Here is a 71219-nt window from a genome sequence, read left to right as displayed (position 1 = left end):
GCTCTGGACACCTCCCATGGGAGGTGAAGGTCAGGGGAGTGGTCACTCCCCTTTCCTTTGTCCAGTTTCGCGCCAGAGCAGGGCTAAGGGTTCCCCTGAACCGGTGTAGACTGGCTTATGCAGAATTGGGCACATCTGTGCCCAAGAAAGCATTTCCAGAGGCTGGGGGAGGCTACTCCTCCCCTGCCTTCACACCATTTTCCAAAGGGAGAGGGTGTAACACCCTCTCTCAGAGGAAGTTCTTTGTTCTGCCATCCTGGGCCAGGCCTGGCTGGACCCCAGGAGGGCAGATGCCTGTCTGAGGGGTTGGCAGCAGCAGCAGCTGCAGTGAAACCCCAGGAAGGGCAGTTTGGCAGTACCAGGGTCTGTGCTACAGACCACTGGGATCATGGGATTGTGCCAACTATGCCAGGATGGCATAGAGGGGGCAATTCCATGATCATAGACATGTTACATGGCCATATTCGGAGTTACCATTGTGAAGCTACATATAGGTAGTGACCTATATGTAGTGCACGCTTGTAATGGTGTCCCCGCACTCACAAAGTCCGGGGAATTGGCCCTGAACAATGTGGGGGCACCTTGGCTAGTGCCAGGGTGCCCTCACACTAAGTAACTTTGCACCTAACCTTTACCAGGTAAAGGTTAGACATATAGGTGACTTATAAGTTACTTAAGTGCAGTGTAAAATGGCTGTGAAATAACATGGACGTTATTTCACTCAGGCTGCAGTGGCAGGCCTGTGTAAGAATTGTCAGAGCTCCCTATGGGTGGCAAAAGAAATGCTGCAACCCATAGGGATCTCCTGGAACCCCAATACCCTGTGTACCTCAGTACCATATACTAGGGAATTATAAGGGTGTTCCAGTAAGCCAATGTAAATTGGTAAAATTGGTCACTAGCCTGTTAGTGACAATTTGAAAGAAATGAGAGAGCATAACCACTGAGGTTCTGATTAGCAGAGCCTCAGTGAGACAGTTAGTCACTACACAGGTAACACATTCAGGCACACTTATGAGCACTGGGGCCCTGGGATACCAGGGTCCCAGTGACACATACAACTAAAACAACATATATACAGTGAAAAATGGGGGTAACATGCCAGGCAAGATGGTACTTTCCTACAACATGTGTGTAAGGGAAGCGTGAATTTCCTAAACCCAACGTGGTCAAGGTTAATAAAGAAAGTAGGATCACTCAGGATGGTAAGTGCTGGAGTCTGAGGAAGATGTAAGTAATGTACCATGTTTCCAGAACAAAACCGGTGAAGTATTTTCTGATGATGATGATATGTTCCGTGCCTCTTTCACAGATGCTCCTGACGCTACCGCGTCAGTTCTCAGCTGTACTTACCTCCCACTGAAGTATCTGATTCCTCTGACTCATCCCAGAGTTCTGCCTCTTGTCTTAGCACCGTATCTGACCGTGTCAATAACATTCCCAGAGTTCAGGTTCCTTCAAGGGAAATGTAACCTATGATGATTGACTCTCTACTATAGCCTATTTGTATGGTCCCGTACTTTGAAAGAAGGAAGGTGTGTTATATTTTTTTGTCGTTTCCCCAAGGAAATTCTTTGAGAGGCGGTTAATGGCATTCTGTTGATGCCAGCTTCCATTGTAGTGGCATAATAAAGGGTCCACTTTCTGGCATCTTTCCTCAGTCTGGGTACTAGAACGTAGGCTGGTGCTCCAAAGACCATGAACCTTTGATCCTTTAACAGTGAAACGCTGACTGCTTGTAATTTCTACTATGTCTAGGAGTCCCGTGGCACCTGGGGGTGTCCTAGCAGTGGACAGGCGCTTCTTTCAGAACATCGGAGGCTACAATGCTGGTCTGTCTATGTGGGGGGCAGAAGACCTGGAGCTGTCACTCAGGGTAAGTTTCTGAGCTGATGTCACAAAGATTGCAAACAGCAGCAATGGATGCAGAGTAGACAATCATAGCCTTGTCCTTGTATCGATGAATTATCTGGCATCTTAAGACCACATTCCAGGTGGCCCTTGGTGACATGAATGTCTCAGAGTGACAGCAATGGTATTCTGTTTCTCTCTCCTGCTGCACTCATCTCACAGGCGGGTGAATTTAACAGCAGACCTATCTCTCAGTAATCACTGAACTTAAAATGGATTCTCCCAGCAGAAGAAATACCTCTCAAAAGGTGTAAAAGGGATGCAGGAGGCAGCAGACCAGGGACGGTTTCTCTTTTAGGGCTGAGGGGCTGTGCCCCTCTGAAATTCCTACACATTCACATAAAAAATATTAAATAGATCAATTTGTTTAGAGCTACTATCGTATCTTTAAACAAATCGATGCATTTAAGTCTGGTCTGTCTGTCCCAGGCTGCCTGCCCTGCCTTGCTTTGAAGCACAAGACGGAAGTCAGGCAGTAAATCAACTTTCGACACTGCGAGATGCACAAAGCAGGGCTGACCAATCTAAGGCCCTTTTTTTCCATTGTAGTATATGGCAGAATCCACTATAGGCTGTGGGAAACTGGCACCTTGTTGCAGTACCCCCCACGTTTTGCCTGGTTTCTGAATGCAACTTGGACTGGAGTGCACTGGGATCCTGCTAACCAGGTTCCCAGTGCCAGTGTTCTTTCCGTAAAATACTAGAGAGGTAATTGGATACAACTTTAGCTACCACTATACGTCCCTAGTAAAAGGTACTTAGGTACCCAGGGCCTGGGGTACTAAGGGTAGCCCCCTGAGTGCAGCAGCACTGATTATGCCACTCTCTAGAGCCATGCATCCAGGTGCACCCAGCACTGCCATTGCAGGCTGAGTGTCCTGGTGCAAACCTAAAACTCAAACTCGACATGGCACACTGTCTGGGTGCCTTGTGCACCATACACTGCATTTACTATGGGTAGGTCACCCCTCTGGCAGGACATATAGCCCTAAGGCAGGGTGCTCAATATTATATGTGAGGGCATAGTTGCATGAACAATATGCCCCCACTGTGTCCTTGCCAAACATGGGACATAGTGAGTGAACAGAGCAGCCATTTTAATGCATGTCCTGGACACTGGTCAACACGAGTTTCCCACATGATGGCCACTCTGAACTCTGGGTTGTTTGGTATCAAACAACTCACAATGATAAATTCAAACTGGTACCAGTACTGGATTTATCATAAAATGTACCCAGGGGTCACCTTAGAGGTGCCTCCTGCAAAAGCTAACTATCCTTGCATGGTTGCTGACTGGTTCCAGCCAGCCTGCCACATCCAGACAGCCAATATACAAACCTTGGGGGAGAGCCCTGTCTCTTTGGTTTGTGACCAATGCCCTTCCTGGGTGGAGGAGCTGACACCCCCTCCTTTAGGAATGTGCACTGCCCAAACAGTGAGCTTCAAAAGGCTACCACCCTTGAAACTTGATCTCCAGGCCTGCTCCTAGCAGCAGATGGCCTCCCCCTTTGCAAACCCCCACTTTTGGTGGGAGGAAAGGAGGGAAACCACACAAAGGGTAGAAGAAGTGGTCTCACTGAGCATGCACCACCCCTAGGCGCTTGCGTGCGAAGTGGACCTCCATTTCATTTTCCTTCATGTAGGATGACAGGAAAATAGCCAATTAGGTTTAGGACAGTGACTCGTCCCACAGGAAGTGGTCACTATAGTGGGTGTAGCCATTAAAGGTAAGTGTCCCACTGGACACTACCAGGTCCCCACTAAATTCAGTATCTAGAGGGCTTCCTTAGACCAAGAAAACAGATTTGAAAGGACAAAGAAGAGCGGCACCAAAGAAGATCCAAAACAAGAGAACTGTGGACCTGCTGGACAGGAAAAGGCACCAAACCCTGCCTGCTGCACCCAGGAGCCGAAAATCGCAGCTACAGAGGAGCTGGACACTGGACTGACCCAAAGAAACCCAGGGCATCTCTAGGCTTCAAAAATCACCCGAGATCTCCCTCAATAACAGTGAGTGGAGACACCACTCAATAACCAAGCAAGAACCAACAAGCCAGTGAGGGTTATTTCACTGACTGGCCAATATCTCCACAACCAGAAGTCAGAGCCAGACCTGATGACACACCAATGACAGCCCGGATGCGACCTACAAGTGTGCCAAGTTTGGTGGCACTGCACCCTTCAGTGGCCGAGTTACGTTAATAACCTGGGTACTGGTCAGCTGGCGTCAGACAACCAGGGGAGCTGAAAAAAGGATCAGGAGGAAGCCCCCGTCAAGGAACTTCAGGAACATCCTGGACCCTCTGCCAGAGTGCCCCGTTGTCCTGTAAGCAGCCCTCAAAAGAGACTCACCTCCAGCTCCAAAGGACTCCGGTGCGCACAGCTCCTGGATCTCCAACTCGTCCTGCATCGGGCTGCCCTGTGCTCTGCAATGAGGAACCAGCTGTGCTCCACAGGTCCCCAAACCCTTGCGACCTCGACAGCCCAAAGGGACCCCAAGGCACTACCTTTAAGTTTGCAAACCATCTCCTTTTCCAGGTGGCCCCTCCAAGTGGCCCTGTGCCTGTGCAAAGGGACTTTCCAGCTCTGCTCCCGCCAGAACCGGGAGCCGCCTGAGATTCTCCAACTGGCACAGTGTGCCCATCAAACTCGTCGACCATCCTGCAAAAGAAAAGACTGGTGACTCACCTGTGTGATTTTATATGCATTTTTCTAGGTGGCCTTCAATTGATTCCTATAGTGCGTAATTACGCACAGAAAGACTAACTTTATTAAAACTGAAAACTCAACAAATGCTTAGCACATCTCCTGTGCTAGCCTAACTGCTTGATCAGCTACCTTACAAATTGTAGCATTAGGTGATCTATTTTTCATCTCTGAAAACCAACGTGTGGTTGCCTGGACCCCCTGCACAGTGTGCCTAGTTTTCCACACTACATGGAAGGCCAGCCTCCTACATAGGCCAGTGACGCTTTTAGCGTCATGATTTTGGGTGTCTGAGTCTTCATCCATGCGTGAGGGCTGGGCGGGCATCCGTCATTCACAGGCATAGATCCTACCCTTTCCCCACTCGTCAAGCGGTAGGAGTGGATGCAAGCACCTGCTATTTGGTGCCTTCTCTTCAGTAACGGTAAGTGTTCTAATGCTAATCTTGTGTTAGTTTTGTTGTGCTGAGACCCTTTGTCACACTAACCTCCTCCATGCGACACCCCAGGCCCTGGCTGCAGATCGCTGGCTCCTTTAGAAGCAGAGCTGCTGTATTTGTTCCTTGTGAAATTGTTCCAAATGATGAGCACGGTTCGTGCTCCGTTGCAAAATGGATCCAAATATCAAGTCAAGCGCAAGGAGAGAAATAAGTTCTTACATTAAAGGCAGTTATCAGCTGTGCGGCTTTAAACTGGCCCTATCTTCATGTCCTTAACATTAATGCCACAAGCATGAATTGATATGCAAACAATGAATGTTAAAAAGTGTGTAATGTGTGTCCGTGATTTAGTTCCTCTTATTTCACATGTTTTATTTAATGTTTCATTCCTCAAAAGAGTTAGCTGTTTCATCATGCTGTGTTTCTGTGCATTGTAATACTCTTGCATAGCGTGAACTTTGACTCGTGCCAGGTGTTTATGGGGGGCTTTGATTGAGAGCGCTGGTGCTGAGGCTGAAGGCAAAGCAAAGTGTTGGTCAGTGGGTTGGTCTCTGCAGAGCACATCGAACAATGGTCATGTATTTCAGTGGCAAACGAAATTCAGTGTAAATGTGCGTGAAGGGGTGCGTAGAGGTCAAAATATTTAGAAGGCAAAGGCAAAATGAAATAAAGTGCTTAAATGTGAATGAGTGCAGTGTATGTTTGGGGGGGTAAATTGAGGGAGATGCGAGGGAGTGCATTCAGGGGAGAGTGAAAAGAGGTGCTGAAGAGAAAAGAGAGGAGGTTGAAAATGTGCAGATGGATGAGATGTGAAGAGAAAAAGGGCATACGTAGATAACGTAAAGCACACATAACTGAAGGCCATACTCCTTCCATCAGCCTCAATAATATTTAATTCACAGTCTCACAATTTCAGAATTGAAACATTTCCAATGTTAGTTATTTATAACTAATCATTGTTGTTATTCATTTATCTTAAACAGCTAACAACCACTGACAAAGCCAATAGTACTGACAGGTTTTAGGTGTATGTCAGTTGTTGTGTTATATTTCCGGATGCAGTAACATCTCAGAGAGAAACCAAAAAATAGGCAGGGTGGCACACTATGGGAATCATAGAAATATTTTTTACATGTTTCCTTTTAGAGAGCACCCTGTAGTACACATGATTCAGTATGATTGTTTGCAGCCAACAGCTGTGGGTGCGTTCTGATACCTGGTTAGAGAATTTTCTTCCAAAGTTAATGCTGCATGCAGCGCGAGACACTGGGCAAGCACACATGTTAAAGGGCCTGAAGTTGTCGCACTGGACAGTTTGCACATTAAAGTAACTGTTGAACCTATTAATGCAGTAAGATATGGGGCAGTTTTTAATATGCTTAGTATTTCAAGACTATACGTTCCCACTGCTTTATAAACATTGATTTTTCACTAAATTCATTTGCTTTCAAATGCACCATTTGTCAATCTTTTTTCAATTTTTTCTTGGGGGGAGGGCTCACCTTGGACACCATGTTTGTCCATTAAGCTTGCTCGCTTCACTCGCTAAATAAAAGTCATACCTAACTTTTATGCCCCACCACTTTCAAATGCCACCAAAACATTGGCTTAAGCTGCAAACCCAGTAGCCCCAGGAGAGCAATGTATATCCAGGAGGGCGAGTCCAGGCCACATTGCCTGGATATCCATGTAAGAAATATTTATATAAATAGAAAAAAAGTCAGAGATTATTCTGAAAGTATGGCATATATCCCGTCCTCCTGGAAAAACAGGACGGTGTGCACAGGTGTGACAGGACAGTGTGCACCTGTGCACAGGTCGGACAGTGTTCACTTGAGCACAGGTGGGAAAGGACAGTGTGCACCTGTGCACAGGCGGGATGGTGTGCACCTAAGCACAGGCGGGACAGGAGTGTGTGTTCCTGTGCACAGGTGGGACGGTGTGCACAGATGCAACAGTGGGCCCCTGTGCACGGGTTGGACAGTGTGCACATGAGCACAGGTGGGAGGGTGTGCCCCTGTGCACAGGTGGGACGGTGTGCACCAGTGCACAAGTGGGACGGTGTGCACTGATGTACAAGTGGGACAGGAGAGTGTGCACTGTCCACAGGAGGGACGGTGTATACCTGAGCACAGGTGGGACGGTGTGCACTGGTTCACAAGTGGGACAGGAGAGTGTGCACTGTGCACAGGTGGGATGGTGTGGACCTGTGCACAGGTGGGACCGTGTGCACCAGTGCACAGGTGGGACCGTGTGCACCAGTGCACAAGTGGAATAGGGCAGTGTGCGCCTGTGCACAGGAGGGACGGTGTGCACCTGTGCACAGGTGGGACAGGAGAGTGTGAACTGTGCACAGGTGGGATGGTGTGCACCTGAGCACAAGTGGAACAGGACAGTGTGCCCCTGTGCACAGGTGGGACGGTGTGCACTGGTGCACAAGTGGGATAGGAGAGTGTGCACTGTGCACAGGTGGGACGGTGTGCACCTAAGCACAAGTGGAACAGGACAGTGTGCACCTGTGCACAGGTGGACGGTGTGCACCTGTGCACAGGTGGGATGGTGTGCACCAGTGCACAAGTGGGACAGTGTGCACTGGTGCACAAGTGGGACAGGAGAGTGTGCACTGTGCACAGGTGGGACGGTGTGCACCTGAGCACAAGTGGAACAGGACAGTGTGCACCTGTGCACAGGTGGGACGGTGTGCACCGGTTCACAAGTGGGACAGGAGAGTGTGCACTGTGCACAGGAGGGACGGTGTGCACCTGAGCACAAGTGGAACAGGACAGTGTGCCCCTGTGCACAGGTGGGACGGTGTGCACCTGTGTACAGGTGGGACGGTGTGCACCAGTTCACAAGTGGGACGGTGTGCACTGGTGCACAAGTGGGACAGGAGAGTGTGCACTGTGCACAGGAGGGACGGTGTACACCTGAGCACAGGTGGGACGGTGTGCACCGGTTCACAAGTGGGACAGGAGAGTGTACACTGTGCACAGGAGGGACGGTGTACACCTGAGCACAGGTGGGACGGTGTGCACCGGTTCACAAGTGGGACAGGAGAGTGTGCACTGTGCACAGGAGGGACGGTGTACACCTGAGCACAAGTGGAACAGGACAGTGTAAGTATTCCGGAAAAGCTGAATTACTGATTTTAATTGTATTCCAAACATGAGAAACACGCTCAGTTTAAGCACAGCTCGCTCATAAAGTGCGCTCCCTATCATCAGCAAGTTGGCGTAAGAGCAGAAAAATACAGAAAAGAGCAAATTATTCCTAAAAAAACGACTTGTTTTCAAATTAAACGAAGGTTTCTAAGCAAAGTGATTTTTCTTGAGGCTCAGCATTGGCAACATTCAGTGCTAATTTGTAGTATAGGTGTTTTAAGAAGGTAATATCAGGTGGCAACAGATACTTTTAAGTTAACCATTAACAGTTCTATGGTGAGGTAAGTATAGGTAAGTTAAGAACCTGGGTGAAAACAAATAAAGGACTAAAAGTCAGGCTAACATACACTCCAGCGTGCCCAAAGCTCTACTGAGAAGCCAGCGGCCAGCATCATTAAATGTTAGCTCGCCCAGTGCAAAGGCTGCACAGTCTTAAATGCACTCAAGTCTCTTTAATCCGCTACCAGACACTGCTGCCCTGGTCAGGGGTGGCTGGTAACATTTGAAAGTGGTGCAGCGAGCGAAGTGCCCCAATGCTTCCAAAAACACAAAAATAAAGCAAGGGTGCAATATAAACACACAATAAATCACTGGCACAAATCACAAACATTTTAAATACAGTAAATGTTAATTACCGGTTTTAGAAATGGGGTCTTTGGTTGGCAGGCAGGTTACCCCCTGTCCAAGCAAGAACCCTCACTCTTGTCAGTGTAAGTCACACATAATCCAAATTATCCTGTGCCCACCCTCTGGTAGCTTGGCACTGAGCAGTCAGGCTTAACTTAGAAGGCAATGTGTAAAGTAATTATGCAAGGAATCATACAATAACGCAATACAGCACCACAAAAATACACCACAGTGTTTAGAAAAATATATAATATTTATCTGGATAAATGCAGGTCAAAACGATCAAAGATGCAATAAGTAAATTTTGAGATATCACTGAAAAGTGATATAAAGTGTCTTAAGTCTTTTAAAACAAATAAATGTCTCTTAAAAACAATAAAGGTCTCTTGCAAGCACAAAGTACCTGGTTTGCGTTTAAAATCTCTGCAAGGGACTGCAGAGGAGGCGATGCGTGGAAACGGGGAGGTGTGCATCGGTTTTGCCCCTTTGCACACCGACTTGCGTCATTATTTTCCACGCAGGGGAAGGCTTTGCGTCAATTTCCGGGGTGCGGACTTGGTTCCTTTTCGGGTTGCGGGGTTTTCTTGTGCCCTGGGGACTGTGTGTGGAATCCTGAGTTTGAGGAGCGAAGTCACAAGCGCTGCGTCGATCCAGTGGGGGTTGCGTGGAAATTTCTCACACATGGCAGGCGCTGCGTTGATTCCTCTCTGGAAGTCGGGCTGCCGTTCCTGGGTCGGCTGTGCGTCGATCCGGTATGCCGTGCGTCGGAGTTCTGGTCGCAACGCAGGCACTGCGTCGATCTTCTCCTTGCGAAGTCGGGCTGCGTCGTTCCAGTTCGGCTTGCAGTGAATTTCTCACCGCAGGGCAGGTTGTGCGTCGTTTTTACCAGGCTGTGTGTCAAATTTTCGCCGCACAAGGAGTCCAGTTGCAGGAGTGAAGTCTTATTGGTCCTGACACTTCAGGGAACAGGAGGCAAGCTCTATCCAAGCCCTTCGAGAGCACTTCTCAGCACAGCCAGGAAGCAGTAAGGCAGCAGTGCAACAGCAAGGCAGCAGTCCTTGTCAGAAAAGCAGTCCCAGTGAGTCCTTTGGGCAGCCAGGCAGATCTTCTTGGCTGGTCTGCTTCAGGTTTCTTGTCCAGAAGTGTCTGTGAGGTAGAGTATCTACCCCAAGAAGTGTCTAAAATCTGTGGTTTTGGGTCCTCTTCTTATACCCATTTTGGCCTTTGAAGCAGGCTTACTTCAAAGGAAAGTCTCACTTGATTGTGAAATCCTGCCTTCCCCATGCAAAGCCTCAGACACACACCAGGTGGTTCGAGACTGCATTGTGTGAGGGCAGGCACAGCCCTTTCAGGTGTGAGTGACCACTCCTCCACTCACTCCTAGCACAGATGGCTCATCAGGATATGCAGGCTACACCCCATCTCCCTTTGTGTCACTGTCTGGAGAGAGGTGCAACCAGCCCAACTGTCAAACTGACCCAGACAGGGAATCCACAAACAGGCAGAGTCACAAGAATGGTTTAAGCAAGAAAATTCCCACTATCTAAAAGTGGCATTTTCAAACACACAATCTCAAAATCAACTTTACTAAAAGATGTGTTTTTAAATTGTGAGTTCAGAGGTCACAAACTCCACATGTCTATCTGCTCCCAAAGTGAAGCTACGCTTTAATCATGTTTAAAGGCAGCCTCCCAGGTTAACCTATTGGAGAGATAAGCCTTGCAACAGTGAAAACCGAATTTGACAGGATTTCACTGTCAGGACATATAAAACACATCAGTATATGTCCTACCTTAACCATACACTGCAACCTGCCCATGGGGCTACCTAGGGCCTACCTTAGGGGTGTCTTATACGTAGGAAAAAGGAAGGGCTAGGCCTGACAAGTGGGACACTTGCCAAGTCGAATTTGCAGTTTAAAACTGCACACACAGACACTGCAGTGGCAGGTCGGAGACAAGGTTAAGGGGCTACTTATGTGGGTGGCACAACCAGTGCTGCAGGCCCACTGGTAGCATTTGATTTACAGGCCCTGGGCACCTCTAGTGCACTTTACTAGGGACTTACTAGTAAATCAAATATGCCAATCATGGATAAACCAATCAATAGTACAATGTACACAGAGAGCATATGCACTTTAGCACTGGTTAGCAGTGGTAAAGTGCTCAGAGTTCAAAAGCAAACAAAAACAGATCAGGACAAATAGGAGGAAGGAGGCAAAACAGTTTGGGAATGACCCTGCAAAAAGGGCCAGGTCCAACACCCGGGCTACGTCCTCTGTGTTCTTCTGCAGTCTGTGGCCTCAAGCATGAGTCGAAGAGCTAACTTCTCTAAGCAGTCCAGATGCTGCTCTCATGCTATTAACCAGCATGAGAGAAGCAGCAGGATTGGATATAGCGGGGTGGCTGGATGCTCCTTCAGCAGCTGCAAGGTGCACGTCAGGCTGGCTGTCGTAAGACAGCTGGACAAACTGACGCACACTTTGCAGTGTCTGACCGCCCACTGCTCCAGTCCTCCATGCTGCCAATCAGCAGTAGAGGACACGCCCTGCATTTCTCCCAACTCGAAATCATTGAATTGGCATTTTATTGGTCACATTTAGAACGGCTTGCAGCAGGCAGTAGGGTGATGCTCCCACTTCCTCATGAAGAAACCGCCACTGGCCCCTTTCCCACACTCGTGCAAGTTCACGTTTTCACCCTTTGTGACTGGTTTTCCATCTTTCTCATTCTACTCCTTTCCTGTTTGTGTGTTTTTCTCTCTTTTGCTCTCAGGAAATGTCTAATGAGGAAACAATAGGTGCCGGTCTCCAATAATGAGTGCCGGTGTCCACACCGGCAACCACGGGCTCGAATTAAGCCTGAATCAAATAAATACATACATAGTTCACTTCTGATGGGTACATCTTAAAGCATTTAGCTGAAGTCAGATATTAATTTTGGCCAACCCTTGACTCCATAGCTCTGAGATGGAACACTGGTGCACGCCTCCTTACCGCTTCTCCATTTCTCTCCCTCCACGGATGTTCTTCCAGGTCTGGTTGTGCGGTGGATCGGTGGAGATCTTACCCTGCTCGCGAGTGGGGCTTGTACCCAAGGACCGTGAACCCCAAACCTTCTCAGACCACCAGGCAGCCTTGAGGAGCAAGATGTGGGCAGCGGAGACCTGGCTGGACACCTATAGGGAGACTTTCTACAAGCACAACAGCGAGGCCTCCCTTCTGCTAAAGGTAAGAAGGGAAACACTGTCTGAATTCCTTATTTCACTTTTTTTTAATGAATTTTGACCACAAGTCATCACTTTACATTTCAACAAAAAATTAAAAATAAGTTATTTCACAATTTCATCTGTGAGAGCCAACATCTTCAGGTTCAACTCACTGACACAGGCCCAGATTTAGGAGGGCCTAGTGCGTCCTTGCGCTACTTTAGTGGCAATTTTATACACTAATGTGGCCCAACAAGGCGAAAATTGCTGCGCCGGATTTAGAAAGTGGTGCAGTTCATGCAATGCGCCATTTTGTAACCCCTTGCACCATACTATGCCCGTGCCAGGCATAATGTATACAAGGGGGAGGGGGTTTCTAAGAGATTCCAGCTTGTCATTTCTTGTGGCTACTTTTAACGCCTGCACAGAGCCGGCGTTAAAAGGGGGCACACCATTGCTTTCAATGGGCCCCTATGTACTGTTCAGGGTTAGCACCAAATGTTGGTGCTAATCCTACACAAAACATAAATACTGTCAAAAATGTTGATGTTGCCGCCCCTACCCTCTGCCATGTTGCCCCGTATATTAAATATGGCGCACATATGTTGGTGTTAAGGGGGCGCTAAAGGGCGCAAGAAAAGTGGAGCTGCATTGGAGGCAGAGCCACTTTTCTTAAATCAGGCCCATAATTCCATGGTCTTGCTCGTTGCTGGTCCAAAGCAGGGCACACGATAAGAGGGTCTGTGGGATGCAGTAAAGTGGAAATGTCCCTAGTTTCCAGTACTGCACTTGTTTTCCTTTCATCAAAAGATATGCAGGCCTTGTGTGAAAGAGGGACAGAAATTCACTGTGTTGCCTTCGCTGGTGACTCCGTCCTGCACTGTGCCACAGCCCTCCACTTTATCCCTCTTTGCTGGATGTGGTGTCCTGGCACCCGACCTGTACCTGGTGGCCTTTGATGCTACGTGGGGCCACATAGGGGCTCCCTGGGTTCTTAACCAGCTTTTGGTGGCCTCAAATTTCTGGGCCCCTGTATCCTTGGGTCCCATCCCAAGTTTCCTCAATAGACCATGTCGACCTCATCCAGTCTATCATATAGCCCTATAGCCCAAGGGCTATACTGGTTTTTAAAGGCCCTGAATGCAAATTATAGGCCCAAGTTGCAGCGAGAGCCTATCACAAGGAGGAGGTCCTTCAATAACTGAATGTCTATAAGACTATTAGAACATTCCTCCCACTGAGGATAGAGACTCTTTTGCACTGTATTTACTGTGTCACTGGTGTGTGTGTTGCACAAACCCTTTACACATGACCTCTGAGGATAAGCCTGACAGCTCTGTGCCGAGCTACCGGGGGTGAGCACATGTTATCTTTAGCGTTTAACTTACTCACCCTAACTAGAGTGGTGGGTAGAGTGGTAGGATCTGCCTTGCTGAGATGCATACCTTAGCCAACCCAGAAATCCCATTTCTAACACCCTCCTTGCTATGTCTGCATCCAGACAATTGCTATGTGGTGTTTAGGTTTTGCTATGCGCAATAGATGCTCTGTACGTGCTGTTAGAGCATCGCTGCCTTGTGTCTGTATTTTGTTTTCTCCTATAATCCGTCTCTGTTATATCTATTTGGTTTTTGCTCTCTCTAATAATACCTTCTTGCTATATCTGTAGTTTGACTGTTTCTGATTTCTTCTGTTTTTGCTCTCTCTGATATTCCTTCTTTGTATACCTGCAACGGGACTGTTACTGATTTCTTGGGTTTTTGCTCTCTCTAATAACCTGACTTTGCTATGTCTGCAGTCAGAGGGTCCCTGCCTTGTGTTTCTGCTGTCTCTAATAATTTCTCTTTGCTCTGTCTGCGTTTAGACAATTGTTGCCTTGTGTTTGGTTTCTGCTGTCCTCAATAACACCAGTTGGATGATTGTTTCCTTGTGTTCAGTGTTTGCTCTCTCTACTAATGCCTCCTTTGTTTGCCAGCAGTTGGACAGTTGGTGCCTTGTCTTTGACTTTTATTCTCTCTCAATAATCCCTCTTTTCCATGTCTGCATTTGGATGGTGTCTGCTTTGTGTGTGTCTGTTGCTTGCTCTAGTAATCCCTCTTTGCTATACCTGCAGTTGGACAACTGTTGATTTGTTTGTTTTTTGCTCGCTCCAATAATTCTTCTTTGATATGTCTGCAGTTGGATGGTTCCTGTCGTGTGTTTGGTTTTTGCTCCCTAATTATGACTCTTTGCTTTGTCTGCAGTTGGATGCTTCCTGCCACATGTTTGGTTTTTGCTCTCTAATTATGACTCTTTGCTATGTCTGCAGTTGGATGGTTCTTGCCATATGTTTGGTTTTTGCTCTCTAATCATGACTCTTAACGACGTTAGCAGTTGGAGGATTCCTGTCGTGTTTAGTTTTTCCTCTCTCTGGTCATGATTCTTTGCGATGTATGCAGTTCCTGTCTTGGGTCTGTCGTTTTGTCTCTCTTTCAGTGTCTCTTGTCTGCCCGCCATTCAAAAGTTTCTGCCTTGTGTTAGTTTTTTTTCTAAAAATGCCTCTTTGCAATACCAGCAAGAGAAATGCTGCTTTCTGTTTGGTTTTTGGTCTCCCTTGAATTGCTTGACATCTTACCTGAACCATGTTCTCTCCTCCAGACAGACCCAGAGGCTGCACACTGGGCCCAGAACCAGCAGCTCCTGAAGAGACCAGGCTGCAGACCCTTCCAGTGGTTTCTGTCCACCCTCCTCCCTGAGCTGAGGCCTCCTGAGGACAGGATCTGACCTCTGGAGAGGTCAGACAGGACCCTGCCAGCTGCTCACCCTATAGATGCTGGGCCATGCATGCACACTGAGTAATTTTACTCCAGGCCTTCTGGTTTTATGTTTGCACATCTTCTGGGCTAGGTGGTTTGAATGGTAGGTGGCACCATAAGATGCCAGGCCTATTGTGGTCTCACTGTCTTCCTACTGCTGTAAACTGTGAGGTTCTCATGGGAATTTAAGGGCCGTATTTATTGCAAAGTGATGCAATGCAGCCCAGCAAGTCTTCTTGCTGTGCTGACCTGCGTTACTGGGAAACAGCATCAATGAGCCGTATTTAAGGCATAGGGCGCGTTCCTGTCCTTTCCCCCTGCGCTGGTGCATATTGGACTGCCTAGCGTCCACAGTTCAGCTCATTTCAGAAGACTTCGTAAGCATCACGGGGTGCATTATTGTAAGCTGCCCACACTGGGTTAACGAACATTTCACCGGTCCTCTCTCCAGCAGTGCAAACGTATTAGCAATGTTTCCTTCTTTCGTTTTTACAACCATTGGTAGGAGAAACAAATGTATTATTGTATAAATATTGTTAAATATATAAAATAAGGAGGACAGTGAACTCCTGTTGTGTTCTTTTTTCAGGAGATTTTTGAGCTGCAAAGCCCCTGGAGGTAGTGGAATATTCCTTCTCTTCCTCTTTGTCTCTTGTAGTCTATGCTCAGGTAGAATATTGGAAGGTTGGGCGCTTCATTAAAGACAACAGACTGGCTCCGGCTACTAATGGCCGGTAAGAGCCCGGAGATCCAACATTCCAATGTTCTTTGTTCACAGCAACAGCTCTAAACAAAGGCCTCACGGAGCCCGAGGGGATTTTTACCACTTCGGGGTCCGTGAGGACTTTGTTTTATTTATTAGAACATTCTGCCTTCTAGTGGCAGAATGTTCTTATAGCCTTATAACCCTTCGTAGCTGGGCTATACCGGCAATTAAAGTCCCACTCCCTTGTTAAAGGACTTTAACAGGCCTATTGTGGTCTCACTGTCTTCCTACTGCTGTAAACGGGGAGGTTCTCATGGGAATTTAAGGGCTGTATTTATTGCAAAGTGATGCAATGCAGCCCAGCAAGTCTTCTAGCTGTGCTGCACTGCGTTACTGGGAAACAGCATCAATGAGCCGTATTTAAGGCATAGGGCGCGTTCCTGTCCTTTCCCCCTGCGCTGGTGCATATTGGACTGCCTAGCGTCCACAGTTCAGCTCATTTCAGAAGACTTCGTAAGCATCACGGGGGTGCATTATTGTAAGCTGCCCACACTGTGTTAACGAATATTTCACCGGTCCTCTCTCCAGCAGTGCAAACGTATTAGCAATGTTTCCTTCTTTCGTTTTTACAACCATTGGTAGGAGAAACAAATGTATTATTGTATAAATATTGTTAAATATATAAAATAAGGAGGACAGTGAACTCCTGTTGTGTTCTTTTTTCAGGAGATTTTTGAGCTGCAAAGCCCCTGGAGGTAGTGGAATATTCCTTCTCTTCCTCTTTGTCTCTTGTAGTCTATGCTCAAGTAGAATATTGGAAGGTTGGGCGCTTCATTAAAGACAACAGACTGGCTCCGGCTACTAATGGCCGGTAAGAGCCCGGAGATCCAACATTCCAATGTTCTTTGTTCACAGCAACAGCTCTAAACAAAGGCCTCACGGAGCCCGAGGGGATTTTTACCACTTCGGGGTCCGTGAGGACTTTGTTTTATTTATTAGAACATTCTGCCTTCTAGTGGCAGAATGTTCTTATAGCCTTATAACCCTTCGTAGCTGGGCTATACCGGCAATTAAAGTCCCACTCCCTTGTTAAAGGACCAGCTATGGCAGGCTATAAGGTTATAGTAGCAGTATTAAATCAATAGGGGCCACAATTATGTACGATGCTGTAAATGAAGCAAATCACCGATAGTTTCTTCTCAAATCTCACTGAAAAAGAGACCGCTGAGTTCTTTCAAAGTAGGTAGGTGCACCTCCCATGTGACAAAAACGAGTCGCATGATTCAAAACATCCAGTCCACTACTGCATACCGCACAAGGTTTGCACAGCAGAATGCTGCAAGTCAGGACATTTACACACCTCTTAAGTGATTTTAGAAAAAGCACCATATGTCTGCTGACAAGCACCTCAATGAATTACTGAAGGACTTGTCCAGGCAAGGCAGATCCAGTAACACAACCACTTAAGTAACTCGCCTTTGCTCGATTTTGACTAAACTGTGCAAGGTAAAACACAGAATGCACCGTAAGAGAATCTGAAAATTCTCCTCACTGGTTCTTCGGAAGTTCGAAAGATACTTGCAGGGGCTGGTGTGATATCTGTAAACAGCAATATAAAGCTCTGCCTTAGCGCCGAATGTTCCAGGCGTAATTGTTGTAACTATTGAACTACATGGAAGAATTAATAATATCATCATGGCTACTGGAAGTATGCAGCATGGGAGTGCCAAATTATGTGCCAGGGCAGAGTAAATTATGCAGCAAGAAAAGGCAAATTATCTGGCATAATGTGGCACATTTTGTAATGGTTTTACTTCATTATTTCATCATTTTAAAACTTGGTAACACTTTCTGGTCACTGGTTGCACCTCATTAATACCAGTTTAACACCCAAATACAAGAATAGGCAACAGCATGTTTACTAGTGCCTCTTTGCAAAGGAATTTCTACTGCGCGGTAACACACATTGCTGCATTTTTACTGACTTTTGAACCGTTTGAGCTAGAATTTTTTTCTTGTTAAAATCTTCAGATTATGTGGCAGAAGATGGATTGTGTGGCAAATGCGCAAACCTACATGCGAAAATTGCTGCGGCTGGACAATTGCATTATTCCAGTGGCTCTGAGTATAATTAAACCAATAAAATGCTGGTCAGCACCCATTCGGGATGCTCATGTGCAGAAATACCAGTGCGGGCTGTGCAGCGGCAGTGCACGAGTACTCACCGTGAGCAGGTTTGAGGTACATCTCACTGGCGGCGCTAGGTATGCGCAGCCTGAATTCCCATGACTTCTGGTAAGCTCCTAACACTCTCTGGTACGGATGTAAGACAAAGAGGGCCAAACCCCAGGTGTGGCTTAGGAACTGATAATGTCTGAATGACCTGGGAGTAAGGCTGGTGCTACACCACAGCACCAGCTACAGAACTTAATATACAGATACTGGAGCCGCCTTATGTCATCACAGATGGGTTCGGCCTCTAATTAACCCTTTCCACTGTTCTGGAGCCACCTAAAATCTAACAGATTGATTCCACATCTAGCACTTTGCACTTCACTGGAGGCATCTTACTTCCTCACAAATTGATTCCAACTCTAACAATCACTTTCCACTGTTCTGGAGCCACCTTACATCATCACAGATGGATTCCACCTCTGATTAACACTGCACTTCCCTGGAGCCACCTTACGTCATCACAGATGGATTCCACCTCTAATTAACACTGCACTTCCCTGGAGCCACCTTACATCACCACAGATGGATTCCACCTCTGATTAACACTGCACTTCCCTGGAGCCACCTTACATCACCACAGATGGATTCCACCTCTGATTAACACTGCACTTCTCCGGAGCCACCTTACGTCACCACAGATGGATTCCACCTCTAATTAACACTGCACTTCTCCGGAGCCACCTTACGTCATCACAGATGGATTCCACCTCTGATTAACACTGCACTTCTCTGGAGCCACCTTACATCACCACAGATGGATTCCACCTCTGATTAACACTGCACTTCCCTGGAGCCACCTTACATCACCACAGATGGATTCCACCTCTGATTAACACTGCACTTCGCCTGAGCCACCTTACGTCATCACAGATGGATTCCACCTCTAATTATGGCTGAAATCCTTTCTGGAGGACAGGAGCCAAGCCATGTGGCTACCTCCCTACTCGTCTGGACGCCAGAGGGTTTCAGTAGGAGTTCCTCAGGGCTCTGCCTTTAGCCCCACCTTGTTCAATATCTAGTTGACCTCCCCTTGCTAGGGTGGTGGAATCATTTGGGGCTAATATTATCTCATACAAAGATGACACCCACATTGTGTTTACTTTTTGGCTAAGGAATGCCCATAGAACACAACGGTATTCAACCTTCTCTGTCACTTGTCTTTCGTGGATGACTCAATCAATTGAAGTGTAATACCTAAAAGACAGAGATCCTCAGTTTCAGGCACAATTTTACTCTTAACTTTAGATGCACAGGCAGAATCCGTAAAAAAAAAAAAAAAGAATCCCGGAGATTAAATTTGACAACAAATTGTCTTTTCATAATCAAATTCTCTCTTTGGTTGGCGTCTGCTTTGGTATTCTACGGATGGGAAAACAATGCTTGCGTTTCTTATGTGTTCCAGCTGGAGTCACAGTGTTATGGTGCTGGCCATGTCCAGAGTTGATCAATGCTTTTCCTGCAGGTCTGGCCAAGTATCTGTTATATAAACTTCAGACGGTGCAGAACGCTGCAGGTAAGATGCCTCTTGGCCTTCCCAGACGAGAACACATCTCCATGCATTTACGCAGCCTGCGCTGACTACCTGTGGAGTAACGGATTCTCTTTAAGTCCTTTCTATTAATGTTTAGAGTCCTCCATCTCTCAGGTCCTGGATGTTAACGGCCAGTGCTTCTTACTATTGCCCGAGTAGAGTCTTACGGTCTTCCAATAGCTCTCTGGCAAAGATTCAGAGTCGCCTGGCCAAGGCTGGAGGTCGCTCTTTTACCTTCTTAGCTCCTCAGGGCTGGAATCGCCTCTGAATCTGTGGCAGGAACAGGATGAAGTTGCCTTTAAGAAAATATTCAAGACTTTGCTCTTTTTACAGTAATCTCTTTAGTCTGTTTTCCTTGACTCAACGTGTAGCACCGGGAAACTCTCTTGAGTAGCCATGCACTTTATAAATCCTTCTTACATTTACATTCCATTAACACTTTGCACTTTTCTGGAGCTGCCAGATCAACACTTTGAATTCTTCTCCTTTGCTGCAGTCCTCTTTCCTTCCAGCCCTCCTCAGGAAGGCACTTTGAAGTTCTTTACATTGTTAAGAGGTCCATTAGTGAATTCCCCTTCTGGAGTGTAGGTAGGTACATCTCAACAGAAGAGAAGCACACACATGTTCATCTTTACTTCTGGGCTTCAGTGGGGGTTGAGCTGCACTTAGAGGGGTCGTGCCCCTTCCAGGAATGGGAATGAGGCATACAGTGCCATCAGTTCTAGGATACCTTTCACAAGATTCCCAGACCTGGTTGCTAGAATGCCAGTCTCTGAAGAGCTTGGAGGACCTTGCATCCCAGCTCCAGTTCACCCTCTCGTAATGTGTGCTCCTGGACACAAAGCTCTGCACCCATATGATAATGAACCCACTATTCTATCACAAGAGTGTTAATGTCACAGAGCGGGGGATGGAGGGAAACACTGCCTGAATGACAGACGCAAAATATGCAGTCAGAGCAAGGCTGGACTGGCTGTGCCGGGCATCAGGTCTTTACCAGGGGGGCTGGGAGGGTGGGGGGCACTTTTGTTACTGGGGCCTTTTTTTTTTAGCATTGCAGCAGTTTCAAAAGCACTGTGGAGTTCTTTGTATATCCAACAGTTTTCAAGCAACGATAAAGGTGCCAAGGTAGTTCTGGTGATTAATGTTCCTGCTGGAGAGAGGTCAAGGTTTGTCGGTAGGCAGTTTTGACTCATCTAAGGTAGCACTGAGGGTTAATATACAGGCTGCATAGAATGTGTAGTATGCAGATCACAGAACAGTATTTTTGTGCATAGCTCAGTGGGTTACTGCTTTTGTCAAAGAGATCCTTTTGCTACTGCGCAGTTCATAAATTACAATCATAATCTAGCACAGTGAGCTATGAACTGCCATCAAGGAACTACATGCAAACTGCAGGGTACAGGTTAGAAAGTTATGTTTTCCCAGTCTTTGATTATCCTAATTTTGCTAAAAATGGTTTGTTTGGGTAAAAATAAGTTATTAGTAAAGTCAATCCTAACCGCTGAGTTACATTCTGAATCCCGAGTTTATGCTTCTCCAGACCAAGCACTCTTAAAAATGCCACCAGTGTGGACGATATGACACCTTGTAGTCTCCTTTGTCTTGTATAACATTTTCTAAACACTGATTTACACATGTATGAATCATTGTCTCTGTATGTGTGTGTGATGTAAAGTGCTCCAACACCCTACAATGGTAAGAGAGGCGCTATAAAACAAATGAAATACATGTGAGAGAGGAGCTATGAAGAGATGAGTGGAGCTGTTATAGAGTGATGGGAAGGGAATCATTGAAGACCCTACAATGCTGTATCCTTGTGCACTGCAAGGTCATCATTTCGTATGGTTTAAAAACAAATGCAATTAAATATATAATAATGAGAAATGTGTTGTAGAATGCACTGGTGTTCCCATTTTTCTCTAAATGTTCTTGTCCCCAAGCCCCTTCGTAGTGGTCAGGCTTGCTCGCTATGCACACTATGGGGGCTCGTCTCACAACATTTGCCAGGGCTGCTTTGGGTTCCCAGTCTGGCCCCGAGTCAGAGGAAGCCTCCAACATCTTTCCCTCCACCCCGACAAGGCAGGGCTCAGAACCTAAAGCAGGTCCGCGAGCTCTCATACTGCACACAGCGAGCGACTGGAGTAAGTAAGCCTGGACAGTAGTAGTGGGGTCGAGGTTCTCCACCCAAGACATTTAAGAAAAAAATTGCGAATAGGGTGTGCTTTAGAAAAAAAAATTCATTATAGACCCTTACAAAGCAATGGGATGGATGGAGATTGGAAACAGTGCTACATGACTCGATGAATGAACGTGTCCATATTGAGTAGGCGTATGGGCCTGTAGTTTTTGGGTTTCAATGGTCTTTGCCTTCTTTTTGTATAATGACAATAGTTGCCTCTGCAGATGTTCCTGTAACCTCTCCTGTGAGGAGTTAATTATTTGAGAGCAGCTTCTAGTGGGTCACAAATTGTCCTACAGAAACTAATTGCGAAGCCACCTGACCCTGGGGTTTGCCAGGGGGAATGGACATGATGGCACAAACAATCTTTTTTTTCTCAAGAAGTTTGTTTAGGGTGATTTTGTCTGCAGACTTCAGAGTGTTTGTTAATTATGGTGTTTAAGAATTCTAAGCTTTATTTCTTTAATATAGAAATATTGGCTTTGTATAAGGTTCCTAGAAATTCTAGAAAATCTTTTAAATATCATCATTTTCAGTTCCGATTAACCCAGATGAGTCCTTCATACTAGTGATTATTTTCCTGTTTTGTTTAAATTTGAGATAAGCAGCAAAGGTTTTCCCTACTTTTGGAGGTAATATAGGTTTTTCCCGTTTTCTGTGCTTGCGCCTGTACCCATAATGAGCTCTCATGCCTACAATTTTGTTGTATTCGTATTTAAGGCATTTGAGTGTGCCTAGGTGTTTCGATCTCTTAGTTTGCCAATGTTTTTGTAATATATATTTGATTTCTATGGAACGGATATCTAATTTAATTGTAATTTTTCTTTTCATCCTCGGCATGCAGCTTATAATTTCCCTCCAAACCCCAAGTTAAATTAAAATAAAAGGTACTTACTGACCCCAGAACGTCCTCCTCTGTGTTCTGCAAACCGCAGTCTGCTCTGGAGCTCCCCTGACCAACCCGGACACTGCTCTCAGGTTAACCAGCATGAGAGAAGCACCTGGATTGGTTGGAGCGGGCTGGCTGGACGCTCCATCAGGCCCTGAGGCCTGTGCTTGGTCACCACCCAGCTGCCTTTAAACAGCTGAGTGGACAGCTTCAAAGTGCGCATGTCACTTTGGCCAGCGAAAAACAAGCAGCCAAAGTGACATGTGCACTTTGGAGCATCCAGCCACCCACTGCTCCAGTCCTCTGCTACCAATCAGCAGCAGAGGCCACACCCCCATGTCTTTTGCCTCAGGCCCAGGCCACCGCAGCGCGCACATTGGGGGAAAGAATAAAATGGCAATTAAATCATTTCATTGCCATTTTATGTTTGTCACACTTGGTGCGCAGTGTGCGGGGTGGCAACATTCCCCTTTCCTTATGGAGAAATCATCACTGCTGGTGTAGCATTTTAAGGCCACCCAGAGTACTGCAGGGGAGGCTTATCATCTTGAAAGAAGCATTTATGTGCTTATTTAACTCACTGACATCACCTTTATCCTCCAACAATTCTGGGTTTATGAACCAGGATTTGTTTCTGAATATGTTGGAGTCCTTGTTCAAGAATATTGTGATGCAAGCGTGGTTTGAGACAATAGGTTCTGTGGTTGGCTCTGTGATCGAGAGGCTACGAATGGGTAGCCAGTACATGAGTAGCCCTGATGAAGGCCTAGGAAAAAGGTAAAGCCACTGGCATCTTGCTTGTGTAGCCTTCAGGCACCGTTACATTTGTGGGATGAGTAGAGGTTTCACATTTGTCTGTGGGCCATGGATGGTCTGAATTTAGACCATGATTGTCTGTCTAATGTACCATCTATTGGTAGGTGAAAGGTGCAATGGGAAAATCATGAGGGAAGAGTGAAGTTTTTTTCATTTTGTGATTGCCAGAATTGTGGACAGTCAGTGTTTGGTGCATCTACATTTATATACATTAATGGCAGACAAATCTTTAATGCCATTTCTGAGACTAGTGATAAGCCATCTCCCCTCATCATCACTGTCTAATTTGAGGCGGTGATTTCTGGTGCTCGGCACCAGCAATTAATTGTCAACACCAGCACTTATGACAGCTGCCACATGGTGGCGCTGTTTGTCAAATTTAAAGATGAGCAGAACAGTTGTTTATTAACTCAATACACATTAAAAACAACTAATACTTGGCACCCAAGCTACTCCTATATCTATGCAGGCGTCGAACACTTTGAATCGACACACTTGTAGCAGTGTGATGGCTACTAGTTGTGTAAGTACTGTCCTTGGTAGTGCTGACAGTGGCAATGGGTGGTGCAAGCTGTAGTGGCCTCCTGATGAGGGCCCTGGTACTTATTTTTTTTTAACTTCATGTTCCGATGTGATACCTGTATGTCACGAGCATCCGGATTGTAATGTGATGACACCATTTCTTTCACCTATGGCATCTGAGGAAGTTATTTCGTGAACCCAACCTTCCTCACAGCTAGAGCTCTGCAGTAACCAATGTTGTATCTTGCAGGAAAGCTATATCTGCTTTTAATTTATTACAGCATTCAGAGATGTTCTTTTTCTTTACTTGGTGGTTGATGCCTTTGGTGGCTAAAGAGATAATTATAATGGTAGTCCTGGTGTGCGGTTAGGGTTTGGGGATTTGTGAGTGGTGTGGTGAATGCGTTGAGGAGTTGTGAAACTGAACTTTTACTGTCCATAACCCCAAGTTTTTTGGGACCTACAGCGCCAAGCCCTGCAGTGTACTTTCTGTAAACAACCCAGCAAACAGGGACCATGCTGGTCTACCTGAGAGCTTGTTTCAAAGCTATGCGACTGTTTCCTCAACAAGGCTCACAATTAGTTATTTGTGGAACTCTGTCATCACCTGTCTGTCTGGGTTTTGTGGTGTTTTTTATGAACTCACTCAAGTACTTTGTAAATCATTACAACCAGGTAAAGGACTATTTAATGGTTCACAAGTACAACATTCTTCTTATGATAGTTATAACACTCTAAAAAAAAAACATACCAGACGAAATCCGTGTTAGCCATGATTAAGTATAAATGAAATCATTAATGTAAAAACTAATAGGAATCGGACCTTAATGGATTTTGATACATTGAATAAAAGGTTCTTGTATCCACCCAAACACTGCATCTCTCTCTCATCTCCTTTGAGTATAATTTAATTTCAAATTATCAAGAACAGCCTTTAAAGAAAACTTGAGCTTCAGGCTCAGATGTCAGGTGTGAAGAATGACAAAATTACACTGAGAATCAATCAATCAATCATTGGATTTATAAAGCGCACTACGTACCCGTGAGGGTTTCAAGGCCCTGGGTGGGGGGGGGGGGGGGAGCAGTTGTTACTGATCGAAGAGCCAGGTCTTGAGGAGTCTTCTGAAGGTGAGTAGGTCTTGAGTCTGTCGAAGGTTGGTGGGGAGGTGTTCCAGGTTTTGGCGGCGAGGTATGAGAAGGATCTGTCGCCGGAGGTCTTTCTTCGGATGCGGGGGACGACGGCGAGGGCGAGGTTAGTGGAGCGGAGCTGACGGGTGGGGGTGTAGAAGCTGAGTCTGTTGGTTAGGTAGGCTGGTCCGGTGTCGTGGAGCGCTTTGTGGGTGTGGGTAAGAAGCTTGAAAGTGATCCTTTTGTCCACGGGGAGCCAGTGAAGGTTTCTCAGGTGGTGGGAGATGTGGCTGTTGCGGGGTACGTTGAGGATCAGCCGAGCGGAGGCGTTTTGGATGCGTTGGAGGCATAGTAGGTCTTTTACTGGGATGCCTGTGTAGAGTGCGTTGCCGTAGTCCAGCCTGCTGCTGACGAGGGCCTGTGTCACTGTTCTTCTTGTTTCTGTCGGGATCCACTTGTAGATCCTGCGGAGCATGCGGAGTGTGTTGTAGCACGATGAGGAAACTGCGTTGACCTGTTTAGACATGGTGAGGGAGGAGTCGAGGACGAAGCCCAGGTTGCGAGCGTGGTCGGACGGTGTCGGTGGGGTTCCTAGTGCGTTGGGCCACCAGGAGTCGTCCCAAGCGGAGGGGGTGGGTCCGAGGATGAGGACCTCCGTCTTGTCCGAGTTCAGTTTCAGGCGGCTGTTTCTCATCCATTCGGCGATGGATTTCATTCCCTCGTGGAGGTTGGTTTTGGCAGTGCACGGGTCTTTGGTGAGTGAGAGGATGAGCTGGGTGTCGTCGGTGTAGGTGAGAATGTTGAGGTTGTGTTGTCAGGCCACTTGTGCGAGGGGGGCCATGTAGATGTTGAACAGCGTCGGGCTGAGGGATGAGCCTTGGGGGATGCCGCAGATGATGTTGTTGGCTTCGGAGCAGAAGGGGGGGAGGCGGACTCTCTGGGTTCTGCCAGAGAGGAATGAGACAATACAGTCGAGGGCTTTTCCTTGAATTCCGGTTTCGTGGAGGTGTGATTTCAGGGTGAGGTGGTGTCTTATTCAGGTGACTGGTTGACACCTGTTCGGTATAAGTCAATAAGGACGCTCAATGAAGGACCACACGCCAATTATAAATACAATTTAGCTTTACTAGAATTGCAGGTAAAAGCCAGGGATTTAGCACATTAACAATAGTAGAATAAGAATAGCAATGAGAAGCATCTATTTATATATAAGTACACTACACGGAGCATCTATGTATATGGATATATATATATATATATATATATATATATATATATATAAGCAAAGAGTTCATTGACAGATATAAGTTTTGATTAACTGTATACTAAAATGCATCACACTACGATATTCGGGAAGCAGAATATAAATGAGTTGAATACTTCAGATAAGCTTTGATTTACTGCACACCAAAATGCATGTTTCAATTACTGCAGCAGGCTCTCACTACGATGTTCAGGAGACAAAATATAAACAAACTGAATACTTCAGATAAGCTTTAATTTACTGCATACCAAAATGCATGTTTCAGTTATTGTAGCAGTTCACACTAAGAGGTTTAGAAAGCAAAATATAAACAAGCTTAATACTTCAGGTTATAAACACAGTACAAGCATAAATAATCAGTCATAATAATAGAGCAGAGAAACAAAGGCCTTTCATCCCTGTGTGGAAACTTAACTTAGTCCACGACATGCTGGGGAGCCCCCTACCGCCTGCTTGGACCTCTCTCCCCCTCAAGCACCACAAGCAAACAGGGAGGCAGCGCTGGGCCATGGCAGCTTCCACAATTCCATCTGCGAGCTTCCAAATCCCTCACCCACACTTCAGTGCTTAAATAACTCGAAGCTTGGATTCTATCTCATTCTGGCATTTTCTAGCTATGTTATCAGTACTTGGCTGCTCTGCCCTTCTCCAGCCTGTGCTTTCATTCCATCTTCTCCCTGTACTCTCGTTCTCAAGGTTGAGACGGAGACTTCTACACAAACAAGCTTGAAAATAATATCATGAACTTTTCCACGATGTTTGGGAGGGGGTTTCAACAGGCATTACACTCATCTACACTGCTCAGGCTAATTAACCCTTTGTGTTACAATGTCTTCCGCATCTTTCCCTATACTGAACAGGTGGCAGACTGTGTCGAAGGCGGCAGATAGGTCCAGGAGGATGAGGGCTGATGTTTTGCCGTTGTCCATTTGGCATCTGATGTCACCTGTGGCGGCGAGAAGGGCGGTTTCGGTGCTGTGGTTTCGTCGGAAGCCGGACTGGGAGGGGTCTAGGATGCCGTTGTCTTCGAGGTGGCTGGTTAGTTGTGTGTTGATGATTTTTTCAATCACCTTTGCTGGGAAAGGGAGCAGGGAGATGGGTCGGAAGTTCTTGAGGTCGTTGGGGTCTGCTTTGGGCTTCTTGAGGAGGGCGCGGATTTCGGCGTTTTTCCATTTTTCAGGGAATGTCGCTGTTTCGAAGGAGATGTTGATGACCTTCCGTAGTTGGGGGGCGATGGTGGAGTCGGCTTTGTTGTATACGTGGTGGGGGCAGGGGTCTGACGGAGATCCTGAGTGGATGGAGTTCATGATCTTGCGTGTCTCTGTGTCGTTCACGTTGGTCCAGGAGGTCAGGCGGTTTGCACAGGTGGAGTGTTCGGGGGTGGGGTCAGGCGTGGGAGTGGTGTCAAAACTGTTGTGGATGTCGGTGATCTTCCGGTGGAAGAAGGTGGACAGTGCGTTGCAGAGTTCTTGGGATGGAGGGATGTCGTTGATGTTGGCGCTGGGGTTGGAGGGTTCTTTCACGATGCTGAAGAGCTCTTTGCTGTCGTGTGCGTTGTTGTCCAGGCGGTCTTTGAAGTGGGAACGTTTGGCTTGTCTGATGAGTTGGTGGTGCTTGCGGGTGGCGTCCTTGTGGGCTGTGAGGCTGTCAGGTGTGCATTTGAGGAGCCATTCCTTTTTTAGCTTCCGACACTCGCGTTTGGAATTTAGGAGCTCGTCGGTGAACCAGGTGGCTTTTTTTCTGGCTTGGTTGTCGGCGGGTTTTTTGAGTGGCGCGAGGGTGTTGGCGCAGTCGTTGATCCACAGGGTGAGGTTGTTGGCGGCGGCGTCTGGGTCGGTGGAGTCGGGGGGTGGGTTCTGGGCGAGGGCGTTGGTAAGCTGGTCTTCCGTAACTTTGCTCCAGCATCGGCGGGGTGGTTGTTGGGTGCGATGGTGCTCAGAGAAAAATAGTCTGGGACAATCCTGGACCCCAGGAACGAAAATAGGAGCACTTGTTTTGCCTGGGGAAACTGCACAAGGGCATTAAAACGCTGGATGCTTCACAAAGCCCTCCAGTTCTTGCAAAATAATGGTCTGTGGGTGTAAAAGGAGGAAATAACTTGGGGTGGGCAAAAAAGTCTGCTCCACCGGCCAAGTTTGTTGAGTTTTGCCCACAATGCGCTCTCCTTCGAGTGCAGAGTTCCAGCAAAACTCTGCCAACTGCCACATGGCGGAGTTTTTTTCCACCAATATTAAGCTGGCAAGCACAATTGAGAATTTGCATCCTTTAGCGCAATATTTGGGAGCTAGAATGCCTGCCGGAGATATTTCTCAATGTGGGTGGGTGTGGCAGGTCACAACTGTTCACGCTGAGAAAGCTGACGCTCAAATGGAAAATCTACTCGAGTGGCAGAAAGAAGCGGTGCCCTCTGGGTGGTGCCGTCCGTGCTGATTTTACAGTGCGAAACAAGCTCCCAGTGCTAAACATCCACAAGAGCAGTGCAACATGCCCAATTCCGCCTGCTTGGGCACTCCGCAGAACCTCGCTGTGTTTTTATGTAACTCCACGGAATTCCGTGAGTTCCGCCCACCCTTCGAAATAACCTATATCTAAGGCTAAGACATCTGCATGTTTTACATTTAGGCTTGGGTGTAGACTATACTTGGCTTGCAGAACATTCAAAATCAACTTGTCAGATTGGCACCAGTTGGGATCTTGTGAGTCCCCCAGCCCTTTCTAACTCTGTAGCGAGGCCAGAAGGCCTTCTCATGTGTCAGGCTGTAAGTGTGTAGACTGTGTGCAGTGTTTTATGCTTTGATTTAATACCCTACTAGACTGATAAGTTATAAAATTCATTATCATTTGCTCATTACAGGGTACCATTGAACCCAGTGGACCCTTTCGTTCTGAGAGTCCACTGGGTTAAGGGACTGCACATCAACCCAAGTCAAATCCCAGGTATTGACATCACCCTTTGCAAGCATAGCAAAATGGACTTATTGTCATGTTTGTCTGAGATCATATGTGTGTGTGTGTGTGTGCGTTTGTGTGTGCGTTTGTGTGGGCTTTGAGAACCACTGTGGCCTTTGGTTGAAAGGAGGACAAGTAATGTAAGTAGATGTGTAGTGTTATATATTGCGCATTGCTACACTCCAAAGACTAGATCTATCAGATCTGTCCTTTACAAATCTCGACACATCACACTGAGGTTTATTAGCAGCAATAGAGGCGCACATCATTGAGGGATGTGTCGTCCATGAAGGCCCCACCATAAGGCTCCACCTTGGTTTCTATGCCACAGATGCCACCAATTGCACAGTTGCTGCTCCAGCCACCATACTGGCCAAAGTCTCCACCCGGCCCCTCAATAATGGCGCCTGCGGTACTACGGAACTTGATGTTGTTGGCGGCGGTATCGTTCAGGGCGCCCTGGTCCTCCTCCACCTTTAACTGGAAGGATTTCAAGTTTCCAGCTGGACACCAAGTCACCGGCGACCAGTCGCCAAACCTGGAGAGGAGCAGAAGAGAAGATTTCATGGGAGGTCTTCATGTGGGGTTCAGAACAGTATTCCAAGGATCACAAGCATAGAGCATCTGGATCAGAGCAGAGCACATCTGGACTTATGAAACAAAGAACATTTTACAACACATCATGCGCAACAAGGACGTTTACGCCTTGACGATTTCTAATAGTATTCTCTATCGCCTGCTGTTACTTCAATATTTTATTTATCTACATACCTTACATTTTCAAATAAATTTAATGTTTTTTGTGTTATCAACTCATAATTAACAGTAGGTAGAATACAGCATGTTTTATAGCCAATTTACACTCCATGTCCTTTTTCTTTTCCCCTTTTTTGTATTTTCTATAAAATATTAAATTTCTATTATTAACACTACTTGTCACCGTGAATAAATGGTATTTAGTATGTATATTCACTGAAAGAACTCAAGATTACAGGGACGTTATAGTTAGAAAATAGAATTTTAAAAAAACCTTAGAAATTAACTAAAAAACCAAAGGTTACAGGGATGTTATAGTTCTGGATTTACTTGCACGAAACCTTAGAAATTGAGCTGATATAGTAAGAGTTTTTTCACTCGTGACCTAAGGTAACTATAACTTGTGCTGCAAGGTAACTATAACTCGCGCCCTCGCCATGCACTGCTACTTACCCCACATATGACATCAGTAATGACATTTTCTATGACATGATTCATATTATAACTGCAACATTTCCAATAAAATGAGTGCTGACAAAACTGTGGAATTTGTTCATAAAGTACCTTTCCAAGGTGGGGTTGAATAGAAGGAACTTACTTAAACCAAGAGGCCTTCTACTGAAATGACTATCTTCCGCAAAGGTGAGTTACGTTCGACTGAAGAGTCTTGCCAGAACTGATCTACTTCAACCGAGATGACTTCATCTGAAGAAACTTGCATCAAATGAAACAATTTACTTCTTCCACAAGGTCTTCTACTCAAACAGCTAACTTCAACCACCATGACGTTAGTCAAACCGAGGAGACTTATTTAACTTAAGGGACTTATTTTAACAGAGGCAACCTATTGAGGACTCACCTCAACTTATTCTTCATGAATATTTGAGAATTACAACAGCTGAGGGTGCATCTTTCAATCAAGATGGCTTCCACTAAAGAAACAGACTTAAGAAGAGGTGATTTACTTAAACATAGCAGATGTCAGTCGAAGGCGCTTACATCAACTTAAAAGACCTTAGCTGAAGGTTCTTACTACTTACAAAAGGACTCAACTTGTCAGAGGAGACCTCAGCTTACTTAACCTGAGTGGCTTACTTCATTAGTGGGTATGTATTTCATCCTAGTAGAGTTCCTTCAACCATAGAGCTTTATTCCATCCTTGCAGACCTACTTTGAGGTATGAGAAGAGACTTACTCTCCAACAGAAGACTCAATGGTGTAGGCCACACCCTTCTGACTTGTGCAGTAGAGTCGGATCCCATTAAGGCTGGTGTCGTCACCTGCGCCGACGTGCTTCCCCACCTGAAATAAAGGAACACCAATACACCATCACTGTTCGTGTTGCATTGCACAGACCAGGGCACACCAAGGAGTGCACACAGGGTGACTGCTGGTTGCCCTGGAAACAAGAATGGAAAGCATGGAGCCCATGCAGGGGAACAGTGCACAACTCAGCAGTAGGGATGTTGTGCCTTTACTGGGGCTGTACTGCTGCTGTATGTCTTATGGGTCTGTAACTGACCGCCCGAGCAGGGCTGCTGTACCTCTAATGGACTGTACATCCCTCCTGAGCAGTACTGCTGTACCTCTTATGGGTCTGCAACTGACCTCCTGAGCAGTACTGCTGTAGCTCTGACGGAGCTGTACCTCCCTCCTGACGAGGGCTGCTGTACCTCTTATGGGGCTGCAACTGACCACCCGAGCAGGGCTGTTGTACCTCTAATGGACTGCACCTCCCTCCTAGCAGTACTGCTGTACCTCTTATGTGGCTGCAACTGACCTCCCGAGCAGGGGTGTTGTACCTCTAATGGACTGCACCTCCCTCCTGACGAGGGCTGCTGTACCTCTTATGCGGCTGCAACTGACCTCCCGAGCAGGGGTGTTGTACCTCTGGTGTACCTACAGCTCACTCCTGAGCATGGCTGCTGTACCTTTAATGACACTGTACCTTCATCCTCAGCAGGGCATATGAACCTCTAATGGAGCTGTACTTCCTCCTGAGCAATATTGCTGTACCTCTCATGGGGTAGTACCTCCCTCCTGAGCAGGGCTGTTTTATCTCTAAAGGAGCTGTGCATCACTCCCGAGCAGGGCTGCTGTACCTCTAGTGAAGCTCTACTTCACTCCTGAGCGGGGCTGCTATACTTCTAATGAAGCTGTGCTCCCTCCTGAGTAGTGCTGCTGTACCTCTAATAGAGCTTACCTTACTGCTGAGCAGGGCTGCTGTACCTCTTATGGAGCTGTACCTCCATCCTAAGCAGGGCTGCTGTACCTTTAAATAAGCTCATCTCTCTCCTGAGCAGGGTTGCTGCACCTCTAAGGAGGCTGTACCTCACTCCTGAGCAGGGCTGCTGTACCTCTAAGGGGGCTGTACCTCACTCATGAGCAGGGCTGCATACCTTTACTGGAGCTTAGCTCTCTCCTGAGCAGAGCTGCTGTACCTCTAAGAAGGATGTACCTTACTCCTGAGCAGGGCTGCTGTACCTTTAATGGAGCAGTACTCCCTTCTGAGCAGGTCTGCTGTACATCTAATGGGCCATACCCCCCTCCTTAGGAAGGATGCTGTACCTCTAATGGAGCTGTACATCCACAGTGAGCATGGCTCCTGTACCTCTCATGGGGCTGTAACTCCCTCTTGAGAAGGGATGCTCTATCTCTAAGGAGGCTGTACCTCCCTCCTGAGCAGGGCTGCTATACCTCTAAGGTGGCTGTACCTCACTACTGAGCAGGGCTGTTGTATCTCTAAGAAAGCTGTACCTCACTCATGAGTATGGCTGCTGTACCTCTAAGGATGCTATACCTCCCTCCTGAACAGGGTTGCTGTACCTCTAAGAAAGCTGCACCTCACTCCTGAGCAGGACTGCTGTACCTCTAATTGGGCTGCACCTCACTCCTGAGCAGGGTGGCAGTACCTCTAAGGAGGCTGTACCTCACTCCTGAGCAGGGCTGCTGTATCTCTAATGAGCTGTACCCTCCTCCTGAGCAGGGCTGCTGTACCTCTAAGGAGGCTGTATCTCCCCCTGAACAGGGCTGCTGTACCTCTTAAGGGGCTGTACCCCATCTCAGCAGGGCTGCTATACCTCAAATGGAGCTGTACCCCACTCCTAAGCAGGGCTGCTGTACCTCTAATGGGCCGTACCCCCCTCCTTAGGAAGGCTGCTGTACCTCTAATGGAGCTGTACCTCCATATTGAGCATGGCTCCTGTACCACTCATGGGGCTGTAACTCCCTCCTGAGCAGGGCTGCAGTAACATTAATGGAGCTAACCTCACTCCTGAGCGGGCTGCTGTACCTATTATGGGGCTTCTCCTCCCTCCTGAGCAGGGCTGCTGTACCTTTAATGGTGCTTTCCAATCTCCTGAGGAGGGCTATTGTACCGTTAAGGAGGCTGTACCTCACTTCTGGGAAGGGCTGCTGTACCTCCTAATGAGCAGGGCTCCTGTACCTCTAACAGGGCTGTACTTCCATATCGAACAGGGCTGCAGTATCTCTAAGGAGGCTGTACCTCTCTCCCTCCTTAGCAGAGCTGTTGTACCTCTAATGGAGCTGTACCTCCATATCGAGTGTGGCTCCTGTACCTCTCATGGGGCTCTACCTCCCTCCTGATCAGGGCTGCTGTACCTCTAGGGAGGCTCTACCTCCTTTCTGAGCAGGGCTGCTATACCTCTAAGGTGGCTGTACCCCAACCCTGAGCAGGGCTGCTGTGCCTCTAAGGAGGCTGTACCTCACTCCTGAGCAGGGCTGCTGTATCTTTAAGGAGGCTGTACCTCACTCCTGAGCTGGGTGGCAGTACCTCTAAGGAGGCTGTACCTCACTCCTGAGCAGGGCTGCTGTACCTCTAATGGAGCTGTACCTTCATATCGAGTATGGCTCCTGTACCTCTCATGGGGCTCTACCTCCCTCCTGAGCAGGGCTGCTGTACCTCTAGGGAGGCTGTACCTCCTTTCTGAGCAGGGCTGCTATACCTCTAAGGTGGCTGTACCCCAACCCTGAGCAGGGCTGCTGTACCTCTTAGGAGGCTGTACCTCGCCCCTGCGCAGGGCTGCTGTACCTCTCTTTTGGCTGTACCTCACTCCTGAGCAGTGCTTCTGTACCTCTCATGGAGCTGTACCCCCGTACTGAGCAGGGCTGCTGTACCTCTAATGAGGCTGTACCTCCCTCCTGAGCAGGGCTGCTGTATCTCTAACGAGGCTGCACCTCACTCCTGAGCAGGGCTGCTGTATTTCTAAGGAGGCTGTACCTCACTACTGAGTAGGGATGATGTACCTCTAAGGAGGCTATACCTCCCTCCTGAACAGGGTTGCTGTACTTCTAATGGGCTTACCTTCCTCCTGAGCAGGGCTGCTGTACCTCTAAGGAGGCTGTACCTCACTCCTGAGCAGGGCTGCTGTATTTCCAAGGAGGCTGTACCTCACTCCTGAGTAGGGCTGCTGTAACTCCAAGGAGGCTATACCTCCCTCCTGAACAGGAATTGTACCTCACTCTTGACAGGGCTGCTGTACCTCTAATGGAGGTGTACCTCCATATTGAGCATGGCTCCTGTACCTCTCAGGAGGCTGTAACGTCCTCCTGAGCAGGGCTGCTGTACCTATAAGGTGGCTGTACCCCCCTCCTGAGCAGAGCTGCGGTACCTTAAAGGTGGCTGTACCTCACCCTGAGCAGGGCTGCCGTACCTCAAAAGAGGCTGTACCTCCCTCCTGAGCATGGCTCATGTACCTCGAAGGAGGCTGTACCTCCCTCCTGAGCAGGGCTGCTGTACCTCTAAGAAGGCTGTACCTCACTCCTGAGCATGGCTGATGTACCTCTTAGGAGGCTGTACCTCCCTCCTGAGCGGGCTGCTGTACTTTAAAGGTGGCTGTACCTCACCCTGAGCAGGGCTGCTGTACCTCAAAAGAGGCTGTACCTCCCTCCTGAGCATGGCTGATGTACCTCAAAGGAGGCTGCAACTCCCTCCTGAGCAGGGCTGCTGTTCCTCTAAGTAGGCTGTACCTCACTCCTGAGCATGGCTGATGTACCTCCCTCCTGAACAGGGCTGCTGTAACTTGAAGGAAGCTGCACCTCACTCCTAAGCAGGGCTGCAGTACCTCTAAAAATACTGTACCTCACTCCTGAGCAGGACTGCTGCACCCCTAACAGGCCCTACCTCCCCCCAGAGCATGGTTGTTGTACCTCTAAGGAGGCTGTACCTCCCCCTGTACAGGGCTGCTGTACCTCTTAGGGGCGGTACCTCCCATCTCAGCAGGGCCGCTATACCTCAAATGGAGTTGTACCCCACTCCTAAGTAGGGCTGCTGTACCTCTAGTGGAGCTGTACCTCACTCCAGAGCAGGGCTGCTGTACTACTCTTTTGGCTGTATGTCAGTCGTGAGCAGCGTTGCTGTACCTCTCATGGAGCTGTACCTCCGTCCTGAGCAGGGCTGCTGTACCTCTAATGGGTCTTTACCTCCCTTCTCAGCAGGGCTGCTGTACCTCACTCCTAAGCAAGGTTGCTGTAACTCTCATGGAACTGTACCTCACTCCTGTGCAGGGCTGTTGTAGCTCTCATGGGTCTGTACCTCCCTTCTCAGCAGGGCTGCTGTACCTTTAATGGAGCTGTACCTCACTCCGAAGCAGGGATTCTGTACCTCTAATGGAGCTGTACCTCACTCTTGAGCAGGGCTGCTGAACTTCTAATGGAGTTATACCTCACTCCTGAGTAGGGCTGCTTTACCTTTAATGAGTCTGTGCCTCCCTCCTGAGCAGGGCTTCTGTACCTCTAAGGAGGCTGTACCTCCCTCCTGAGCAGGGCTGCTGTACCTCTAATAGGCCATACCTCCCTCCCGAGCACGGCTGCTGTAGCTCTAAGGAGGCTATACCTCACTCCTGGGCAGGACTACTGAACCTCTAAGGAGGCTGTACCTCACTCCTGAGTAGGGCTGCTGTACGTCTGAGGAGGCTGTACCTCCCCCCTGACTAGGGCTGCTGTAGTTCTAAGGAGGCTGTACCTCATTCCTCCGAAGGGCTGATGTAGCTGTAAGGAGGTTGTACCTCCCTTCTGAGGAGGGCTACTGTACCTCACTCCTTAGCAAGGATGCTGTACCTCTAATGGGCTGAACCTCCACCCCTGAGCAGGGCTGCTGTACCTCTCATGGGGCTGTACCTCCCTTCTGAGTAGGGCGGCTGTAACTTTAATGGAGCTTACCTCTCTCCTGAGCAGGGCTGTTTTACCTCTAAGGAGGCTGTAGCTCACTCCTGAGCAGGGCTGGGTCTGCTGTACTTCTAAGGAAGCTGTACCTCACTCCTGAGCAGGGCTGCTGTACTTTTAATGGAGCTTACCTATCGCCTAAGCAGGGCTGCTGTACCTCTAAGGAGGCTCTACCTCACTCCTAAGCAGGACTGATGTACCTCCATATTGAGCAGGGCTGCTGTACCTCTAAGGAGGCTGTACCTCATTCCTGAGCAGGGCTGAGGTACCTCTAATGGGGCTGAACCTCACTGATTAGGAGGGCTGCTGTACTTCTAATGGACCGTACCCCCCTTATGGGCAGGGCTGCTGTACCTCTAAGGAGGCTGTACCTAACTCCTGAGCAAGGCTGCTGTACCTCTAAGGAGGCTGTACCTCACTCTGGAGCAGCGGTAGTGTACCTCTAAGGAGGCTGTACCTCACTCCTGAGTAGAGGTAGTGTACCTCTAAGGAGGCTGGGCCTCAGTACCGAGCAGGGCTGCTGTACCTCCCCCCTGACCACGGCTGCTATACCTCTAGGGAGGCTGTACCTCACTCCTGAGCAAGGCTGCTGTACCTCTAAGGAAGCTGTACCTCATTCCTGAGCAGGACTACTGTACCTCTAATGGGACTGTATCTCACTCCTGAGCAGGGCTGCTGTACCTCTAAGGAGGCTGTAACTCACTCCTGAGCAGGGCTGATGTACCTTTATTGGAAATTCCCCCTCCCATGAGCAGGGTTGCGGTACCTATAAGGAGGCTGTACCTCACTACCGAGCAGGTCTGTTGTACTTCTTAGGAAGCTGTACCTCACTCCTGAGCAGGGCTGTCCTGCCTGTACTGAACACCCCTCCATAGCACCGCCATTTAGCCAGTACTGACAGGTGTCCCATGGAAGAGAGCTTCTGAGAGCACCGTACAGACACTTCTAGTCATAAAACAGGAAGATTAGGATATAAATAAACAAAGTGCAGTACTGGCACTGCCCGGAAGTGAGCAGCGTGGTAAGGTGCTGTCAGGAAGCAAGTACCGGAGACCGTACCAGCTCAGCGGATGACACAGAATGGCACAGCACGGTATTTGCGATGTTTAGGAACACGCAAGGCACTGTGAGACAGAAGTGCAGAACTGGCACTTCTCGGAAGAAAGCAGACCCTGCGAGAGAGGGCACAGAGCCTGTCCAGCACTTTACAGCGGTAACATGCACTCGGAGAGCGAGAGTGGAGTGCCAGCACTTAGCTGAAGTCGGGAGCTCTCAGAAGGAAGTAGGCGCTATGCGACAGAGACTGGCACTTCTCACCAGGACTCGGTGGTGGAAGAGGAGCCCTGGTACCACCACTTGCCACAGTAAAGCAGGCACTTTAAGCCAAAGACAAGACCGACGCTTCTCGGAATGAATTAACAGTAAGACCATAGAAATACTTGAGCCAGGGAGCAATAGTGCCACTTTCCAGGAGAAAGCTGGCACTTTAAGACAGAAAATGAGGCTTATCAGCAGGAAGAAAGCATTGTGAGGCAGAAACACGGAAACTTCAAGTAGGAGACAGAGGGGGTCATTCTGACCCTGGCGGTAATTACCGCCATGGCGGAGGTCGGCGGTAGCACCGCCAACAGGCTGGCGGTGCACCGCTGGGCATTCTGACCGCGACGGTTCAGCCGCGGCCAGAAACGGAAAGTCGGCGGTGTACCGCCGACTTCCCGCTGCCCTTGAGAATCCTCCATGGCAGCGGAGCGCGCTCCGCCGCCATGGGGATTCTGACACCCCCTACCGCCATCCGGTTCCTGGCGGTTCTCCTGGCGGTAGGGGGTGCCGCGGGCCCCTGGGGGCCTCTGCAGTGCCCATGCCAATGGCATGGGCACTGCAGGGGCCCCCGTAAGAGGGCCCCACAAAGAATTTCAGTGTCTGCTTTGCAGACACTGAAATTCGCGACGGGTGCAACTGCACCCATCACACCTTCCCACTCCGTCGGCTCCATTCTGAGCCGGCGTCCTCGTGGGAAGGGTGTTTCCCGCTGGGCTGGCGGGCGGACTTTCGGCGGTCGCCCGCCGGCCCAGTGGGAAAGCCAGAATGACCGCCGCAGTCTTTTGACCGCAGAGCGGTCTTTCGGCGGGAACCGCTTGGCGGGCGGCGACCGCCGTCCGCCGCGGTCAGAATCACCCCCAGAGTTCGACTGAAGTTCAGGACTGAAAACACCGGTGCCAGCACGTCCTCCACTTCGAAGTGTAGGGTACTGCAGTACAGTACTGGTGAGACAGAAAGAAGAGGTCCTGTATATGGAAGCAGGAGGTGCAAAGTGAGGCTGGTGTGCAGTACTGTAAACAAGTCTGAGTGTGCGCACTTTATCCGTTCCTGGATGTACAGTACTGGTGAGACAGAACAGGACCTGCATATGTAAGCACAGTCAGGCTGGTGTACAGTACTGTAAACAAGTCTGAGTGCAGCACGTCTTCCTTTCCTGCATGCACAGTACTGCAGTACAGTACTGGTGAGACAGAACAGGACCTGCATATGTAAGCACAGTCAGGCTGGTGTACAGTACTGTAAACAAGTCTGAGTGTGCGCACTTTATCCGCTCCTGCATGCCCAGTACTGCAGTATAGTACCGGTGAGACAGAACAGGCCCTGCATATGTAAGCACAGTCAGGCTGGTGCACAGTACTGTAAACAAGTCTGAGTGTGCACACTTTATCCGCTCCTGCATGCACAGTACTGCAGTATAGTACTGGTGAGACAGAACAGGCCCTGCATATGTAAGCACAGCCAGGCTGGTGTACAGTACTGTAAACAAGTCTGAGTGTGTGCACTTCTTACTTTCCTGCATGCACAGTACTGCAGTACAGTACTGGTGAGACAGAACAGGACCTGCATATGTAAGCACAGTCAGGCTGGTGTACAGTACTGTAAACAAGTCTGAGTGCAGCACTTTTTCTTTTCCTGCATGCACAGTACTGCAGTATAGTACTGGTGAGACAGAACAGGACCTGCATATGTAAGCACAGTCAGGCTGGTGTACAGTACTGTAAACAAGTCTGAGTGTGCGCACTTTCTCTGTTCCTGCATGCACAGTACTGCAGTACAGTACTGGTGAGACAGAACAGGACCTGCATATGTAAGCACAGTCAGGCTGGTGTACAGTACTGTAAACAAGTCTGAGTGCAGCACTTTCTCCGTTCCTGCATGCACAGTACTGCAGTAGAGTACTGGTGAGACAGAACAGGACCTGCATATGTAAGCACAGTCAGGCTGGTGTACAGTTCTGTAAACAAGTCTGAGTGCAGCACGTCTTCCTTTCCTGTACCCACAGTACTGCAGTATAGTACTGGTGATATAGAACAGGCCCTGCATATGTAAGCACAGTCAGGCTGGTGTACAGTACTGTAAACAAGTCTGAGTGCAGCACTTCTTCCTTTCCTGCATGCACAGTACTGCAGTATAGTACTGGTGAGACAGAACAGCACCTGCATATGTAAGCACAGTCAGGCTGGTGTACAGTACTGTAAACAAGTCTGAGTGCAGCACTTTTTCTTTTCCTGCATGCACAGTACTGCAGTATAGTACTGGTGAGACAGAAGAGGACCTGCATATGTAAGCACAGTCAGGCTGGTGTACAGTACTGTAAACAAGTCTGAGTGTGCGCACTTTCTCCGTTCCTGCATGCACAGTACTGCAGTACAGTACTGGCGAGACAGAACAGGCCCTGCATATGCAAGCACAGTCAGGCTGGTGTACAGTACTGTAAACAAGTCTGAGTGCAGCACTTTCTCCGTTCCTGCATGTACAGTACTGCAGTACAGTACTGGTGAGACAGAACAGGCCCTGCATATGTAAGCACAGTCAGGCTGGAGTACAGTACTGTAAACAAGTCTGAGTGCAGCACGTCTTTCTTTCCTGCATGTACAGTACTGCAGTACAGTACTGGTGAGACAGAACAGGCCCTGCATATGTAAGCACAGTCAGGCTGGTGTACAGTACTGTAAACAAGTCTGAGTGCAGCAGGTCTTCCTTTCCTGCATGCACAGTACTGCAGTACAGTACTGGTGAGACAGAACAGGCCCTGCATATGTAAGCACAGTCAGGCTGGTGTACAGTACTGTAAACAAGTCTGAGTGTGCGCACTTTCTCCGTTCCTGCATGCACAGTACTGCAGTACAGTACTGGTGAGACAGAACAGGCCCTGCATATGCAAGCACAGTCAGGCTGGTGTACAGTACTGTAAACAAGTCTGAGTGCAGCACTTTCTCCGTTCCTGCATGTACAGTACTGCAGTACAGTACTGGTGATATAGAACAGGCCCTGCATATGTAAGCACAGTCAGGCTGGAGTACATCCGTTACCTATCAGACCATATCCCCTGTGACTGATGCTGGTTGGGGAGACTCCTTGCCTACACTCTTGCAAGAGTGGTCTCTGAATTTTCTGAACAGATGAGGGAATCTGCTTAGCGGGGGTCAACAGGCCTTTGGGAGCACGAGGTGGATCTACTATCTATATGCGCTCCAAGACAGTAATGGCTTTTTCACTAAAACCTTATGAGCCATTAAAGGGCAGATCCATGAGAGAGGCCTGTGCATCTCCAGAAGATTCCGTGGAGCGCATCCACATGTGTACAGAGTACAATGCTGGTGCCAGCCGCCTTTCTCAGGCAATCAGAAGTATCCAGGCCAGCACCAATCACATCATTGGCAGCGTCATGTCTATCATCAATTGTCTGAGCCAGAGAAACCCCAAGATCTTCCGGGACCAATGGCAGAATTTCTCTAGTTATGTCCTATAGGGCATGCATGTGGCAAACCTAGTAAGGCCACAGCATTGACACATCTCAATGCCAGGCGAGAAGAGAACAGTTGTCCGGATGACTCAGTCCTCTTGGTCTATCCCTACCCAGAGGAGTCATGGGGAATACATTGGGGTTCGTCTTGCTGGGTGAAGCCTGACTCACCAGACTCCCTGGAGTAGGAAGTTTAGTGTGAACATCAGGATTGCTGGGAGCTGGTATGAGGCCTGGCTACCTGCCTGTTTAGGCAGGAACAGAACTTTGACCAAATGCCCATCAAGGTATTGGTTAGGGGTTTGTTAAAAGGGAGCATGAGCAGAGGCGGAGATGTGGCTGGCCCAGCCTGCAAAAATTCCTTAAAGACGTTTGTTTTGGTCTTGAATGAAGACCGCTGTAAATCCAGGAACTGAGTTACCTGTTAGACCACTACTACACATCCATTGATGCTCCAAGTAGTGAGTATCAAGGTATCGAAGTGGCATATTAAAAGACGATGCTCTACGTTTTTTGGTAAGTGTGAGTGCCATATTTTATTTTCACATTACTCTAGCCTTTCATGTTAGTTTTTTAAAAACAGATATTTCACATCTGAAAACATTATTGGGAGACAAAATAGACTGGTAAATTTTACTTTCTGGTTAATTAGTGCAAGCCAACTCCTATTAAATGTTTTTTGGCTGGTTTCACTTTAGTGTTCTACGTTCTTGCCTTGTACCTACCCTGTATTGAGAGATAAGTATTTCAGTGGGCTCAGTCCAAAAAAAAAGTTTCATCCCCTCGAGACAGCTGCACTGTTGTGTCTTTGCCCTTCAGAATAAAGCACACATACTTTTGCATCCACGGGATAAAGGTAATTATTTTAGAATTATTTTATTTATAAGACAGAGGCTACGTAAGCAGTATTTCGTTGCATAGAGTTCAGCCTACTAACTTTGCATACAAACTCCCTCCCTCCGCTCCAGCAACAAAGCAATCCTCATAGATTTTCCAAGATGGCAGCCTGAACAATTGGTTAGGGGTGGAATTCGAATAGGAATTACAAAAACCCATTTTTTTGGCATTGTACTTGAATGAATGAATAAAGAAAAAAGATTTGTGTATTACCTCTGTGACCCAAAAGATGATGCCTTGGCACTGAGGAATTAAGGAGGTAATTAAGCAACAAAGGTAACACTGAAGAGCCAAGATGTTAGCCCCTTTCTAAATTGAAGATGGCAGGACATATGTAGGAAGCTGACCTGGTGTGTGTGGTGGGTACCTAAGGTACTTACACCTTATACCAGGGCCAGGTATGCCCTATCAGTGTAGTGTAGGCAGTGCCTAGAAGCCAGGCTCTCTAGAGATTAGCTGTGGATGAGCAGCCAAGGCTTATCTAGGAGACATGCAAAGCTCATGCAATACTGCTATAGTCACACAGCAATTACACACATGGAAGAAAACACTCAGTGTTACAAAAATAAAGGTACTTTATTTTAGTGACACAGTTACCAAAACATACTAGAGGCAACCCTCCAATAGGAGGTAAGTAGGACACTAGATATATACACTAATAATTGGAATTAGGCATAGAAAGCAATAGAAAGCAATAGAAAACAGTGCAATAGTGACCCTAGGGGGAACCCAAACCATATACTTAAAAAAATGGAATGCGAATGCAGGAACCCCAATTCCCCCCCCCCTCTCACCCACCTCCTGGTAAGTGGGATATGTAGAGGGGAGCTGGAGGAATTAGGAAACCACAAAGGTAAGTACCACAGTGCCAAACCACCCAAAAGGACGAAAAAGAAGATAATGCAACCCCCAGACAAGACTGCAAGAAACCAGCGGTGGATTCCTGAAGAGGAAGACCTGTGGAAGAAGGGGGCAAAGTCCAGAAGTCACAGGAGTGTCCAGTGGGGGTAGGAGCCACTACCCACCTGTCTGTGGTTGCGGGAGTTGGTCGACGGTGGGACGGAGATGGTCAGCAATGCAGCCCCGGAGTCGGTGAAGAGTTCCTGGAGGATGCAGTCGACGTCCCATGCCAGATGGATGATTGCATTTGTCAGTGGCGTGGAAAAGCTATCAACAAGCATTGGCAAAGGCAGAAGTCGCAGTGAAGCAAAAGTGGAGCTGCTGGGGACCAGCAAGGTCCAGGAGGACTCAACCCATGGGGGGCAGTCCTATGGGGACCCTCGGCAAGAAGGAGCCCACAGAAGAAAAGGCAGCCCCCACAGGAGACCCACTGGAAGAGGAACCAGGAGTCGCAAGGGAGCCCACGCAGCACAACTGGAGAAAGGTCCCAGGCCACATGAGAAGCACGCATAGCACTGTTGCCTTTTACAAGGGACTTGGCTGTGTGTAAGGGGTGTGCCAACTGTGGAAGCAGTGGTACAGTTTAGGGAAGGAACACAGGTGCTGGGGCCTGGTGAGCATGATTACACCCTTCCCTCTCATTCCATTTCTGGTTTGGAAGCTCAGGCAAACTTCTCACCATGATTTTTGTAGCTCCCACTTGGGTGCGTCAGCCTAGGTTCACAACACTACTAGATCTTGCAGTAGTTCCTGATGAGACACCCAGACGCAAAAAATGCTCAACCTAGCAATTTGGCTCCTGAGGTTATAGTTTGGCTACCTTGGCTTACCACCAGAATGTATGAGCATTCTCAGGGAAGCCCGCAGACCTACCATTAGAACCTGTTAGAAAGCAAAATGGAAGCGTTTTGTTTGCTACTGCAACCCAAACAAATTGATCCTCTGAAAGCCGCGGTGCAAGACTTTGTCTGCTACCTGCTTCATTTGCAGAAGGCATATGTAGCATACACTTCTATACACTACTTGCTGCAATGGCTGCCTATCTCCAGAATAACAGCATCTCTCACTGCTCAAAATTCCAGCCACTGAAGCCTTTATGAAATATTCCGCCTCTGGTTTCTCCAGCACAGTCCTGAAACGTTAACATTGTTCTCACTAGTTCCCACTAGACTCATTGCTTCCCCATTTGAGTCTCTTCCCTCATGCCGACTTCAGTTTGTCATGGAAGGTGGCATTCTTAGTCACCATCACCTCACTTAGCAGTTAGTGCGCTCCAGGCTTTAACCTTAGAAAAAACTTTTTTCCAAATACATAGTCAAAGTGGTTCTTTGCACTAATCCTAAACTCCTACCCAAGGTAGTTTCACATTTTCACCTCAATCGGTCCATTGAACTCCCTGTCTTTTTCCCGCAAACAAATTCTGTTGCAGAAAGAGCTCTTCATACTTTAAATGCAAATCCAGCACATCCAGATTAAGTCACAAGTGTATACACACTTGCTACACTAAGACCTTTACCTGTTTCACCCACAGCACACCCTAATTGTAAAAAGTGAGCCACTATGACCTTCCTTTAACTTTCCCTTAGCGGACATTTGTAAGGCAGCTTCATGGTCTACACCACACACCTTGACTATTGAATGGCTGTCTTAGCACACCAACACGCCAGTGTGGGCCAGGCAGTGCTAAGAACACCTTTTCTTACACATACCTTTCACTTCTTTCTCACTTGCCTGTGGGAAAACAATCTAACAGTGGAGTTGATGCACATGCGCAATATCGCAGAGATGAGTCACTCTACCTTGTGACTCGAAAGACTTCTTCAAAGGAGAAAAACAACTTCCACAACTCCGGACCCAACACTAGATGGCAAAAGTATGCAGAACATGTGAACGTACACCTCTACGAGAGTTAAGGAATGCTGGTAAGATGGTGGAGGTTGGTTAAGGATGACTTTTAAGAATGTTGGTGGAAGATTCTGCAATGATGATAGAGGTGAGGAGAAGAGAACAATGATATAATGTCTGACATGCCAGGGGTTGTTGTAACTGAGTGGAATAAAAGTTCAACTTTATTTATACAGCATCTAGTCACTTCTTAAAATGTTCAGAGTGAACCCAATGTTGATTGGTTACCCGCCACCCCAGGACTAATCATCCTCTCTTCCATTACCTAGTTCATAAGGGTACTAGTTGTGCTTCAGTGATGACTGGCACGTACTACTACCACCATGACCTCCCAAACAACCCTACTATATTCGCCCTCATTTATCTCACCCTGCTACTATGATCTCCCTAACCCTTCCACAGAATCTTCCCTCCTCCATCCCACTTTACTCATCCCAAGCCCCAGGGATGAGTAAATGAGGGATATACTCCCAATTAACACTTCTGGATTTCTTTCCTCCTCCACCCCTCCAATACTCCTGTCAATCTAACTAACAAACTCTCATATCCACGGCTCAAATGAACTCATAATAATACAAAAACTGTACTCATATTTCCCAATACTAATCCATCACTAATTCTAGTTGGGTGCCGGAGTAGCGTGCTACTTGCCAAAAAGCACTTCAATGCCTCGTCAGGGGTAGTAAGCGCTATATAAATACTATTACAATACAATACAATACTGTAAACAAGCCTCAGTGCGCGCACTTCTTCCTTTCCTGTATGCACAGTACTGCAGTATAGTACTGGCGATATAGAACAGGACCCGCATATGTAAGCACAGTCATGCTGGTGTACAGTACTGTAAACAAGTCTGAGTGCAGCACTTCTTCCTTTCCTGCATGCACAGTACTGCAGTATAGTACTGGCGATATAGAACAGGACCTGCATATGTAAGCACAGTCAGGCTGGTGTACAGTACTGTAAACAAGTCTGAGTGCAGCACGTCTTCCTTTCCTGCATACACAGTACTGCAGTATAGTACTGGCGATATAGAACAGGACCTGCATATGTAAGCACAGTCAGGCTGGTGTACAGTACTGTAAACAAGTCTGAGTGCAGCACGTCTTCCTTTCCTGCATACACAGTACTGCAGTATAGTACTGGCGATATAGAACAGGACCTGCATATGTAAGCACAGTCAGGCTGGTGTACAGTACTGTAAACAAGTCTGAGTGCAGCACGTCTTCCTTTCCTGCATGCACAGTACTGCGGTATAGTACTGGTGAGACAGAACAGTACCTGCATATGTAAGCACAGTCAGGCTGGTGTACAGTACTGTAAACAAGTCTGAGTGCAGCACTTTATCCGTTCCTGTATGTACAGTACTGCAGTACAGTACTGGTGAGACAGAACAGGCTCTGCATATGTAAGCACAGTAAGGCTGGTGTACAGTACTGTAAACAAGTCTGAGTGCAGCACGTCTTCCTTTCCTGCATGCACAGTACTGCAGTATAGTACCGGTGAGACAGAACAGGACCTCCATATGTAAGCACAGCCAGGCTGGTGTACAGTACTGTAAACAAGTCTGAGTGTGCGCACTTTATCCGTTCCTGGATGTACAGTACTGCAGTACAGTACTGGTGAGACAGAACAGGACCTGCATATGTAAGCACAGTCAGGCAGGTGTACAGTAGTGTAAACAAGTCTGTATGCAGCACGTCTTCCTTCCCTGTACCCACAGTGCTCCACCCAGTGCTTAATTTGTAAATAAAATCGTGGCGGTGCTCAAAGCCCTCCTTTTAAATACGCGGCTGCTGCAATTAAATGTGCAAAAACGGAATAGTAAGGCAGCGTAATCCTGAAGCCATCTCGGGCCTCTTCAATCCATTTACAGCCACTCCCTGCCCCTTCCGCTCACTCTTGCAGCTTTCTGCTCTCTCCATTTGTGACGCTTTTTCGTTTTTGTCTTCCTCCCTCTTTCCCAAATGTGTCTTTTGCTCGCAATAAATGCCTGAGGCAGAAAATTAAGCGCCGGCCCTCAAAAATAAGTGCCGGTGCTCCGCACCGGAAACAACAAGCACAAATTAAGCACTGGCTCCACCCCAGTGGATCAGAAGTGACAGAGGTCCACCGGGACGTTAGACCATACCTTTACACTGTACCCCTTGGCATAGGACCCCTCCGGGCACATATCTATCCAGGTCCAGGACCCCCAGGGGCCGCCGTTGGTCACACCGATGATGCTGTTGTACTGTCTGCCCGGAAAGGTGCCATTGGCCCTGATTTCGGTGCCATGGGCAGACTGGAGGCAGAAGGCCAGGGCGCACAGGAGGCCCAGGAGCCAGACCATGTTCCAAGGGGCAGAGGCAGAGGAGGCCAGAATCTTCCCTCCCTGGGAATCAAGGCCTTTTATACACCTGCCCCGGCCCCCCTTCCTTGTGCACACAGTGTGGGAGGTGCAGGTCCCGCTGGCATCTGTGGAGGAAGGTTCAGACACCAGCCGGCCACTAGGGGGCAGTGGGGATGCAGGGAAGGTTTCCACACCTCAGGGTTTTATTTTCATGCCGGAGATTATTCTTGTATCCTGCGGACTGTGAAATTAGTCGCTTCTCTGTGGCTGTGTGAGTGCAGGCTGTGGGGGTGGGTTTATAACGGGGCATAATTGATAGCTCTGATGACTGAAAGCTCTAATTGTTGAAAAATTATGACTGAAAGCTCTGATGACTGAAAGCTTTCGTGACTGAAAGCCCAAATGATTGACAGATATTATGATTAAAAACTCTGATGATTGACAGCTGGGGTGACTGAAAGCTCTGACGACTGAAAGTTGTGATGATTTAAAGTTCTCATGGTTGACAGCCCTGATGATTGACACCTCTGAATACTTAAAGCTCTGATTGAAAGCTCTGATGTTTGAAAGCTCTAATAATTGACAGCTCTGACGATTGACAGTCTGATGACTGGAAGCTCTGATGATTGACAGCTCTGAAAACTGAAAGCTCTGATGGTTGAAAGCTATGTTGATTAACCACTTTGATGACTGAAAGCTCTGATTGAAAGTTCTGATGATTGAAAGCTCTAATGATTGAAAGCTCAGATGACTGACAGCTCTGATGACTGAAAGTGTAGATGATTGACAGCTCTGATGATTGAAACCTCTGATGATTGAAAGTTCTGATGGTTCAAAACTTTGATGACTGAAAGCTCTTTTGATTGAAAGTACTGATGGTTCAAAACTCTGATGACTGAAAGGTCTGGTGGTTCACAGCTCTGATGACTGAAAGCTCAGGTGATTGAAAGCTCTGATGGTTCACAGCTCTGATGACTGAAAGCTCTGATGATTGACAGCATGACTGACCGTTCTGATGATTGAAAGCTCTAATGGTTCAAAGCTCTGATGATTGAAAGCTCTGATGATTGAAAGCTCTGATGGTTCACAGCTCTGATGACTGAAAGCTCTAATGATTGAAAGCTCTGATGGTTGACAGCTGTGATGATTGAAACCTCTGATGGTTGACAGCTGTGGAGCAGAGGCCAAGCAAGTGCCATTTTCTCAGATAAAGATGTTGGAATACATGCTCATTCAATCCTTGGCCTCTCTACAGATCGACAGGGCAGTGGTCATGTGTGCCAATATTAATTGTGATTTTATGCAAAGGTGTGTGAAGGAGGTAGATGGCTGCTGAAATATGGACAGGATTGTTGAAGTGAAGGCGATGCAAGGAAAGTGCATGTAGGAGAGAGAGAAAGGAGAGTGCTGAAGAGGAAGGAGATGAGGTGTTGAATATAGAAATGGGGGATTTCAGTAACATGTGGGTAGGAAAATGCCATATCTAATAGAGAGACTGCAGAGGAAAGTGGCATGCAGGGAAAGGCAGGGTGATTTAGACACCCCAAAGACCACTACAAACTTCCAGACTTTAATATTGCTTATTTCACTGTCTAATATTTTCAGAATTGAAACATTTTCAGCTATAATTATTCACAACAAAATCTCTTTTTTCACTCATTGATCTGATACTGCTAAGAAGCATTGGCAAAGCAATTAGGTCTAATTTGCTCTAGGAGCATGTCGGTTACTGTGTAATATTGTTAGATGTAATATCAGAAAGCTCTCACTGAGGCAGCAAAACAGTGGCAGCATGGCACGCTATGGGAAGTACAGGATTCTAGTTTAAATGTCTACCTTACATAGGCCAGGCATCTAGGAAAGATCCCTAGCTATGCTTCTTAGGCCACACCCCCTTTTAGAGACTCCCACTTTTATCAGCCCTCTCTGCTACCTATGAAGCCGACTAGACTCTTCAGAGCTCTAGCCCCTGACTTTCTCCAAATTCATTTCCTATCATCTCTCTCCGGACTCCTCTCATCCACTCAGCAGAGCTCCTCTTGACCTCAGAACACCCTTTCAGCCTGGACCAACTCTCCTCCATGAAGCCTCAATCCTTCCTTCAGCAGAGACCCTCTTCTGAGCACCTCTCACCCATCACCTACCATCTTCCACATAAACCCCTTCCCTTTAACATGGATCTTGCTAATCTGTCTCTGCACTCTCCCTCCCCCCCAGCCAGAGCAGTGTCCTCCCCTCTCATCTTCCATATCTTCTCTGGTTCATTCTTACACCTCCCTTCCTTATTTTCTTACCTATCCTTCCTTGATGAGACACTGAGTGACAGCCATGCTCATACTGCTACCTTACACACCCATGCTCAGCTCTCTGACGACTTAGGTTGTCACTGGGAGGAGGGGTGTCTATACACTGAGGCCAGAGACCACAAGCCTGGTGCAACCAGGAGGGTGGTAGTGCCCCAGAAGTCCAGAGACTTCCTTCTCACTTTAGCCCATGACATCCCCCTAGCAGGGCATCTGGGTCAAAACAAGACATGGAGTAGGTTGATTAACCACTTCTACTGGCCAGGTATGTCCCAAAAAGTGAAGGACTTTTGCCAGTCCTGTCCCTCCTGCCAAGCCAGTGGCAAAGAAGGTGGGCACTTAAAGGTCCTTTAATTCCACTGTCTGTGGTTGGGGTTCCCTTTGAGAGGGTAGGGGTTGACATTGTTGGCCTCCTTGACCATCCAACAGCATCAGGACATAGATACATCCTAGTGGTAGTGGATCATGCCACTAGGTATCCCAAGGCTATTCCCCTTAGGACCATCACTGCACCTGCAGTGGCCAAAGCCCTCCTGGGTGTCTTTACCAGGGTGGGGTTCCCTACGGAGGTAGTATCAGACAGGGGGTCAAACTTCATGCCTGCATACTTAAAACATATGTGGCAGGAATGTGGAGTGACTTATAAATTCATTACCCTATACCATCCACAGACCAATGGGATGGTAGAAAGGTTCAGCCAGACCCTAAATGGTATGATTGGAGGACTCTGAAAAACTCAGAAGGAGATGGGATGTCCTACTTCCTTGCTTGCTGTTTGCCTTCATTGAAGTGCCACAAAAGGGAGTAGGTTTTTCACCGTTTGAACTTTTGTTTGGGCATCCTTTTAGGGGACCACTGAGTCTTGTAAGGGAAGGCTGGGAGAGACCTCTCAAAGAGCCCAAACAGGACATTGTGGACTATGTGCTTGGCCTACGTTCCAGAATGGCTGAGTACATGGAAAAAGCAATAAAAAATCTGCAGGACATCCAAGAGCTTCAAAAGCTTTGGTATGACCAAAAAGCTGCTAAGGTGGAGTTCCAACCAGGACAGAAAGTTTGGGTGTTGGAGCCTATTGCTCCAAGGGCCCTCCAGGACAAATTGTCTGGGCCCTATCCCATTCTTGAAAGAAAAGAGGAGATTACTTATCTAGTGGACCTGGGCAGTTGCAAAAAACCCAAAAGGATCATTCATGTCAACCGCCTAAAACCTTTCTTTGACAGAGCTGATGTGACCATGCTCATGGTCACAGATGAGGGACAGGAAGATGAGAGTGACCCTCTCCCTGATCTTCTCTCCAGCAATCACCAAGATGGTTCTGTGGATGGAGTGATCTTGTCAGACACCCTCTCAGGACAACAGCAGACTGATTGCAGGAAAGTGTTAAACCAGTATGCTGGGCTTTTTTCTCTGACCCCTGGGAAGACAAACTGGTGTACCCATGATGTGGACACTGGTGACAGCCTGCCTGTCATGAACACAATTTACAAATAGTCTGACAATGTCGTAGAAAGCATAGAAGCTGAAGTCAAGAAAATGCTGGATTTGGGTGTCATTGAACCCTCAGAGAGCCCCTGTGCCAACCCAGTAGTGTTAGTCCCCAAACCGCACTCCAAGGGTGACAAGAAAGAAATTCGGTTTTGTTTGGACTACAGGGGCCTCAACTCAGCAACTAAAACCGATGTACACCCAATTCCAAGACTGATGAGCTCATAGATAGACTAGGGGCAGCCAAATACCTGAGTACCTTTGATTTAACATCAGGGTACTGGCAGATTGGCCTGACCCCTGGAGCAAAAGAGAGGTCGGCATTCTCTACTCCTAGTGGGCATTATCAGTTAAATGTAATGCCCTTTGGACTCAGGAATGCACCTGCCACCTTACAGAGGTTGGTAAACCAAGTCCTTGCTGGGCTGCAAACCTTTAGTGCAGCTTACGTAGATGATATAGCTGTCTATAGTTCCACCTGGCAGGATCACCTGATCCACCTAGGAAAGGTCCCTGAGGCCCTGCAAAAAGCAGGCCTCACTATCAAGGCCAGTAAGCACCAGATAGGGCAGGGAAAGGTTGTGTACCTGGGCAGCCTGGTTGGTGGAGGGCAGGTACAACTTCTACAACCCAAGATGCAGACCATTCTGGCTTGGGAGGCTCCTATAACCCAGACCCAAGTCAGGGTATTCCTTGGCTTGACTGGTTATTACAGGAGGTTTATGAAGGATTATGGCACCATAGTTGCCCCCCTCACAGAACTTACCTCCAAGAAGATGTCCAGAAAGATCAACTGGACAGTGAGTTGTCAAGAGGCCTTTGACACTCTGAAGAAAGCTCTGCTCTGCTCCAGTACTTCAAGCACCAGACTACTCAAAGGAATTCACGGTCCAGCCAGATGCTTCATAGTTGGGGGTAGGAGTAGTCCTCTCCCAAAGGAATGATGATGGACATGGCCAGCCAGTTGCCTTTTTTAGCAAGATGCTACTCCCTAGGGAAGAAAAATGGAGTGCCATAGAGAGGGAAGCCTTTGCTGTGGTTTGGGCCCTGAAAAAGTTGAGGTCATACTTGTTTGGCTCTCACATCTCTGTTCACACTGACCACAGGCCTCTCAGGTGGCTCCAACAAATAAAATGTGAAAATCCCAAACTGCTTAGGTGGTCCATCTCCCTACAGGGAATGTACTTTAAAGTGGAACACAAACCTGGGACTGCCCATGCCAATGCAGATGGCCTCTCCAGGTTCTTCCACTTAGAAGATGAAGTCTCATTAGGGAAAGGGTAGTCTCATCCTCTTTAGTTTGGGGGGGAAGCGGGTAGTGTGAGAGGAGGCCTCTTTGTGCATGGTTACCCCCACTTTTTGCCTGATGTTGATGTGTTCTAGAGGTTGGTAGTGCCCAGGGCCCCTGCTAAACAGGTTCCCTGGGCCAGATCTCTTTCCCTAAAACCGTTGTGATGCTTTGCACAATTGGTTATGCACTTAAATACCCCTGTAAGTCCCTAGTGAATGGGTACCCCAGTGCCCAGGGCAAGCGATATTGAGAGTAGGCCCCTGGGGGCAACAGCACTGATTGTGCTACCCCCAAGGGACCTGCACCCAGATGCACCCAGCATTGCCATTGCAGGCTGAGTGTACTGGGGCAACCCTAAAAGGATAAATTCAACATGGCACACTCTGGGTGCCCTGCCCACCATACACTGCTTATATTATGGGTAAGTCACCCCTCTAGCAGGCCTTTCATCCCAAAGGAAGGGTGCACCATACTATATGTGAGGGCATAGCTGCATGAGCAATATGCCCCCCCACTGTGTCCTTGCTAAACCTAGGACATTGTGAGTGAACAGAGCAGCCATTTTAAGCACTGGTCAAACACGAGTTCCCCAGCTACAAACTGGCCACCCTGCACTCTGGGTTGATTGATATCGAACAACTCAGAATATTAAATCCAAACTGATATCAGTATTGGATTTAACCTTAAATGTACCCAGGGGCCACCTCAGAGGTGCCCCCTGCAAAACTAACCCTAACTGGCAGAGATGCTGGCTGGTTCCATTCAGCTGCCACTCCAGACAGCCAATATAAAAACCTGGGGGAGAGCCCTGCCTCTCTGGTTTGTAAGACAATGCCCTTCCTGGGTGGAGGAGATAACTCCCCCTCCCGCAGGAATGTGCAACACCCTGGCGGTGAGCTTCAAAGGGCTGCAGCCCTGACACTCGAGCCTTCAGGCCTGCTGCTAGCAGCAGAGGGCTTTCCCCTTTGCAAACCCCCACTTTTGGTGGGAGCAACGGCGGGAAACCAGAAAAGGATAGGAGGAGTGGCCTCACTGAGCATGCACTACCCCTAAGGGCTTGAATGCAAACTGGACCCTCTGATTCCATCTTGGAATGGAGAAACACAACCAATGAGGTTTAGGGAAGTGACCCTTCCCACAAGAAGTGGTCACTATAGTGTAGCCATCCAAGGGTAAGTGTCTCATTGGACACTACCAGGTTCCCACTAAAACGCTCACTATATTCAGTATTTAGTGGGCTCCCCTAGACCAAGATTTTAGATTTGAAAAGGACTCGAAGAAGATTCCAAGAAGACAAGAAAACCAGCACCAGAGAAACCGCCAGGACGAAAACTGAGGGCCTGCTGCACCAGAAGAGGCGTCAAGACCCCTGCTTGCTGTACCAGAGTCCCGACAATCGCGACAGCGGAGGAGCTGAACACTGGACCGACCCCAAGAACCCCAGTGGACCTCCAGGCTCCAAGGATCAACCCAGATCTCCCTCCTGAGTGGAGGCACCACTTAAGAAAAGCAGGTGAACTGCAAAAGACCAAGAAACCAGTGAAGGACACTTCACTGAATCGCCGATATTTCCATGACTGGAAGTCACAGCCGGACCCAACGACACACAGACAACAGACCAGAAGTGCCCCTCAACTGTACCAAGTTTGGTGGTGCTGTGACCCTAGTGGCCGAGATAGAGCAATACCCTGTGTGCTGGTCAGCTGACGTTGGACCAGGAGAAAACCAGCTCCCTCAGAGCTGACAAAGGATCAGGAGGAAGCCCCAGTCGAGGGACTTCAGGAACACCCCGGACTTCCGACCAGAGTGCCCGCGTTGTCCTGCAAGTGACCCCCAAAGAGACTTACCTCCAGCTCCAGTGGACTCCGTTGCTCACAGCATCCAAGACCTCCACAATGCCCTGCACCTGCCCGCCCTGGGCCTTGCATCGTGGGTTCTGCTGTGTGCCCCAGATCCCCAACCCCTTGTGGCCTCGACAGTCAGAGGGGACCCCCAGGCACGACTTTGAATTTGTAAACCAGCTCGTTTTCCAAGTGGCCGATCATGGTGCCTGTGCCAAGAACTTTTCCAACGCTGCTCCTGCCGGAACCGGGAGCTGCCCGAAGCTCTCCAGCTGGCACAAGGTGCCTACTGACCATTGCCACCACCCTGCAACAGGAGAGACTGGTAACTCAACCGTACGATTTTTAACGCATTTTTAAAAGTGACTGCCTATTGATTCAAATGGTGCGTAATTATGCACAGAAAGACTAACTTTGCCTAAACTTTAAAAAGTCATAACAAGAAAAGTACTTAACCTATTCTAAAGATGTTGGCCTTAAAAATGATATAAAAGTCTGAAGTATTTGTATAAATTCTGGTCTTGAGTTATTCATTGAGTGTGTGTGGTGCATGATTGGATTTGTGAGTACAGCAAATACTTAGCACATCTCCTGGATTAGCCTAACTGCTCGACCAGCTACCTTAGAAATTAGAGCATTAGGTGGTCTGATTTTTACCCCTGAAAAATAACATGTGGTTGTCCAGACCCTCTGCATAGTGTACGTGCTTTTGTACACTACATAGAGGGCCAGACTCAAACAATCACCAATACCACAACCACTAGTCCAGACAGATGCAGTACCATCACAAATACCAGCAATGCCTCCAACCACCAAAACCACCACCAATACCACACCAACATCAATACCACAACACCAGTACAGACAGCAGTAGTACCACCACATGTACCATCAATATCAATGCCACCAACCAGCAAACCCACTCCCAACACCCCACCACCATCACCAATACCACAACCACTAGTACAGACAGTGGCAGTACCACCATAAATACCACCATTACCAACAACCAGCAAAACCACCATCAATACCCCACCACCATCACCAGTTCCACAACTAACAATACAGACAGATGCAGCACCATCACAAATACCACCAATACCAATGCCACCAAAAAGCAAAACCACCACCAGTACCCCACCACCATCACCAATACCACAACCACCAGTGCAGACAGCGGTAGAACCATCACAAATACCACCAATACCACGAACCAGCAAAACCACCACCAATACCCCACCACCATCACCAATAGCACAACTGCCAGTACAGACGGGGGGCGTGGCCAAGAAGCTGAAGATGGGCATGCATAATCCCCTCGCTCCGGAGGGGCCTGTAATTCTCCTACATTCTGAGCTGCCCCCGGGGCAATCAGCGCTAGTGCTGGGGCGGAGACCTGTGGGGGCCCTGCTGCGAGGACCTGTGCCGTGCTGACGGACTCGGGGCCCGCGGCCTGTCCCTCTGCTGGAGCCGGGGACCCGGGTGGAAGTGCGGTCCCACACGCGGCTGAAACGATCCGGTGTGGCTCTGACCGCCGAAGTGCTGTGTACTTTCTGTAAACAACCCAGCAAACAGAGACCATGCTGGTCTACCTGAGAGCTTGTTTCAAAGCTATGCGACTGTTTCCTCAGCAAGGCTCACAATTAGTTACTTGTGCAACTCTGTCATCACGTGTTTGTCTGTGTCTGGGTTTTGTGGTGTTTTTTATAAACTCACTCAAGTACTTTGTAAATCATTACAGCCAGGTAAAGGACTATTTAATGGTTCACAAGTACAACCTTCTTCTTATGATAGTTATAACACTCTAGAAAAAGAAACCTACCAGACGAAATCCGTGTTAGCCATGATTAAGTATAAAAAAACCATTAAAGTAAAAACTAATAGGAATCGGACCTTAATGGATTTTGATACATTGAATAAAAGGTTTTTGTAACCACCCACACACTGCATCTCTCTCTCATCTTCTTTGAGTATAATTTAATTTCGAAGTATCAAGAACAGCCTTTAAAGAAAACTTGAGCTTCAGGCTCAGATGTCAGGTGTGAAGAATGACAAAATTACACTGAGAAAAAGAGTCTGGGACAATCCTGGACCCCAGGAACGCAAATAGGAGCACTTGTTTTGCCTGGGGAAACTGCACAAGGGCATGAAAACGCTGGATGCTTCACAAAGCCCCCCAGTTCTTGCAAAACAATGGTCTGTGGGTGTAAAAGGAGGAAATAACTTGGGGTGGGCAAAAACGTCTGCTCTGCTGGCCAAGTTTGTTGAGTTTTGCGCACAATGCGCTCTACTTCGAGTGCAGAGTTCCAGCAAAACTCTGCCAACTGCCACCTGGCGGAGTTTTTTTCCACCAATATTAAGCTGGCAAGCACAATTGAGAATTTGCATCCTTTAGCGCAATATTTGGGAGCTAGAATGCCTCCCGGCAATATTTCTCAACGTGGGTGGGTGGCAGGTGACAACTCTTCACGCTGAGAAAGCTGGCGCTCAAATGGAAAATCTACTCGAGTGGCAGAAAGAAGCGGTGCCCTCTGGCGTGGTGCCGTCCGTGCTGATTTTACAGTGCGAAACAAGCTCCCAGTGCTACAAATCCACAAGAGCAGTGCAACAGGCCCAATTCCGCCTGCTTGGGAACTCCGCAGAACCTCGCTGTGTTTTTATGTAACTCCACGGAATTCTGAGGAGTGAAACTCCGTGAGTTCCGCCCACCCTTAGAAATACCCTATATCTAAGGCTAAGACATCTGCATGTTTTAAATTTAGGCTTGGGTGTAGACTATACTTGGCTTGCAGAACATTCAAAATCAACTTGTCAGATTGGCACCAGTTGGGGTCTTGTGAGTCCCCCAGCCCTTTCTAACTCTGTAGCGAGGCCAGAAGGCCTTCTCATGTGTCAGGCTGTAAGTGTGTAGACTGTGTGCAGTGTTTTATGCTTTGATTTAATACCCTACTAGACTGATAAGTTATAAAATTCATTATCATTTGCTCATTACAGGGTACCATTGAACCCAGTGGACCCTTTCATTCTGAGGGTCCACTGGGTTAAGGGACTGCACATCAACCCAAGTCAAATCCCAGGTATTGACATCACCCTTTGCAAGCATAGCAAAATGGTCTTATTGTCATGTTTGTCTGAGATCATATGTGTGCATGTGTGTGTGTGCGTGTGTGTGGGCTTTGAGAAAAACTGTGGCCTTTGGTTCAAAGGAGGACAAGTAATGAAAGTAGATGTGTAATGTTATTTATTGCGCATTGCAACACCCCAAAGACTAGATCTATCAGATCTGTCCTTTACAAATCTCGACACATCACACTGAGGTTTATTAGCAGCAGTAGAAGCGCACATCATTGATGGATGTGTCGTCGACGAAGGCCCCACCATAAGGCTCCATCTTGGTTTCCATGCCACAGATGCCACCAATTGCACAGTCGTCACTCCAGCCACCATACTGGCCAAAGTCTCCACCCGGCCCCTCAATAATGGCGCCTGCGGTACAACGGAACTTGATGTTGTTGGCGGCGGTGTCGTCCAGGGCGCCCTGGTCCTCCTCCACCTTTAACTGGAAGGATTTCAAGTATCCAGCTGGACACCAAGTCACCGGCGACCAGTCGCCAAACCTGGAGAGGAGCAGAAGAGAAGATTTCATGGGAGGTCTTCATGTGGGGTTCAGAACAGTATTCCAAGGATCACAAGCATAGAGCATCTGGATCAGAGCAGAGCACATCTGGACTTATGAAACAAAGAACATTTTACAACACATGATGCGCAACAAGGACGTTTACGCCTTGATGATTTCTAATAGTATTCTCTATCGCCTGCTGTTACTTCAATATTTTATTTATCTACATACCTTACATTTTCAAATAAATGTAATGTTTTTTGTGTTATCAACTCATAATTAACAGTAGGTAGAATACAGCATGTTTTATAGCCAATTTACACTCCATGTCCATTTTCTTTTCCCCTTTTTTGTATTTTCTATCAAATATTAAATTTCTATTATTAACACTACTTGTCACCGTGAATAAATGGTATTTAGTATGTATATTCACTGAAAGAACTCAAGATTACAGGGACGTTATAGTTAGAAAATAGAATTTTAAAAAAACCTTAGAAATTAACTAAAAAACCAAAGGTTACAGGGATGTTATAGTTCTGGATTTACTTGCACGAAACCTTAGAAATTGAGCTGATATCGTAAGAGTTTTTTCACTTGTGACCTAAGGTAACTATAACTTGTGCTGCAAGGTAACTATAACTCGCGCCCTCGCCATGCACTGCTACTTACCCCACATATGACATCAGTAATGACATATTCTATGACATGATTCATATGATAACTGCAACATTTCCAAAAAAATGAGTGCTGACAAAACTGTGGAATTTGTTCATAAAGTACCTTTCTAAGGGGGGGTGGACTAGAAGGAACTTACTTAAACCAAGAGGCCTTCTACTGAAATGACTATCTTCCGCAAAGGTGAGTTACGTTCGACTGAAGAGTCTTGCCGGAACTGATCTACTTCAACCGAGATGACTTCATCTGAAGAAACTTGCATCAAATGAAACAATTTACTTCTTCCACAAGGTCTTCTACTCAAACAGCTAACTTCAACCACCATGACGTTAGTCTCACCGAGGAGACTTATTTAACTTAAGGGACTTATTTTAACAGTGGCAACCTATTGAGGACCCACCTCAACTTATTCTTCATGAATATTTGAGAATTACAACAGCTGAGGGTGCATCTTTCAATCAAGATGGCTTCCACTAAAGAAACAGACTTAAGAAGAGGTGATTTACTTAAACATAGCAGATGTCAGTCGAAGGTGCTTACATCAACTTAAAAGACCTTAGCTGAAGGTTCTTACTACTTACAAAAGGACTCAACTTGTCAGAGGAGACCTCAGCTTACTTAACCTGAGTGGCTTACTTCATTCGTGGGTATGTATTTCATCCTAGTAGAGTTCCTTCAACCATAGAGCTTTATTCCATCCTTGCAGACCTACTTTGAGGGAAGAGAAGAGACTTACTCTCCAACAGAAGACTCAATGGTGTAGGTCACACCCTTCTGACTTGTGCAGTAGAGTCGGATCCCATTAAGGCTGGTGTCGTCACCTGCGCCGATGTGCTTCTCCACCTGAAATAAAGGAACACAAGTACACCATCACTGTTCGTGTTACATTGCACAGAGCAGGGCACACCAAGGAGTGCACACAGGGTGACTGCTGGTTGCCCTGGAAACAAGAATGGAAAGCATGGAGCCCATGCAGGGGAACAGTGCACAACTCAGCAGTAGGGATGTTGTGCCTTTAGTGGGGCTGCACTGCTACTGTACGTCTTATGGGTCTGCAACTGACCGCCCGAGCAGGGCTGCTGTACCTCTAATGGACTGTACATCCCTCCTGAGCAGGGCTGCTGTACCTCTAATGGACTGTACATCCCTCCTGAGCAGTACTGCTGTACCTCCTATGGGTCTGCAACTGACCTCCTGAGCAGTACTGCTGTAGCTCTGGCGGAGCTGTACCTCCCTCCTGACGAGGGCTGCTGTACCTCTTATGGGGCTGCAACTGACCACCCGAGCAGGGGTGTTGTACCTCTAATGGACTGCACCTCCCTCCTAGCTGTACTGCTGTACCCCTTATAGGGCTGCAGCTGATTGAGCAGGGCTGTTGTACCTATGGTGGAGCTGTACCTCCCTCCTAGCAGTACTGCTGTACCTCTTATGGGGCTGCAACTGACCTCCCGAGCAGGGCTGTTGTACCTATGGTGGAGCTGTACCTCCCTCCTAGCAGTACTGCTGTACCTCTTATGTGGCTGCAACGGACCTCCCGAGCAGGGGTGTTGTACCTCTAATGGACTGCACCTCCCTCCTGACGAGGGCTGCTGTACCTCTTATGGAACTGCAACTGACCTCCTGAGCAGGGCTGCTGTACCTCTGGTGGAGCTCCAGCTCACTCCTGAGCACGGCTGCTGTACCTCTAATGACATTGTACCTTCCTCCTCAGCAGGGCATATGAACCTCTAATGGAGCTGTACTTCCTCCTGAGCAATATTGCTGTACCTCTCCTGGGGTTGTACCTCCCTCCTGAGCAGGGCTGTTGTACCTCTAAAGGAGCTGTGCATCACTCCTGAGCAGGGCTGCTGTACCTCTAGTGGAGCTCTACTTCACTCCTGAGCAGGGCTGCTATACTTCTAATGAAGCTGTGCTCCCTCCTGAGTAGTACTGCTATACCTCTAATAGAGCTTACCTCACTTCTGAGCAGGGCTGCTGTACCTCTTATGGAGCTGTACCTCCACCCTAAGGAGGGCTGCTGTACCTTTAATGGATCTCATCTCTCTCCTGAGCAGGGCTCCTGTACCTCTAAGGAGGCTGTACCTCACTCCTGAGCAGACCTGCTGTACCTTTAATAGAGCTTACCTCTCTCCGGAGCAGGGCTGCTGCACCTCTAACAGGGCTGTTCCTCCATATTGAGCAGGGCTGCTGTATCTCTAAGGAGGCTGTACCTCCCTCCTGAGCACCTCACACCTGAGCAGGGCTGCATTCCTTTACTGGAGCTTACCTCTCTCCTGAGCAGGGCTACTGTGCCTCTAATGGAGCAGTATTCCCTTCTGGGCAGGCCTGCTGTACCTCTAATGGGCCGTACCCCCCTCCTTAGGAAGGCTGCTGTATCTCTAATGGAGCAGTACATCCATAGTGAGCATGGCTCCTGTACCTCTCATGGGGCTGTAACTCCCTCCTGAACAGGGCTGCTATACCTCTAAGGTGGCTGTACCTCACTACTGAGCAGTGCTGTTGTATCTCTAAGAAAGCTGTACCTCACTCATGAGTAGGGCTGGTGTACCTCTGAGGATGCTATACATCCCTCCTGAACAGAGTTGCTGTACCTCTAAGGAAGTGGCACCTCACTCCTGAGCAGGACTGCTGTTCCTCTAAGTGGGCTGCACCTCACTCCTGAGCAGGGTGGCAGTACCTCTAAGGAGGCTGTACCTAACTCCTGAGCAGGGCTGCTGTACCTCTAATGGGCTGCACTTCCCTCCTGAGCAGGGCTGCTGCACCTCTAAGGAGGCTGTATCTCCCTCCTGAGCAGGGCTGCTTTACCTCTAATGGGCTGTATCTCCCTCCTGAGCAGGGCTGCTGTACCTCTAATGAGGCTGTATCTCCCCCTGAACAGGGCTGCTGTACCTCTTATGGGGCTGTACCCCCCCATCTCAGCAGGGCTGCCATACCTCAAATGGAGCTGTACCCCACTCCTAAGCAGGGCTGCTGTACCTCTAGTGAAGCTGTACCTCGCCCCTGAGCAGGGCTGCTGTACCTCTCTTTTGGCTGTACCTCACTCCTGAGCAGTGCTGCTGTACCTTTCATGAAGCTGTACCACTGTACTAAGCAGGACTGCTGTACCTCTTATGGGGCTGTACCTCCTTCATAAGCAGGGCTGCTGTATCTCTAATGGAGCTGTACCTCTCTCCTGAGCAGGGATTCTGTACTTTTCTTTTGGCTGTATGTCAGTCGTGAGCAGCGTTTGCTGTACCTCTCATGGAGCTGTACCTCCGTCCTGAGCGGGATTCTTTACCTCTAAGGGAGCTGTACCTCATTCTTGAGCAGAGCTGCTGCACCTCAAATGGAGTTATACCTCACTCCTGAGTGGGGCTGCTGTACCTCTAATGAGGCTGTACCTCCCTCTTGAGCAGGGCTGCTGTATCTCTGAGACTGCACCTCACTCCTGAGCAGGGCTGCTGTATTTCCAAGGAGGCTGTACCTCACTCCTGAGTAGGGCTGCTGTACCTCTAAGGAGGCTATACCTCCCTCCTGAACAGGGTTGCTGTACCTCTAATGAAGCTGCACCTCACTCCTGAGCAGGGCTGCTGTACCTCTAATGGGCTTACCTCCCTCCTGAGCAGGGCTGCTGTACCTCTAAGGAGGCTGTACCTCACTCCTGAGCAGGGCTGCTGTATTTCCAAGGAGGCTATACCTCACTCCTGAGGAGGGCTGCGGTAACTCTAAGGAGGCTATACCTCCCTCCTGAACAGGAATTGTACCTCACTCTTGGCAGGGCTGCTGTACCTCTAATGGAGGTGTACCTCCATATTGAGCATGGCTCCTGTACCTCTCACAGGGCTGTACCTCCCTCCTGAGCATGGCTGATGTACCTCGAAGGAGGCTGTACCTCCCACCTGAGCAGGGCTGCAGTACCTCTAATGAGGCTGCACCTTACTCCTGAGCAGGGCTGCTGTTCCTTTATGTAGGCTGTACTTCACTCCTGAGCATGGCTGATGTACCTCTTAGGAGGCTGTATCTCCCTCCTGAACAGGGCTGCTGTACCTTGAAGGAAGCTGCACCTCACTCTTGAGTAGGACTGCTGTACCTCTATGGAGGCTGCACCTCACTCCTGAGCAGGGCTGCAGTACCTCTACAAATACTGTACCTCACGCCTGAGCAGGACTGCTGTACCCCTAACAAGCCCTACCTGCCCCCAGAGCATGGCTGCTGTACCTCTTAGGGGCGGTACCTCCCATCTCAGAATGGCTGCTATACCTCAAATGGAGCTGTACCCCACTCCTAAGCAGGGCTGCTGTACCTCTAGTGGAGCTGTACCTCACTCCTCAGCAAGGCTGCTGTACTTCTCTTTTGGCTGTATGTCAGTCATGGGCAGCGTTGCTGTACCTCTCATGGAGCTGTACCTCCGTCCTGAGCAGGGCTGCTGTACCTCTAATGGGTCTTTACCTCCCTTTTCAGCAGGGCTGCTGTACCTCACTCCTAAGCAAGGTTGATGTAACCTCACTCCTGTGCAGGGCTGTTGTAGCTCTCATGGGTCTGTACCTCCCTTCTCAGCAGGGCTGCCGTACCTCTAATGGAGCTGTACCTCACTCCTAAGCAGGGATTCTGTACCTCTTAGGGAGCTGTACCTCACTCTTGAGCAGGGCTGCTGAACCTCTAATGGAGTTATACCTCACTCCTGAGTAGGGCTGCTTTACCTTTAATGAGTCTGTACCTTCCTCCTGAGCAGGGCATCTGTACCTCTAAGGAGGCTGTACCTCACTCCTGAGCAGGGCTGCTGTACATGTAAGGAGGCTGTATCTCACTCCTGAGCAGGGCTACTGCACCCCTAATAGGCCATACCTCCTTCCCGAGCAGGGCTGCTGTAGCTCTAAGGAGGCTGTACCTCACTCCTGAGTAGGGCTGCTGTACGTCTGAGGAGGCTGTACCTTCCCCCTGACCAGGGCTGCTGTAGCTCTAAGGAGGCTGTACCTCACTCCTCCGCAGGGCTGATGTAGCTCTAAGGAGATTGTACCTCCCTCCTGAGCAGGGCTACTGTACCTCTTATGGGGCTGAACCTCACTCCTTAGCAAGGCTGCTGTACCTCTAATGGGCTGAACCTCACTCCTGAGTAGGGCTGCTGTACCTCTCATGGGGCTGCACCTCCCTTCTGAGTAGGGCGGCTGTAACTTTAATGGAGCTTACCTCTCTCCTGAGCAGGGCTGATGTACCTTTATTGGAAATTCCCCCTCCCATGAGCAGGGTTGCGGTACCTATAAGGAGGCTGTACCTCACTACCGAGCAGGTCTGCTGTACTTCTTAGGAAGCTGTACCTCACTCCTGAGAAGGGCTGCTGTACCTTTAATGGAGTTTACCTATCGCCTAAGCAGGGCTGCTGTACCTCTAAGGTAGCTCTACCTCACTCCTGAGCAGGACTGATGTACCTCCATATGGAGCAGGGCTGCTGTACCTCTAACAGGGTTCTACCTCCACATTGAGCAGGGCTGCTGCACCTCTAAGGAGGCTGTACCTCATTCCTGAGCAGGGCTGAGGTACCTCTAATGGGGCTGAACCTCACTGGTTAGGAGGACTGCTGTACTTCTAATGGCCCGTACCTCCCTTATGGGCAGCGCTGCTGTACCTCCAAAGAGGCTGTACCTCACTCCTGAGCAGAGGTAGTGTACCTCTAAGGAGGTTGTACCTCACTCCTGAGCAGGGCTGCTTTACCTCTAAGGAGGCTGGACCTCCCAACCGGAGGAGGGCGGATGTACCTCTAAGGAGGCTGAGCCTCAGTACCAAGCAGGGCTGCTGTACCTCCCCCCTGACCAGGGCTGCTATACCTCTAGGGAGGCTGTACCTCATTCCTGAGCAGGGCTGCAGTACCTTTAATGGGACTGAACCTCACTCCTTTGCAGGGGGCTGCTGTACTTCTAATGGGCCGTACCACCCTCCTGAGCAAGGCTGCTGTACCTCTAAGGAGGCTGTACCTCACTCCTGAGCAGCGGTAGTGTACCTCTAAGGAGGCTGTACCTCACTCCTGAGCAGAGGTAGTGTACCTCTAAGGAGGCTGGGCCTCAGTACCAAGCAGGGCTGCTGTACCTCCCCCCTGACCACGGCTGCTATACCTCTAATGGGACTGTATCTGACTCCTGAGCAGGGCTTCTGTACCTCTAAGGAGGCTGTACCTCACTCCTGAGCAGGGCTGCTGTACTTTTAATGGAGCTTACCTATCGCCTAAGCAGGGCTGCTGTACCTCTAAGGAGGCTCTACCTCACTCCTGAGCAGGACTGATGTACCTCCATATTGAGCAGGGCTGCTGTACCTCTAAGGAGGCTGTACCTCATTCCTGAGTAGGGCTGAGGTACCTCTAATGGGGCTGAACCTCACTGATTAGGAGGGCTGCTGTACTTCTAATGGACCGTACCTTCCTTATGGGCAGAGCTGCTGTACCTCTAAGGAGGCTGTACCTCACTCATGAGCAGCGGTAGTGTACCTCTAAGGAGGCTGTACCTCACTCCTGAGCAGAGGTAGTGTACCTCTAAGGAGGCTGGGCCTCAGTACCGAGCAGGGCTGCTGTACCTCCCCCCTGACCAGGACTGCTATACCTCTAGGGGGGCTGTACCTCACTCCTGAGCAGGGCTGCTTTACCTCTAAGGAGGCTGGACCTCCCAACCCGAGGAGGGCTGCTGTACCTCTAAGGATGCTGTACCTCCCCCCTGACCAGGGCTGGTATACCTCTAGGGAGGCTGTACCTCATTCCTAAGCAGGGCTACTGTATCTCTAATGGGACTGCATCTCACTCCTGAGCAGGACTGCTGTACCTCTAAGGAGGCTGTACCTCACTGCTGAGCAGGGCTGCCCTACCTGTACTGAACACCCCTCCATAGCACCGCCCTTAGCCAGTACTGACACGTGTCCCATGGAAGAGAGCTTCTGAGAGCACCGTACAGACACTTCTAGTCATAAAACAGGAACATTAGGATATAAATAAACAAAGTGCAGTACTGGCACTGCCCGGAAGTGAGCAGCGTGGTAAGGTGCTGTCAGGAAGCAAGTACCGGAGACCGTACCAGCTCAGCGGATGACACAGAATGGCACAGCACGGTATTTGCGATGTTTAGGAACACGCAAGGCACTGTGAGACAGAAGTGCAGAACTGGCACTTCTCGGAAGAAAGCAGACCCTGCGAGAGAGGGCACAGAGCCTGTCCAGCACTTTACAGCGGTAACAGGCACTCGGAGACCGAGAGTGGAGTGCCAGCACTTAGCTGAAGTCGGGAGCTCTCAGAAGGAAGTAGGCGCTATGCGACAGAGACTGGCACTTCTCACCAGGACTCGGTGGTGGAAGAGGAGCCCTGGTACCACCACTTGCCACAGTAAAGCAAGCACTTTAAGCCAAAGACAAGACCGACGCTTCTCGGAATGAATTAGCAGTAAGACCATAGAAATACTTGAGCCAGGGAGCAATAGTGCCACTTTCTAGGAGAAAGCTGGCACTTTAAGACAGAAAATGAGGCTTATCAGCAGGAAGAAAGCATTGTGAGACCGAAACACGGAAACTTCAAGTAGGAGACAGAGTTCGACTGAAGTTCAGGACTGAAAACACCGGTGCCAGCACGTCCTCCACTTCGAGGTGTAGGGTCCTGCAGTACAGTACTGGTGAGACAGAAAGAAGAGGTCCTGGATATGTAAGCAGGAGGTGCACAGTGAGGCTGGTGTGCAGTACTGTAAACAAGTCTGAGTGCCAGCACTTTCTCCGTTCCTGTATGTACAGTACTGCAGGACAGTACTGGTGAGACAGAACAGGACCTGCATATGTAAGCACAGTCAGGCTGGTGTACAGTACTGTAAACAAGTCTGAGTGCAGCACGTCTTTCTTTCCTGCATGCACAGTACTGCAGTATAGTACTGGTGAGACAGAACAGGACCTGCATATGTAAGCACAGTCAGGCTGGTGTACAGTACTGTAAACAAGTCTGAGTGCCAGCACTTTCTCCGTTCCTGTATGTACAGTACTGCAGTACAGTACTGGTGAGACAGAACAGGACTTGCATATGTAAGCACAGTCAGGCTGGTGTACAGTACTGTAAACAAGTCTGAGTCCAGCACTTCTTCCTTTCCTGCATGCACAGTACTGCAGTATAGTACTGGTGAGACAGAACAGGACCTGCATATGTAAGCACAGTCAGGCTGGTGTACAGTACTGTAAACAAGTCTGAGTGTGCGCACTTTATCCGTTCCTGTATGTACAGTACTGCAGTACAGTACTGGTGAGACAGAACAGCCCCTGCATATGTAAGCACAGTCAGACTGGTGTACAGTACTGTAAACAAGTCTGAGTGCAGCACCTCTTCCTTTCCTGCATGCACAGTACTGCAGTATAGTACTGGTGAGACAGAACAGGACCTGCATATGTAAGCACAGTCAGGCTGGTGTACAGTACTGTAAACAAGTCTGAGTGTGCGCACTTTATCCGTTCCTGCATGCACAGTACTGCAGTATAGCACTGGTGAGACAGAACAGGACCTGCATATGTAAGCACAGCCAGGCTGGTGTACAGTACTGTAAACAAGTCTGAGTGCAGCACGTCTTCCTTGCCTGTACCCACAGTACTCCACCCAGTGCTTAATTTGTAAATAAAAACGTGGTGGTGCTCAAAGCCCTCCTTTTAAATACGGGTCTGCTGCAATTAAATGTACAAAAACGGAATAGTAAGGCAGCGTAATCCTGAAGCCATCTCGGGCCTCTTCAATCCATTTACAGACACTCCCTGCCCCTTCCGCTCACTCTTGCAGCTTTCTGCTCTCTCCATTTGTGACGCTTTTTCGTTTTTCTCTTCCACCCTCTTTCCCAAATGTGTCTTTTGCTCGCAATAAATGCCTGAGGCAGAAAATTAAGCGCCGGCCCTCAAAAATAAGTGCCGGTGCTCCGTACCGTAAACAACAAGCACAAATTAAGCACTGGCTCCACCCTAGTGGCTCAGAAGTGACAGAGGACACCCGGGACGTTAGACCATACCTTTACACTGTACCCCTTGGCATAGGACCCCTCCGGGCACATATCTATCCAGGTCCAGGACCCCCAGGGGCCGCCGTTGGTCACACCGATGATGCTGTTGTACTGTCTGCCCGAGAAGATGCCATTGGCCCTGATTTCGGTGCCATGGGCAGACTGGAGGCAGAAGGCCAGGGAGCACAGGAGGCCCAGGAGCCAGACCATGTTCCAAGGGGCAGAGGCAGAGGAGGCCAGAATCTTCCCTCCCTGGGAATCAAGGCCTTTTATACACCTGCCCCGGCCCCCCTTCCTTGTGCACACAGTGTGGGAGGTGCAGGTCCGCTGGCATCTGTGGAGGAAGGTTCAGACACCAGCCGGCCACTAGGGGGCAGTGGGGATGCAGGGAAGGTTTCCACACTGCAGGGTTTTATTTTCATGCCGGAGATTATTCTTGTATCCTGCGGACTGTGAAATTAGTCGCTTCTCTGTGGCTGTGTGAGTGCAGGCTGTGGGGGTGGGTTTATAACGGGGCATAATTGATAGCTCTGACGACTGAAAGCTCTAATTGTTGAAAAATGATGACTGAAAGCTCTGATGACTGAAAGCTTTCGTGACTGAAAGCCCAAATGATTGACAGATATTATGATTAAAAACTCTGATGATTGACAGCTGGGGTGACTGAAAGCTCTGACGATTGAAAGTTGTGATGATTTAAAGTTCTCATGGTTGACAGCCCTGATGATTGACACCTCTGAATACTTAAAGCTCTGATTGAAAGCTCTGATGATTGACAGCTCTGACGATTGGCACGTCTGATGACTGAAAGCTCTGATGATTGAAAGGTCTGATGATTGACAGCTCTGAAAACTGAAAGCTCTGATGGTTGAAAGCTATGTTGATTAACCACTCTGATGACTGAAAACTCTGATTGAAAGTTCTGATGATTGAAAGTTCTGATGTTTGAAAGCTCTAATGATTGAAAGCTCAGATGACTGACAGCTCTGATGACTGAAAGTGTAGATGATTGACAGTGCTGATGATTGAAACCTCTGATGATTGAAAGTTCTGATGGTTCAAAACTTTGATGACTGAAAGCTCTTTTGATTGAAAGTACATATGGTTCAAAGCTCTGATGACTGAAAGGTCTGGTGGTTCACAGCTCTGATGACTGAAAGCTCAGGTGATTGAAAGCTCTGATGGTTCACAGCTCTGATGACTGAAAGCTCGGATGATTGACAGCATGACTGACAGCTCTGATGATTGAAAGCTCTAATGGTTCAAATCTCTGATGATTGAAAGCTCTGATGGTTGATATCTGTGATGATTGAAAGCTCTGATGATTGACAGCTGTGGAGCAGAGGCCACGCAAGTGCCATTTTCTCAGATAAAGATGTTTGGAATACATGCCCATTCAATCCTTGGCCTCTCTACATATCGGACAGGGCAGTGGTCATGTGTGCCAATATTAATTGTGATTTTATGCAAAGGTGTGTGAAGGAGGTAGATGGCTGCTGAAATATGGACAGGATTGTTGAAGTGAAGGCGATGCAAGGAAAGTGCATGTAGGAGAGAGTGAAAAGAGAGTGCTGAAGAAGAAGGAGATGAGGTGTTGAATATAGAAATTGGGGATTTCAGTAACATGTGGGCAGAAATATGGCATATCTAATAGAGAGACTGCAGAGGAAAGTGGCATGCAGGGAAAGGCAGGGTGATTTAGACACTCCGAAGACCACTACAAACTTCCAGACTTTAATATTGCTTATTTCACTGTCTAATATTTTCAGAATTGAAACATTTTCAGCTATAGTTATTCACAACAAAATCTCCTTTATCACTCATTGATCTGATACTGTAAGAAGCATTGGCAAAGCCATTAGGTCTAATTTGCTCTAGGAGCATGTCGGTTACTGTGTAATATTGTTAGATGTAATATCAGAAAGCTCTCACTGAGGCAGCAAAACAGTGGCAGCATGGCACGCTATGGGAAGTACAGGATTCTGGTTTAAATGTCTAGCTTAATTACATAGGCCAGGCCTCTAGGAAAGATCCCCAGCTGTGCTTCTTTGGCCACACACCCTTTTAGAGGCTCCAACTTTTATCAGCCCCAGTTAAAATCCTGCTCCTATGTTTCCACCTCCCCCTCTGCTACCTGTGAAGCCTACTAGACTCTTCAGAGCTCTATCCCCTGACTCATTCCCAATTCATTTCTTATCATCTCTCTCCGGACTCCTCTCATCCACTCAGCAGAGCTCCTCTTGACCTCAGAACACCCTTTCAGCCTGGACCAACTCTCCTCCATGAAGCCTCAACCCTACCTTCAGCAGAGACCCTCTTCTGAGCACCTCTCACCCATCACCTACCATCTTCCACATAAACCCCTTCCCTTTAACACGGATCTTGCTAATCTGTCTCTGCACTCTCCCCCCCCTCCAGCCAGAGCAGTGTCCTCCCCTCTCATCTTCCATATCTTCTCTGGTTCATTCTTACACCTCCCTTCCTTATTTTCTTACCTATCCTTCCTTGATGAGACACTGAGTGACAGCCATGCTCATACTGCTACCTTACACACCCATGCTCAGCTCTCTGCCGACTTAGGTTATCACTGGGAGGAGGGGCGTCTATACACTGAGGCCAGAGACCTCAAGCCTGGTGCAACCAGGAGGGTGGTAGTGCCCCAGAAGTCCAGAGACTTCCTTCTCACTTTAGCCCATGACATCTCCCTAGCAGGGCGTCTTGGTTAGAACAAGACATGGAGTAGGTTGATTAACCACTTCTACTGGCCAGGTATGTCCCAAAAAGTGAAGGACTTTTGCCAGTCCTGTCCCTCCTGCCAAGCCAGTGGCAAAGAAGGTGGGCACTTAAAGGCCCCTTTAATTCCACTGTCTGTGAGTGGGGTTCCCTTTGAGAGGGTATTGGTTGACATTGTTGGCCCCCTTGACCATTCAACAGCATCAGGACATAGATACATCCTAGTGTTAGTGGATCATGCCACTAGGTATTCCAAGGCTATTCCCCTTAGGACCATCACTGCACCTGCAGTGGCCAAAGCCCTCCTGGGTGTCTTTACCAGGGTGAGGTTCCCTACGGAGGTAGTATCAGACAGGGGGTCAAACTTCATGTCTGCATACTTAAAACATATGTGGCAGGAATGTGGAGTGACTTATAAATTCATTACCCTAAACCATCCACAGACCAATGGGATGGTAGAAAGGTTCAGCCAGACCCTAAATGGTATGATTGGAGGACTCTCTAAAAAACTCGGAAGGAGATGGGATGTCCTACTTCCTTGCCTGCTGTTTGCCTACATTGAAGTGCCACAAAAGGGAGTAGGTTTTTCACTGTTTGAAATTTTGTTTGGGCATCCTTTTAGGGGACCACTGAGTCTTATAAGGGAAGGCTGGAAGAGACCACTCAAAGAGCCCAAGCAGGACATTGTGGACTATGTGCTTGGCCTACGTTCCAGAATGGCTGAGTACATGGAAAAAGCAAGCAAAAATCTGCAGGACAACCAAGAGCTTCAAAAGCTTTGGTATGACCAAAAAGCTGCTATGGTGGAGTTACAACCAGGACAGTAAGTTTGGGTGTTGGAGCCTATTGCTCCAAGGGCCCTCCAGGACAAATGGTCTGGGCCCTATCCCATTCTTGAAAGAAAAGGGGAGGTCACTTATCTAGTGGACCTGGGCAATTGCAAAAACCCCAAAAGGATCATTCATGTCAACCGCCTAAAACCCTACTTAGACAGAGCTGAGGTGACCATGCTCATGGTCACAGATGAGGGACAGGAAGATGAGAGTGAACCTCTCCCTGATCCCCTAACCAGCAATCACGAAGATGATTCTGTGGATGGAGTCATCTTGTCAGACACCCTCTCAGGACAACAGCAGACTGATTGCAGAAAAGTGCTAAACTAGTATGCTGGGCTTTTTTCTCTGATCCCTGGGAAGACAAACTGGTGTACCCATGATCAGCCTGCCTGTCAAGAACAACATTTACAAACAGTCTGACAATGTCGGAGAAAGCATAGAAGCTGAAGTCAAGAAAATGCTGGATTTGGGTGTCATTGAACCCTCAGAGAGCCCCTGTGCCAGCCCAGTAGTGTTAGTCCCCAGACCGCACTCCAAGGGTGACAAGAAAGAAATTCGGTTTTGTTTGGACTACAGGGGCCTCAACTCAGCAACTAAAACCGATGTACACCCAATTCCAAGACTGATGAGCTCATAGATA

General features: G+C 48.2%; 2 protein-coding genes across 2 annotated transcripts; both read right to left on the bottom strand.

Moving 5' to 3' along the window:
- Positions 1-29224: 29224 nt before the first annotated feature.
- On the bottom strand, positions 29225-46856 carry LOC138260855 (vitelline membrane outer layer protein 1 homolog). The gene is made up of 3 exons (XM_069209277.1): positions 46627-46856; positions 31020-31126; positions 29225-29606 (listed from the first exon to the last, which is right to left on the bottom strand). The coding sequence occupies exons 1-3, from the start codon at positions 46825-46827 to the stop codon at positions 29312-29314; spliced, it is 603 nt and encodes a 200-aa protein (XP_069065378.1). The 5' UTR covers positions 46828-46856; the 3' UTR covers positions 29225-29311.
- Positions 46857-56971: 10115 nt separating this feature from the next.
- LOC138262230 (vitelline membrane outer layer protein 1 homolog) lies at positions 56972-67244 on the bottom strand. The gene is made up of 3 exons (XM_069212089.1): positions 67020-67244; positions 58778-58884; positions 56972-57364 (listed from the first exon to the last, which is right to left on the bottom strand). The coding sequence occupies exons 1-3, from the start codon at positions 67218-67220 to the stop codon at positions 57070-57072; spliced, it is 603 nt and encodes a 200-aa protein (XP_069068190.1). The 5' UTR covers positions 67221-67244; the 3' UTR covers positions 56972-57069.
- Between the last annotated feature and the right edge of the window lie 3975 nt (positions 67245-71219).

This window comes from Pleurodeles waltl, chromosome 10 (assembly GCF_031143425.1).
Source record: "Pleurodeles waltl isolate 20211129_DDA chromosome 10, aPleWal1.hap1.20221129, whole genome shotgun sequence".
In the NCBI taxonomy this organism is placed as follows: domain Eukaryota; kingdom Metazoa; phylum Chordata; class Amphibia; order Caudata; family Salamandridae; genus Pleurodeles; species Pleurodeles waltl.
Note: the sequence above shows the minus strand (reverse complement) of the source record. Positions and strands in the feature narration are given on the sequence as shown.

What these genes read in the sequence shown, in the direction of transcription:
- LOC138260855 (XM_069209277.1), bottom strand. Translation starts at nt 46,827, where the DNA reads ATGGTCTGGCTCCTGGGCCTCCTGTGCGCCCTGGCCTTCTGCCTCCAG. An exon ending in CCAAGGGGTACAGTGTAAAG is followed by an intron (nt 31,127 to 46,626) that starts GTATGGTCTAAC and finishes CCTTTATTTCAG; the next exon opens with GTGGGGAAGCACGTCGGCGC. An exon ending in ATTGAGTCTTCTGTTGGAGA is followed by an intron (nt 29,607 to 31,019) that starts GTAAGTCTCTTC and finishes GCTCCTCTCCAG; the next exon opens with GTTTGGCGACTGGTCGCCGG.
- LOC138262230 (XM_069212089.1), bottom strand. Translation starts at nt 67,220, where the DNA reads ATGGTCTGGCTCCTGGGCCTCCTGTGCTCCCTGGCCTTCTGCCTCCAG. An exon ending in CCAAGGGGTACAGTGTAAAG is followed by an intron (nt 58,885 to 67,019) that starts GTATGGTCTAAC and finishes CCTTTATTTCAG; the next exon opens with GTGGAGAAGCACATCGGCGC. An exon ending in ATTGAGTCTTCTGTTGGAGA is followed by an intron (nt 57,365 to 58,777) that starts GTAAGTCTCTTC and finishes GCTCCTCTCCAG; the next exon opens with GTTTGGCGACTGGTCGCCGG.